The 60948-nt window shown below is 38.1% G+C and overlaps 4 protein-coding genes across 5 annotated transcripts in view; 2 read left to right on the forward strand and 2 right to left on the reverse strand.

The window, feature by feature from the left end:
* The window catches only part of LOC307160144 (E3 ubiquitin/ISG15 ligase TRIM25-like), an 8760-nt gene extending 2818 nt beyond the window's left edge, over positions 1 to 5942 (reverse strand). Inside the window, exons 1-5 of the mRNA XM_079874028.1 lie at positions 5297 to 5942; positions 2522 to 2617; positions 2203 to 2436; positions 1570 to 1729; positions 1100 to 1147 (exon numbers count right to left, since the gene is read on the reverse strand). Coding sequence (XP_079730154.1) covers positions 1100 to 1147; positions 1570 to 1729; positions 2203 to 2436; positions 2522 to 2617; positions 5297 to 5869 — 1111 coding nt within the window. The 5' untranslated portion in view covers positions 5870 to 5942. The remainder of the gene's footprint in view (positions 1 to 1099; positions 1148 to 1569; positions 1730 to 2202; positions 2437 to 2521; positions 2618 to 5296) is intronic.
* An 11365-nt stretch (positions 5943 to 17307) lies between these two features.
* LOC307160137 (tripartite motif-containing protein 16-like) lies at positions 17308 to 22084 on the reverse strand. Its single transcript, XM_079874022.1, has 6 exons — positions 21400 to 22084; positions 20694 to 20789; positions 20375 to 20608; positions 19742 to 19901; positions 19284 to 19331; positions 17308 to 19057 (listed from the first exon to the last, which is right to left on the reverse strand). Exons 1-6 carry the CDS (start codon positions 21976 to 21978, stop codon positions 18534 to 18536), a joined length of 1641 nt encoding a protein of 546 aa, XP_079730148.1. The 5' UTR covers positions 21979 to 22084; the 3' UTR covers positions 17308 to 18533.
* Positions 22085 to 31662: 9578 nt separating this feature from the next.
* On the forward strand, positions 31663 to 40114 carry aimp2 (aminoacyl tRNA synthetase complex interacting multifunctional protein 2). 2 transcript variants are annotated; one of them, XM_079874104.1, is made up of 4 exons: positions 31663 to 31937; positions 32531 to 32737; positions 35803 to 36037; positions 39432 to 40114. In XM_079874104.1, exons 1-4 carry the CDS (start codon positions 31815 to 31817, stop codon positions 39818 to 39820), a joined length of 954 nt encoding a protein of 317 aa, XP_079730230.1. In that variant the 5' UTR covers positions 31663 to 31814; the 3' UTR covers positions 39821 to 40114. The 2 variants fall into 2 exon arrangements, with proteins under 2 accessions (XP_079730230.1, XP_079730231.1); XM_079874105.1 differs by having other exon boundaries at positions 31670 to 31829.
* Positions 40115 to 49307: 9193 nt separating this feature from the next.
* cacng4b (calcium channel, voltage-dependent, gamma subunit 4b) lies at positions 49308 to 60654 on the forward strand. The gene is made up of 4 exons (XM_079874095.1): positions 49308 to 49619; positions 58028 to 58111; positions 58235 to 58375; positions 60057 to 60654. The coding sequence occupies exons 1-4, from the start codon at positions 49394 to 49396 to the stop codon at positions 60575 to 60577; spliced, it is 972 nt and encodes a 323-aa protein (XP_079730221.1). The 5' UTR covers positions 49308 to 49393; the 3' UTR covers positions 60578 to 60654.
* Positions 60655 to 60948: the final 294 nt, after the last annotated feature.

Here is a 60948-nt window from a genome sequence, read left to right on the forward strand (position 1 = left end):
CGTGACGTGAACAGTCTCTGGCTGGGCAGACGTGACGTGAACAGTCTCTGGCTGGGCAGACGTGACGTGAACAGTGTCTGGCTGGGCAGACGTGACGTGAACAGTCTCTGGGTCGGCAGGCGTGACGTGAAGCTCAGTCTCTGGATCGGCAGACGTGACCTTCCTCCTCCTTCGCCTACGATGGCAAGACGGTAGCATCGAGCCCACCGCCTTAGGGGAAGTTCCACTCACCAGCTCAGGTGTGTCGGTCATCTTCTCAGGAGACCCAGACGTGACTGCTGTATCCCACTGACTCCGATGCTCAAGGTATCTGGTAAAACCCCAAAAGTCCAAGACTTCCAGACCCTTCATTTCCCACCCCGGCAATGGGTCATCAAGACAGGTATTAAAAATTTATTTTAATGCTGCCTCATTGTATCCCATTCCCCTCGAGAGCATCCAAAATGACTGAGCTATGCAACCCACCGGCAGGCCCTGCTGACGAAAGCTCATCAAATTTTGGACACGCCCCATCCTCTCTTTCTCCGTGGTAGGAGGGAGGATACGGAACCCCATCATGCTGGATCTCTTAGGTGACGGAGTCCTTCTGTCACGCATCACACACAAAAGAGAGAGATCCAAGTGCAGTTAATTTATTGGGGTAATCCGTACTCACAATCAGTTCAGGCAAATAGTCAAAATCCAATAAGTCAATCCAAGGACATAAAACACGAACAAGAACAGGCAGCAAACAGGAACCGAAGTGTGAGGACATTAAACAAGGACTCCGTGACAAACACTGAAACTGACAGGGTATATATATACACAAGTGCTAAACGAGGTGACGAGAAACAGCTGAACACAATGAACACTCAGTGACAGACAGGATCATGGGAAATGTAGTAACAGAGTGTAGGACACCGTGCGGGAAGAGGACCTCTAGTGGACACCCAGGGAACACAAACCAGACACTGTGACAAGTACAGCTGATCAGATATCCTGTGCAAATCATCATTTACATGATCAATTATAAAACTCTTCTATCATGTTTATTTCTCCTTCTACAGGAAGAACATGAACACATTCAGTGAGTTTTTCTGCTTGTTTCTCAGTGACTCACATTGTAGGAAGTCGTTCCTGGTCTTGGGATTCATGTTGGTGAATGTGACTGTGGAAATAAACAGACATGAACAGTGTGAAGAGAAATGACAAGATAAAATACATCCATTTCTAAGACGTTTCTAATCTGATATTAGATGATGCAGGACTCATTTCTGAGAACAGAAGAATCTCCAGATGCCTCATATATAAAACACACATATCGGATTCAATCCTAAATTTCAATGGATTTCAATTTCAATATAAACATAAGTGTTTATTACTTCTAAACCATCAAGGGATGTTTGTGGCTGTTCTGTAGAGTTGATGCACTTGAATTAAAGATGAACTGTGATTTATAAAGTGGGATGCGTTTAGGAAAATTATTTGTGTGCATGTTTTATAAATCATAGGAACATTTCAGAAACTGTTGTACGTTCACATTTCGGATCATTCTCCACACGTCTGTATAAACGAGGCGCAGGACTTTACCTCTATCAGAGATCTTCTTGAGCTCCTCTTTGCAGAAATCCTCCAGTTTGTCTCTCAGCTGACGGACAGATTCTCTCACGCCATCAAAAGAGGAGAGAGAACTGAAGGAAACGTCGGGTTCGTCTGTAGATTCAGGAGGTGCTGAGAGAGACTGGAAACTCTACAGAAAACAGAAATCAAAACTCATCATCTCCACACTTCAGCCAATAACCTGCACTATATCAGATCTGAGCGGCTCTTGTTGACTTCACTTCTCTTCAGTGACTCGCTTCAATCCAGCACTTTCACACAATCAGCACATTCTTCTCATATTCATCATTTAATGCTACAAACTCTAGTATTTCACACTTACACTCCTTGTGGAAAAGAAAGTACCGTACTTGTAACAGAAATAATACACTTTAAAAATATATAAGTGCAGATTGGCTGTAATGTTTTCAGAAACTTAATTGCATGTTATTTGCAGTTAAATGAATGTGGAATAGTTTAATGTTTTTATGAAATGCAAATAGCTGAGCTTTAGAGTGTTTTTTTGCCCTGCTTAAGTTAGTCTCATTCTGCTGTCATGAAATGTTTCTCTGTGAGTCTCTTGCTCAAGTCCACTATGATCCAGTTCTTCTAGATCTCTGTTACCTGCAGGAACTGGATGTGATGGTGTGTGTGTGAAAGCTGCTCCAGCTCAGCGTCTCTCCTCCTCAGATCATTGATCTCCTGCTCCAGTCGCTCCAGTCGTCCTTCAGCTCGACTCACTGCAGTCTTTTCCTGATCTCTGATCCGCTGTGTCGCCTCAGAGCGGCTTCTCTCAATGGAGCGGATGATCTCAGTGAAGATCTTCTCACTGTCCTCCACTGCTGTGTGTGCAGAGCGCTGTTACACACACATCACAATCACACAGTGAGTTCAGTGAGTCCAAACTGAGACGTCTCACACTTCTCTTCTTCTCCAGACTCACCTTATGAGACTCCACAGCCTCTCTCAGCTGATGAAGATCTTTCTGTCTCTGCTGGATTCTCTGACGGATCTTCATCTGCGTCTCCTTCAGCTGTTTCTGGAGGACAAACCAATGACAGCAAATGACACATAAAACTACTGTCACACAATAAGGGTTAAAGATCTAGCATGGCAAGTTTATACTGTAGGTTCAAACCACAGATCAGTGAAGTTTGATGTTATTGACGTCATCATCTTTGATTTGGGCTCTGCGTACATGAGTTGATCAATGATTTGATTTGTGAATAAAAATTGGTCCTTAAAAAAATAAATACTTTTAAAAGTAGCATTCCTTTAAAAAAGTGCATGTGAATAATATACTTTAAAAGAATATACTTGTGTGAACTGAATGTAATGTTTACAGACACGTAGTTGCATGTTAATTGCCATTAAATGAAAATGTATTATAGTTTAAATTTATATTTAAAGCAATTAGCTGAACTTAACTGGAATTTTTAAGTACTTCATATGTAATTTCATAATTCTATTGTTTTACATTTTTTTACGATTGCTATGACAGATTTTTCAATACTTTTAACAATTTTCCAAAACTCTTAACACAGTTAGCACTACATCCGTCTGTGTAAGCTATACTATTAACACATTTCTTGTTGCTTTAACACAAAATGCAAAAATTAACACAAATTTAAAATGCTTGAACTTCTTTTACACACAAGCTCAAACAAGACCAAAACAATGGATTTTTACTGCCAAATTTACCAATGCTTTAACACTGTATGTCAGAACAGATAACACCATGTTCTAAACCTAACCTTACAGGCTAAAGTCAAGGTAAACAGCTGCTTATATTGTGAACTGAAACACAAATATATCCCCTGTATTTTATTCTATTCTTACTGAGAAACAGCTGATTGAATTATGCAAATAATTAGAAGATGACTCTTTTTTTTATTATTATTATTATTCTTCTGGTGCTTTTTCTGTTCGTATATTTTGTATTTTCACATTATTTCATTGCTAGTGAGACACAGCTGATTGAAGTTATGCAAATATGGGACAATGTGGCATTCCACCATTCCCGTCTATAGTCACAGCCAGGTTTGACACCCATCAGAGGATGATGTCCATTTTCCTTGCCCCTTACTTCCCTTTCCTCAACCCCACTGAGGAGTTTTCTCAGCCTGGAGATGAAAGGTTTTTGACCATAGTCCACAGGACCAAATGTCCCTCCTGTATGCAAAAGATGCTGCATGGCAAGACATCACAGCTGAACACTGCCAGGGGTGGATAAGGCATGTTACTGTAAAAGATTCTTCCCAAGATGCCTTGCCAGGAAAGATATCAGGTGTGATGTGGATGAAAACGTGGACAAATGCAGAAGACCGTGCAGATTAGAAGATGGCCTTTTCTGTTTGTATATTTTGTATTTTCACATACAGTAATACTGTAAATGGCAGCTATATTGCATATTTTTGTTATATTGCAGAAATGTCCTGTTGCAAATAAAGCCGTTACTGCAGCAATTCTGTCTCTGTCTTCTTTTTTTCATAAACCGTACATTCTATAAAGCTACTCTAAGAAGGGTCATTTATTTTGTTGTATTGAATTTCTGCTGCAAAAAAACAACAACAAAATGTATTTACATTACAAACAAAACAAAAATGTAGAGAGACTTCAAAAGAAACTGCAGTGCAAAACATAAATCTATGATCAATACAATATCTATAGATATAATAGATATAGTATAATATATCTATAGAATAATATGTCTATTGTATAAGGGCAGACCTGACACATATAAAATAATGCAGTTTCTGTAATTCCATCTGATGTTAGTGTTTTTTATGACATTGTGCTATGATTGACTAAATGTTCCTGGTGTAAGAGAACATGTGTTAATGTTTTGGTAGACATGGTGTATTGTGTTAGTGTATTATTGTATTTTGAAAATTAGTTTTGCAGTTTAGTTTATAATGTGTGATTTTGAGCATGAAATTAACCGTTTTGCCAATTGTGTGTTTTAGGTGTGTTGGTGCGTTAAGAGTTTAGGAAACTTGTTAAATGTATTGAAAAATCTGTCATAGCGATTGTAAAAAACTGTAAATATAGTTAAAGTGTACTGTCATCTGTACAGAGAAGCATTTATGATAAACTAAAATATACTGTAATAATGAAGTTGTACATTAAAAATATATTAACTTTAAATATATTGAATAACACACTACAGTTGTAATTATAATCAAGTACTTTGGTATGTCAATCAACACATCAAAATAAGTGCACTTCTTTAAAGCATGACAAAAGAGTCACATTGAAATATTAAATATTAAAATGCACTTTAAAGTAAAACTTTTAATTTGACATTCTTTCATATTGTATTTATTAAGTGAAACAGTCATGAACATTTACTCTCTTTAAGTGCACTTAAATGGCCTTTCATTTCATTAATATTATATTTTCTGCATGTACAGTTTTTATTTTAAATATACTTTTAATTTGAAGTACACTACAAGAGCACGTTAATACAATTAATCACACTTCGTTTTTAAACCACTAGTGTTTAAGATTAATTTTATGTTTTTTCTCCTTTTTGGAGCTTGAAACTTGTGAACCTCATTGACTTTCAATGTATAGAGTAAAATAGACATTCTTCAAAATAGCATCTTTACAATCTACAGAAGAAAGTGAGTCAAACCGGTTTGGGACAACATGAGTAAATGAGTGAGTAAATGAAGACACTTTCATTTCTGCGTGATCAATCCCTCTCAGTTCATACCTGTGTCTCTGTCCTCTGTGCTGCAGTTGATACAGTTTTGTGGTTTTTATGTTCACACTCTTTACACCACACACAAATGCATTCTTGATCAGTGACACAGAACATTTCTAGCTCTTTATCATGTTTACGGCAGATCATGTCCTGCAGTCGTCCAGTGGCATCAATCACTTTGTGTGGTTTACGAGAGGGAAATTCCTCATGACGGTCAAAATGAGTTTGACAGTAAGATTCCTGACACACCAGACAGGACTTGACGGCTTTGTATTTTCTTCCAGTACAGACGTCACACTGCACGTCTCCAGATCCAGCGTAACAGTCAGCAGGAAGTTTAGTCTTCTTCAGTTTCTCCACCAGTTCAGCCAGAATGGTGTTTTTAGCTAAAGCAGGTCTTGGACTGAAGGTCTGTCTGCACTGAGGGCAGCTGTAGACTCTCTTCTCATCCTCCTGATCCCAGCAGTCTGTAATACAGATCTTACAGTAACTGTGTCCACAGGGAATAGTCACTGGATCCTTCAGGAGATCCAGACACATTGGACACGTGAACTCATCCTGAGAAAATCTGGCTTCTGCCATTTTACTGCATGAATACAGAGAGACACAAACACACAACAGCTCAACAATACTTCAGTTTCTGTTTCTCTGAACTGAGGAGCTGAAATAGTTTCCTGCTTCTGTGTTTGAGTGACGTGTGTAATATAGGCGTGTCTGTAAAGCAGCTTCCTCGTTCACACACACACACTTTACTGCTGTGTTTACTGTATGTGTCCTTCAAGTGGAGTTGAAAATATCATAATTACGAGTTCAAAGCTCATGAATGACTGAGCGAAGATTTAGTCTACTCACGAATGCATGTGTCTATATACTGTGTCAAAGTAATGTCAATATGTCAAAATGTACAGTTCTAAGATAATACAGATCATGCTAGCTAACATCATGTATTCATTTATGCAGAAACAATGAGCTCATTAACCCTTTCCCCACCAAATTGCAACTGCCAACGTTATTGATAATTTTCAAAAAACTATAATGGCCCCCAGAATATTTTGTTGAATGAATATCTGAACATACAATATGTAAGCAATAAGGTACGAGAGGCTGTGCTGTATCGTGAATAAGTAACGGCTGAAGGGCGTTGTTAGGCACGACGCGAAGCGGAGTTAAGCAGTTACTTATTCACGATACAGCACTTGCCTCGAGTACCTTATTGCTTTTATAAGACGGTTACCACACAATATTAAAGTAAAAAAAAAAAAATTGTATTAGTGCAACTTTCATGAAGTTAAATCAATAAAAGCATTCCTTCCGCTAGAAAAAAAATAGTCCCTGACCGTGAACAACAACGTTCCAATGTGTAATATGCATGAAAGCTCAAATAAAAACAACAAACCGTTCTCAAACTTTGTCTCATTCTTTTTATTTTTTATAACACAATATTTGTGAAATTTCCTCACACAAATAGGCATAGCTTATCTCTCAGCATGAGAAAACGTTTATTTTTTTGTTTATTCCGTTATTTTCTCTCTTCACTAAACTAAATATTTACATAGCCTAAATAAAAACACAAGGGCACATATTTTGATAGATAACAGTTAGGTCTTTAATCTATTTTATTAATGTTATTAATTTAGTTGCTAAAATGCTGCCTAACAAGAGATACTTTTTTTATTGTTGTTTATTTAAATTTATTTGAACATCTCCATTTATTGTGCACGCATTAAATATTTGTCTCATTTCAATCGGCTCCACTGTGGTGATATTTAACGCGGTTCTCTTTAGTTGGGGCTCAGCACTGTCAGCAGTGTTTTCTGTTGCTGCAAGAATGTCTCTCCAGTGCTTTCTTTGTTTTAAGTTTGGCCTCCAGTAGCTCTGTAGTGAACTTTCACACTTATGTCCACTCACAGACATAATTTCTCTCGATTCGAGACCAGCATCGGACAATCTCTGCACCATGGCCCTGCGAAGGCAGTTATTTGTGTAAACCTTGGAGGTGCTGCTGCTTTACAAATTCTCGGCAACATTGTTGTAGGTAGTTCACACCCATAGGCTCTCTTGTGTACCTGCAACAGTCAAACACGAGAAAAAACTTTAACACAACAAGATTTAACACAAATTATAAATAGCTAATATGATTTATGTGCTGCTGCGTGATCTACGTACCAAACACATTTAGAGAGGTTTTGCTTTTTGGGGTGAAGGTAAAAAGCAGGGGGGTTAGATGGCAGAAGAGAAAAGTACTTCTCGAGAGGCAACGGGACAAAGCGGGTTCCCAGTTTGTTGGAACATGAAGCCACGCCTGCTCTCCTTATTTCTGTCATGTGGGTCCTTATGGTTTTTTGTGTCTTCATTGAAGCTCATTGTGACATACTTTAGACCATTTTCGTTTGTTAAAATGCGGAATGAGTCTGTAATGAGTTCTCGGTTCCCCTCTTTTCCTCTACGTCCGAAGTGTAACTGCACGTCAAACCAGACTGTGTTTACGAGTCCTTCAGGTGTGTTGGGATTAAGCGCATCGGACAGTTTTATGGTGCTGAAATCTTTAGTAGAAATCGGTGTGTGATGCTCCGTTTTATCACGACCCTCTCTTCTCATTGTCTTTACGACTCCAACGAAAACATTATTGGATGAGGTGAATTCGCTGTCTCTCATCAGACACCAGGACAAACTCAAAGGTGGATCATTCAGAAATCTGTTCAGACCCGCACGTAACGCTACATAGCTACTGACCCCATATTTTTCGCCTTTGGAGCTTCTGACAGTTCCGTAGAAGTCACGGAGAAGTGCGTTGAGTTCCGTCTTGGTGATTTGTTTAAAATCAATGCTGCAACCCTTTTCACTACACCAGTCACCGAAGCATTTCACTGCCCATTGGGTTTGATGCACGGTATTTTTTTCATTACGAGTCTTCTCGAATGTACGTGTTGATACGTGTGGTTGCTAAGGGTGTTGCTAAGGGCGCAGTGATAAATAGAACTATTGGGTGAAGCGGTCATAGCCGTGTTTTATCGTGAATGAAGCACAGCTATTGACCAATCAGAATCAAGGATTGGAACTAACCATTTTATAAATCAAAATAAATAACAGATCCTCTGTAGCTTTTAGGCATTCTTTTTTATCTACACTTAAATGTGGGTAACCCAGCCGGCACATGACCGACCTTCAACGTTGAAATATGGTTGAAATAAGATCAGTTCTTGTTTCAATGTTGAAACTATGTTGAGACAATGTTTAATGCTTAACGGTTGAAAACCAACCGGTAGATGACCAACCTTCAACGTTGAAATATGGTTGAAATAATGACAGTTGTTGTTTCAATGTTGAAACTACGTTTAATGCTGAATGGTTGAAAAAGGGTAATAAAAACACTTATAAATCAACTTTGATTTTTTTTACAAGATCTATATGTTGAATCACTTAATGTATGTACAGAATAAATAATTTCTGCCTTTTAAATTATTATTAAGATCATTATTATTATTTTATTATCATTTTACATTTTTATCATGAAACCTTCTGGTATAAATATTATCAACAGCAATAAAACATTGCGCTGCCTTACCACACTGAAACAATTCCTATTGGTTATTTAACCTTATTTGCTTTGATCATGATTGGTTAATCTGTCTGTCATTCATGAAACTGGCCAATGAAACTGTGCGCGCCATTTTAAGTTTGAAAATACGACCGTTATCCTGAGTGTCTTTCTGATCGAGGTCATTCCTGTCCATTCAGAGTAATATCGCTAGATTTGATGCGAGACTGGCCAAGGGAAAGAGCACGAAAGAAAGGGCGCGGGATCAAAAAGGTAAGTCTGATTTCACAAATATACGCAAGGTCATGAGTTAAACGCATTATGTCAGTGCTTGGAGAATTGTAATTGCACAGTTTGTTGAATTAATTTATTAACTTGATATTCAGGGAATGCTTTTCCACATTTGTGTCGCGGAGGCCTACTTTTACAGATGTCGATTGAAGCCTAACGTTACGCATGCCGCTTCAGTGTCGTTTTGTGCTTTTGCGGAACTACGTCGATTTTCATCATCTCAGAACACTGCGCGCTCAACAGAAGTGGCTGGCTTACGTTTTATTTTAGACTTGCTTCAAGGCATATCTTCAACGACTGGAGAACCATCGTCGTCTTCATGGGCAAATGCAAGTTTTCTGATAGCTGGGTGAACGACCCAGCATTTAAGGACTGGCTCAGGCCTGTAGCAGGGAATAACAGGCAGGCTTATTGTTCGGTGTGTAAAAAAAACATCAATGTCAACTGGATGGGAGCTAACGCACTTCGGTTGCATATGCAATCCACTAAACATAAAAATGGAATGCGTGCTCAGAGAGAGCAGTTAATTCTACCAATCTCAGCTGTCTGTGCGGCTGCACCTCCACCACCACCACCGCAAATTAGTGCCACTGTAGGCCTACTGGCCAACGCTACGGCTCCAGCAACGTCTGACCTCCGGGTGGCCATGGGCGCCACACCAACACTGCGCGCGGAGGCTCTGTGGTGTCTGAACACTGCAGTTAAACACCACTCATTGAACTCCAATGAAGGAATTTCGGAGCTGTTTAAAGAAATGTTTCCCGACTCTGACATCGCGGAGTCATTCACGTGTGGTAAAGACAAAACCGGGTACATCATCAGATTTGGATTAGCATCGTTTTTCAGAAAACAGCTTGTTGATGGCATCAACAAGACTGGGCCATTCGTGTTGATGTTTGATGAGAGCCTCAATCAGGCGTCAAAGAAAAAACAGCTTGACATCCATGTTCGATACTGGGAGGATGACCGTGTCCAATCCAGATACTTTGGATCTCAGTTTTTGGGACATGGAAGAGCCGAAGATTTGTTGCATCACATAAAGGTAAGTTCTTTTTTATATAGCCCTACTTACGCTGTATCCTGTGATCACTCATTTGAAGAGTTATTTATTCACAAAGATTTTGTATATTATAGGATGATGTTGGCTAATTTACTGTTGGTTACACAAAATAATAAAATTGGCCAAAGTCCTGCAGTTACTTGAATGAAACCTGTAGGCCCACCTGCATTTATTGACCTGTGGGGTATAGCTCCAAGGTACAAGAAAATTATGTTTTTAGTATTTTGTTAAATTCAACAACTTATCACAGTTATATAAATGTAATATTTGGCTCAGGTTTTGTTGTTGGAAAAAACACTAAATAATTTAATTGCTGAATTACCAATTATTAATTGAAATCAAATGTGTATGCAGTAATGCTTCTCCTTAACCAACCTTTGTGAATGTTGAGATCTATTTTACTGTGTCTGAATGATAACTTATAACAGATTTCCTCCTGGTGTCGATTCACAGGAATGTGTCACACAATAGAATATGAGGCAACTGCTATCAGTTGGAATGGATGGGATGTGAATTTCAAGTTGGTGGATCCACTCCAGAAAGAACATGCAGAGCTCTATGGAGGTGCCCAGGTTGTCACTGTTGGAAGCTGTGGACTTCACACCGTCCACAATGCTTTAAAGGCAGGCTTTACTATGTGGCAGTTGGAAAAACTTCTGCGAGCCATGCACTTCCTCTTTCATAATGTTCCTGCCAGGAGAGAAGATTTCACTAGCCTGACGGGGTCCTCCTGCTTTCCCATACCATTTTGTGGCCATAGATGGGTGGAAAACATCCCTGTGGCGGAAAGGGCAGTTGAAGTTTGGCCAGTGCTGAAGACGTATGTGGATGCTGCAGAGAAAAAGAAGGTTCCAGTCCCCTACACAGCTTCATATGACACCATAGTAGCTGCACAAAAGGATCCTTTCATTATTGCAAAACTCCAGTTTTTTCTGGCAATTGCAAGAACTTTCAACCCCTTCTTGACAAAGTTCCAAACTGATGAGCCAGTGTTGTCCTTCTTGGCCAAAGATTTGACTGAGCTGCTGATGGTAATGATCATTAAATATTTTATAAAATTGATTGCATTTGGTGAATCTGTGTAAATTGTTGGATTACTAACTGCTTGTTTTGTCATTTTAAGAGTTTACTGAGGCGGTTCGTTCAATGAGAGCTCACCCAGGACCTCACACCCCTGCAGCTGATCAAAATAGATCTAACAGATGAAAAGAACTTGGTCTCCCCAAAGAGTGTAGACATAGGCCTGGGAGCAGAATCTGCTATCAAGGTAATTTTCTTTATTTTTTCCCCCCCTAGAGATGCACATGTGTTTTGGGTTGCCTGCACAAAGAACCAGGATGTATGTTGTAAAATTAACTTCTGTCATTTAGTAGTACTACTACTGCTACTACTATGTTTAGGCTGCTACTACAACTACTACTACTCAAATTAAGAGTAATAATAAGAAGATGAAAAAGAAATAGGGATAAAGAAGTAAAACCAATTATTTTCCAAAGCATTTGCAGTGAACATTCACTAATGTTCCTCATTTGTTAGGAACTTCAGAGCAAACCAGGATTCAAGGTTGGTGAGCTTTCTGTGCTCACCTTCAGGCGAGAATGTTTGCAGGGCCTGGTTAAGGTTGTTGTGAAGCTACAGGAGAAAAGCCCCCTGAAATTCCAAGAGGTCAGGCAGATTGCATGCTTGGACCCTTCAAGAATGCACAGAGATCCCGTTTGGTGCATCAGACAGATGAAGGGAATAGTGCAAACATTTGGCAGGTGGCATCCCAGCTGGTAAGAAGATATTGTATAGGGACAGTCAAAGTGCATAGGTTATTCAGATTGATTAAAGCCTTGTGTGAGAAGTGTGTGTTAGCAAGATGGTTTTCTGCATTCTCCTCTCAACAGTCAGGAAGTGTCAATGCTTTATCAAATTAATAAGTTCAGAAGAAGCCTTACACATTCCTAGCTCTACTTAGATGTTATAACATGATGTTGTGATGTATGTATTGCCAAATGGCCTGATAGATAACAATATGTAATTTTCTACATCTTCACTCCTTACATTGTTCACAACTGTTTTATTTCATTATTCAAAACCACACTATCCTCAATCTGTTCATTTTGTAATGAACCCTGTGTTTGATCATTCAACTGAAAGGTACTTTTGATAGTATAAAAACGGTAACACTTTAGAATACTGTTCCTTCATTAATGAATAACTACACAGGAACAAATGAGTAACGCACTATTAACATTCTAGTAACTACTATTAACTAACTAGAAACTCTGATTAATGAATTAGTATTAAAGCTCCAATATGTAGGAATTTTGTAATAAAATTTCCGAAAATAACTTGCACAGTGTGATATATTTCCTCCAGTTGTGTACTTACAATATCTCAAAAGTCTCCAAAGATTTTTTATTTCAGAGAAATTCCGATTTTAAATAACTGGCCGTCCCGGACATAGATATCATATATAAACGCTAGATGTCTTATGGCGTAGTCACTTCCGGCATCACCATTCGGCCATCTTACGGCAGTGCTCTGTGCATTAAGGTGAATGATCAGCACGTACACAAATCCTCATATCTCGATGAAATCTCGACGGATTTACAAACGGTTTGGTTTCTTACAAACGTTATTAACATGGCTATAATTCCGAATGCTTGAACATGCATGTTATAATTTTTCATATGTATGCAGTTTATGTATGCAGTGTCGTAACTACATCTCTGACGTTTATAACAAACCAAACCGTTTGAAAATCGGTCGAAAATTGAGCAAGTTATGGTTATTTTAAAGTACATGCACCATTAAACGAGTGAGCGAGCACCCTGTCGCAAGATGGCCGCCGTGTGCGGACGTCGACCTCCATTGGCCAACAGCGCGTACGAGGTATCTAGTGTTTATATATATATCTATGGTCCCGGAAAAGAAATGTCGCGCCTCAGTGACGCAATGTCCGCTCTATCCTTTTTTCCGGTGTGGACCATGTGATAGGATATTCCACCACACCGGATTTATTTTTTTATTTTTTTACAACAACTTTATTGAGTTTTTTTTTCTTATCACAATAAACAATAAAGACGTCTGACAAAGAATAAAAAAAGAATAAAATAAAAAATATGACCCACCACACCGGAATATCGCATGGTCAAATGCGGAAGTGGTGGTTAAAGCGTTATAGCCATAGACTGTATGGTTATAGCTGTTATGGATCACGAACTCTTTGGCGAGTATTGAAGTGCCAACAAAACGAAAGCGTCCATATTCAGATACACGCGGAGTCGCGGACTGTGTGACAAACGGAGGAATAAAACCCGGATAAATATCGGCAGGCGATTTCGAGATGGAGAGAGCTGCGCGTCAATCTTGGACTTGACAGAGACTGCTCTCGCGAGTGAATTGATAGACAGGTAAGACATGCAACTGTCAATAATAGCACTTATAAACAAAGTTATATTGCTCTTTGTACTTTGGTAAGGCTTTTTATCACGTGTGGTGACCGAGATTATGGCAGTACAATTAAATACAATCGGATATGATGTTAAAAAAATATATTTAGTCATTACTTGCAAATGTTCGTTCAAATTTACTTTTAGATATTGGTTTGAACACGTTAAACAACACGGCATTAACCATTAAAAACGTAAAACTGCACAACATTAACCAAACAAATCATTTGACAAATAGCTGTATGTTGTAACGGGATAATATAGCATAACATTTCACGTTCCTTGCAGTTCATTAATTATGATGACATAAAATAATACGATCAGACATACAGGTAATACAAAAACGAATAAATTACCTCATCCGTGATCATGATTCATTAATTCCATGTAGATATATCGCTAGAATCGTGAAAACGCATTAAAAACGACATCTCCCATCGTCACCTCCTTCATAGCGTCATCAAGCTTCGCCTTTGTTATTGTTGGAAACTGCGCCCTCTTGTGGTCAAATACCAAAGTCGCATACTGGAGCTTTAAGTCTCTGATTCTTGAGATAAGGGACAAAAGTACTTTTGAAAAGTGACAAACAAAAAATCGATACTACATTAATTTGAATTGTATATCTTCATAAACACGGGTCTCATCTTTCATACCATGAAAAGGAACAGGTTTTTTATTTAACCACTTTTTATAAAAATTTACATTTACTCACTTAGTAACTTGACATTTGTCAACTCTCTGACACATGAAAATATGTTTTTTTTGGTGTGTGTGTGTGTGTGTGTGTTTGATCAATTCAAGTGTGTAGAAATGGTGTGCCTTAGCAAGGTTAACTGATAAATTGCATTGTATACACTTTTAATATTATTTTACATTGTTTTGGAAATTAGCCATTTTAAATTACCTTCATTTAGTTTACTAATGTTTTCATTTTTAATATATACAATCAGTGGTTTTGTGCACACAAGACACTGATGCATGTAGATAAGTTGGTGTTTTAATGTATGAACTCAATTGAACAAAAGAAACATAAATTGTTTTATAAAAATGAAAAACCTCCATCTTACGGTATTGACACACAACTAACGGTGTTGACACACAATTGACAAACTAATCGAGAATCAAACTGATTAAAGATATTTACCTAGTTTTGACATGGCAAAGGGAGAGAGTATCAAACTTCAAACAAAGAGTACCTGGTGACAGGATCTTTAAGGCACACATGAAAATGTCAAAATGTTCCAGGTATCAAAAGAAAAAAGCAAATGTATCTGGAGGTCCTCTATTGGTCATCTATAATTGAACTAAACTGTAAATCTAACAACTGATTTGCAAGAGGACACATTAGGCTGAGAACTAACTAAGAAAGTTATGTAATAGTGTTAATAGTGTACAAATGTTGAAGTGTAACAGGATCCAGAATTCTCCTCATGTATTTCCTGACTCCTTCCAAAGGCTCACTATAAAAATGAAAAGTGAACAATCAGACTCATAATGTCAGTGTTTCTGTAAATCTAAACTGACTGAAATGTCTGTTGTAATTCCAGCTCTACTTTAACACAGGGGTTCAGACAGGTAATTCATCTTTTGTTCTACAGGGCCTCAGGCAGGTCATTTCTATGATTTGCTTCAATTTCTCTCAACAAGTAAATAAATATATAGAGAGAGTTTTATCTGTCATCACTGCCTTCAGTGTAGAGCCAAGCATTAGATATTTATATAATAGTTTGTCTAACCTGCGGGACTTGGGCATTGGACTTCACTTTACAATACTGATCCAAATAATTACTAGTTCCTTAAGGACGTAGTAACACTAACAAGTCATTACGAGTGGGTTACCGTTACATTTTATTATAAATTCTGCATTATTCATGTTAATTATGAACCTGTATGTAGTAGTAGTTATCTGGGAGGTATGAAAATCAGAGTTTCTTGTTAGTTATTAGTAGTTACTAGACTGTTAATAGTGCATTACTCATTTGTTCCTGTGTAGTTATTCATTAATGAAGGAACAGTATTCGAAAGTGTTTCCATAAAAACGATTTATGTATTTATGTTTCACTACAATAAAACTAAATTAATGTGATTTTCATCAAAACAAAGAGCTTGAGAAAAGAACAGATACACATTGTTGCACACACACACACACACACACACACACACACACACACACACACTCTCTCTCTCTCTCTCTCTCTTTCTCACACACACACATACTCACACACACACACACACTGTTCTTACTGACTACATGAGGATTTAGAGTTTGTTTGTTTTTTTTTTCAATTGCTAACAAGCATTGTTCAAAACAATTTTTAAAACTCTTCACACATTCTGCATTATCAAGATGAATCTTGGCCAAACAGTGAATCTCACCTCCAAAACTCACTCAGAACAACAAAACACTAGAAAGCTCCCAGAATTCTTTTTCTTCTTTAAAAACAAATTGGGAATTAGAGCTTAAAAGGAAGTTTAGTGAAAAAGAATGGTTAATTCTGTGTACTGATTTGACCTTACCACTGAGTGTGAACATTAAAGTTAAAGAAACTAACTATAAATTTCTGTATAAATACTACATAACTCCAGTGAAGCTTAATACATTTAATGATACAAATTCTCCTATGTGTAGAAAATGTGGAACTGAGTTAGGAACATTTATGCATTTATTTTGGTATTGTAAAGCTGTTTTTTTCTTTTTGGGAGAAGATTCATAAAGTAATTCAAGATATGTACAACTGTACTTTTGAGCTATGCCCTATATTATATTTACTGAATTATGATAGGCTATGGGAAATAAGTGTCCCTTTATAAGAAAATGTGTGTTTACAATGTTTTCTTATTTATCTAAAAAATGTATAGGCCTACTTACTGCATGGATTTCCCAGTCAGGACCATGGGTCAATGGCTGGAGCAGATAATAGATTTCTTGCCCATCGAAGAAATTACAAGTAAACAGCATTCAAGACAGCAAGAGTTCCAATCTATATGGGCCTTAGTACTAAATTATATAGAGACTATAAAATGATCAACTCAAATGGAATAATGGAAAACCCACAGACTGTGGTAGATTGTAGATTCTTCTATTTTTTTTTTTTTTTTTTTTTTTGGTCGATATACTTGGTAGTATTTTCCTTGATGTTTTTTGTGATTGTAGGCTATTGTTTGTGTAATATGTGTTAAATTGTGAATAATAATAATAAAAAAAATTAAAAAAGAACAACAAAACACTTCATATATGTCTCAAAATAAACTCGTTAGTGATGGGCGATTAGTGAAGTGGACAGTGTTTGTGCTTTGTTGCGTTGATGCTCAGTAATTTTCAGCGACGGCAGATTAGGCTCAAGTGCTCATGTTATGTGAATGCAATGTATACACATTATATGAAAACTGTCATGTAAAAGCATTGTTACATCTGCTGCAAATGTATTTATATATATATATATATATATATATATATATATATATATATATATATATATATATATATATATATATATATATATATATATATATTCTTAACCATCTGAGGGACATCATATAGCCTAGGCTAAAGTACAAAAAAAAGTGACATTAAATGTGTTAAAATCTCTCGTCAATGTGTGGCTCATGTTTTTATCCATGATTGTGGTGACCTCTTGTGGAAGGAAATGGAAACACAGATTCACAGTCACATTCATACAGATATCAGGTAATATAGGAGAGAAATTTATGGAAATATGAAGCAAACGTTCAAAATGATAAACTGAGCAAATTATTAATCGACAGTAAAATTTAGTTTGTAAACATAAATTGTAATATTACAGTTTTTTACTCTCTTTGTTGATCAAATAAATGCAGAAGAGAATTAAAAATCTTACAGACCCCAAACTTTTGAACAGTAGGCTAGTACTAGTAGGCTAGTAGTAGGCTAGTACTATAATTAGGTATAGTATTAGGTATTATATACTATAATTTTGTAAAAGTCACTGACTAATTACAGACGTATATCTGCATTTATTTGATCAAAAATACAGTAAAAAACTGTAATATTACCATTTAACACAGGTTATCTGTTTTCTATGCCATAGTAAACTGTAATTTATTCATGTGATCAAAGCTGAATTTTCACCATCATTACTCCAGTCATGATAATTCATTTTAATATGCTGATTTGCTGCTCAGGAAACATTTCTTATTATTATCAATGTTGGAAACAGTTTCATATTTTTGTAACCATGATACATTTTATGCAGAATTATTTGATGAACAAAGTTGAGAGAACAATTTATATGAAGTAGATTTTTGTAGATTTTTTTAACAGTGTAAAACCCTTGGGCCTTGACTGTCACTTTTGATCAATTTAATGCATCGATCCTTGTTGAATAAAAATATAAATTACATTAAAAAAATCTTACTGACGTCAACATTTTGAACCGTTACACTTTTGGTTTGTTTATTGCGAAATAACTCCGGATTGTTTCTCTGTCATCTAAGCAAGGCTTCGTTTCCCGAACGCACTGGGCCTGTGAGCTCAGCGAAGCACCAGCATCAACGCTCTCTGTGATTGATTGGTTTCATCTTGTATCCAGATGACTAGGAGAAAAAGTTCTTTTTTATCCGCAAACATTCGCTTATTTTTCCACTTAGAAGCTTATTTTACGCACTGAATTGCGTGCTAAATTAATAAAAAATTACTGGTAAAAAAACACACACATTTGGAACTATATTTTTATGTGAGGATCGATCCTTTTCGATACCACGTCAGTATCAATTGGAAAAAAACTAATGCACACATTTATTCTGATGTGTTATTTCAGTAGCAGAAGTTCAGCTATATTAATGAAAATTATAATAAGAGTCTCTGTAACATCTCACTGTTACTGATTTATCAGCTCAAAGTATTCTGGGTAAAATCTCTCTACAGTCTATTCTGAAACATCAACACAGTTTCACTGATGATCCTAAGTAATAAACCCCAAACCCAGGATAGAGCGTCTGAGTGAATGTGGTCTGGACTGTGTGGATGAGGCTCATTGTGTCAGAGACGCTGTAGAAGGACAGAGTTCCTGCACTGTGATCCACATACACTCCTATTCTTCTGCTGATGGACTTTACAGGGAGATCAGTCTTTATGTTATTGTGCCAGAATGAGTAACTGGAGGAAGAGCAGAACAAACTCCAGGACTGATCATTACATCCAAACAAACACTCATAACCCCGTCCCTTCCTGCTGATGCTCTTATATGACACTGATATATACACACTATTCCCAGTCCACTCAATCTCCCAGTAACAGCGTCCACACACACTCTCTCTACACAACACCTGACACCACTGATCAAATCTGTCTGGATGATCAGGATACGACTGTTGTGTGTTAGTGTAAGTAATCACTCTATTCCTCTCAGACAGACTGAGGAGTTTATACACTGTGTTCAGATCCAGAGTCAGCTGATGGGAATCTGATGGAGAGAAAACACATCAGAATCAGGAATTATGAATCTGTCTGATCTTTTAATGTGTCTGAACAATGTATCATCAGTGTCTCAGTACAGCTGATCAGATATCCTGTGCAAATCATCATTTACATGATCAATTATAAACTCTTCTATCATGTTTATTTCTCCTTCTACAGGAAGAACATGAACACATTCAGTGAGTTTTTCTGCTTGTTTCTCAGTGACTTACATTGTAGGAAGTCGTTCCTGGTCTTGGGATTCATGTTGGTGAATGTGACTGTGGAAATAAACACACATGAACAGTGTGAAGAGAAATGACAAGATAAAATACATCCATTTCTAAGACGTTTCTAATCTGATATTAGATGATGCAGGACTCATTTCTGAGAACAGAAGAATCTCCAGATGCCTCATATATAAAACACACATATCGGATTCAATCCTAAATTTCAATGGATTTCAATTTCAATATAAACATAAGTATTTATTACTTCTAAACCATCAAGGGATGTTTGTGGCTGTTCTGTAGAGTTGATGCTCTTGAATTAAAGATGTACTGTGATTTATAAAGTGGGATTTTATTTGTGCGCATGTTTTATAAATCATAGGAACATTTCAGAAACTGTTGTACGTTCATATTTCGGATCATTCTCCACACGTCTGTATAAACGAGGCGCAGGACTTTACCTCTATCAGAGATCTTCTTGAGCTCCTCTTTGCAGAAATCCTCCAGTTTGTCTCTCAGCTGACGGACAGATTCTCTCACGCCATCAAAAGAGGAGAGAGAACTGAAGGAAACGTCGGGTTCGTCTGTAGATTCAGGAGGTGCTGAGAGAGACTGGAAACTCTACAGAAAACAGAAATCAAAACTCATCATCTCCACACTTCAGCCAATAACCTGCACTATATCAGATCTGAGCGGCTCTTGTTGACTTCACTTCTCTTCAGTGACTCGCTTCAATCCAGCACTTTCACACAATCAGCACATTCTCCTCATATTCATCATTTAATGCTACAAACTCTAGGATTTCACACTTACACTCCTTGTGAAAAAGAAAGTACCGTACTTGTAACAGAAATAATATACTTTAAAAATATATAAGTGCAGATTGGCTGTAATGTTTTCAGAAACTTAATTGCACGTTATTTGCTGTTAAATGAATGTGGAATAGTTTAATGTTTTTATTAAATGCAAATAGCTGAGCTTTAGAGTGTTTTTTTGCCCTGCTTAAGTTCGTCTCATTCTGCTCTCATGAAATGTTTCTCTGTGAGCCTCTTGCTCAAGTCCACTATGATCCAGTTCTTCTAGATCTCTGTTACCTGCAGGAACTGGATGTGATGGTGTGTGTGTGAAAGCTGCTCCAGCTCAGCTTCTCTCCTCCTCAGATCATTGATCTCCTGCTCCAGTCGCTCCAGTCGTCCTTCAGCTCGACTCACTGCAGTCTTTTCCTGATCTCTGATCCGCTGTGTCGCCTCAGAGCGGCTTCTCTCAATGGAGCGGATGATCTCAGTGAAGATCTTCTCACTGTCCTCCACTGCTGTGTGTGCAGAGCGCTGTTACACACACATCACAATCACACAGTGAGTTCAGTGAGTCCAAACTGAGACGTCTCACACTTCTCTTCTTCTCTAGACTCACCTTATGAGACTCCACAGCCTCTCTCAGCTGATGAAGATCTTTCTGTCTCTGCTGGATTCTCTGACGGATCTTCATCTGCGTCTCCTTCAGCTGTTTCTGGAGGACAAACCAATGACAGCGAATGACACATAAAACTACTGTCACACAATAAGGGTTAAAGATCTAGCATGGCAAGTTTATACTGTAGGTTCAAACCACTGATCAGTGAAGTTTGATGTTATTGACGTCATCATCTTTGATTTGGGCTCTGCGTACATGAGTTGATCAATGATTTGATTTGATTTGTGATCAAAATTGGTCCTTTTAAAAAAATAAATACTTTTAAAAACAGCATTCCTTTAAAAAAGTATATGTGAATGAAAGCGTCCCTCGGTGGCTTTAGGAAGACAAAGTGGGCAATGTGCATTTAAGGAGGTATATATAGTAAGAGTCAAAGTCAGTTACAAAATGTTTTGTATAATGGTGATAATAGCTAATTAATTTAATAGATAAATGCTTCATGACTCAGCTAAGTGTTGCTAGCATGTTTAGTATGTTTCTAGCATGTTTAGTACACAATAATTATGTGGTTAGTACTGCATTACTGTGTTAACCATGCCAGTTTCTGTTGCCAGTAGGTGGGGCTATGTCTATATACCTTTCATATCTGCATATATATTCATATATATTTCATATCATTGCGTGATCAATCCCTCTCAGGTCATACCTGTGTCTCTGTCCTCTGTGCTGCAGTTGATACAGTTTTGTGGTTTTTATGTTCATACTCTTTACACCGAACACAAATGCACTGTTGATCAGTGACACAGAACATTTCTAGCTCTTTATCATGTTTACGGCAGATCATGTCCTGCAGTCGTCCAGTGGCATCAATCACTTTGTGTGGTTTACGAGAGTGATATTCCTCATGACGGTCTAAATGAGTTTGACAGTAAGATTCCTGACACACCAGACAGGACTTGAGGGCTTTGTATTTTCTTCCAGTACAGACGTCACACTGCACGTCTCCAGATCCAGCGTAACAGTCAGCAGGAAGTTTAGTCTTCTTCAGTTTCTCCACCAGTTCAGCCAGAATGGTGTTTTTAGCTAAAGCAGGTCTTGGACTGAAGGTCTGTCTGCACTGAGGGCAGCTGTAGACTCTCTTCTCATCCTCCTGATCCCAGCAGTCTGTAATACAGATCTTACAGTAACTGTGTCCACAGGGAATGGCCACTGGTTCCTTCAGGAGATCCAGACACACTGGACACGTGAACTCATTCTGATCCACTGAAATTCTGGCTTCTGCCATTTTACTGCATGAATCCAGAGAGACACAAACACACAACAGCTCAACAACACTTCAGTTTCTGTTTCTCTGAACTGAGGAGTTGAAATAGTTTCCTGGTTCTGTGTTTGAGTGACGTGTGTAAAACAGGAGTGTCTGTAAAGCAGCTTCCTCGTTCACACACACACACACACACACACACACACACACACACACACACACACTTTACTGCTGTGTTTACTGTATGTGTCCTTCAAGTGGAGTCAAACATATCATAATTACGAGTTCTGAGCTCATGAATGACTGAGTGAAGATGTATTCATGAATGCTGTCTATATACTGTGTCAAAGTAATGTCAATATGTCAAAATGTACAGTTCTAAGATAATACAGATCAAGCTAGCTAACATCATGTATTCATTTCTGTCAGCGTTTTTTTTTTTTTTTAAATCATTTTCACAAAACTTTCATGGCCCCCAGAATATTATGTTGAATGAATATCTGAACATACAATATATCAAAATAAATAACAGATCCTCTGTAGATTTAGGCATTTTTTTTTTTTTTATCAACATTTAAATGTGGGTAAGTTTCATAAAAACAACAACATTTTAAACCAAAAAGCTTAGAAAAGTGTGTTTGTTTTCAAAAGATTACCACGTGCATAAGCAATGCTTTTATCGCTTATTTCTGCTTTTTTTTGTTTTGTTTTTTTTGCCTGTGTTTTGATCAGGAGATTCTGTCCTCCTTCAGAAGATGTGTGATAGCGCCCCTACCGTATAACAGTGAAAACACGGAAAACTGGAAAATTCCGTCAATGGAAAGAGTTAAAGCAATTATTACAAGTTGTGATCATAATGATTACAATATACAGAAGATTTGGCAGTTTTGTATGTTGATTCAGAGTTGGCATCATCTGATGTCCTCGCAGGGGTTGGCGTCCTCTCTTCACAAGTGTTGGATCATCTGAAATCTTCATAAGAGGCTGGATCCAAACTGGAGCTGGCGTACTCAGGATCCCGAGGTAAAAACAGAAAAGCTAATGGGAAATAATCAGCGGAGCTGCTGTTCATAATATTTCAAGTAATATATAATCATGTGCTTTTGATCTGATATAACTGGAGTATAAGGTTATGAGGTCCATTATGTGAATGATTGGATAAAGAGATGTGTCTTTAATCTAAATTTAAACTGGTAGAGTGAGTCTGAGCCATGAACATTATCAGGAAGGCTATTCCAGAGTTTAGGAGCCAAATGTGAAAACACTCTCCCTCCTTTAGTGGACTTAGATATCCTAGGTACTACCAGAAGCCCAGAGTTTTGTGATGTTAAAGAATGTGATGGATTGTAGAGTGATAGAAGATCAGTTAAATACACAGGAGCTAAACCACTTAGGGCCTAATAGATCAGTAGCAATACTTTTAATCTATACAGAACTTAATAGGTAACCAGTGTAGAGATGATAAAATTGGGGTTATATGGTCATATTTTCTTGCCCTGGTATGAAATCTAGCAGCTGGACTAACTGTAACTTGTTTATTAAGAATGCAGGACAACCAGCTAGTAATGCATTACAATAATCTAGTCTAGAGGTCATGAATGCATGAACTAACTTTTCTGCATTAGAAACATGTTTCATAGCTTAGTGATGTTTCTGAGGTGGAAGAAGGCTTTTGTAGCATATTAAATATGATTTTCGAAAGACAAGTTATCTAATATACAGTTGTGGTCAGAATTATTGGCACCCCTAGTAGATATGATCAAAGATGGCTGTAAAAATGAATCTGCATTGTTTATCCTTTTGATCTTTCATTATTATTTTTTTTGCAAAAATCTAACCTAAAATAATTAAAAGTAGGGGTAAAATCACATTATGAAATAAATGTTTTTCTCCAAAACAAGTTGGCCACAATAATTTTTAGCACACCAGAGTGACTAGGAACATGAAATTGTCCACAACTGTAACACCCAGAACTTGAACTGTTGAGGATGAAGTAACAGTACATCCTTATAGATGCAAGTTTTATTAATTTTATTTTAAGAGATTCTGTGTACAAAATGTTGGTCCAATAAGTAATTACAGAATTTATTAGAAGAAAATGACTGGTTATCCAATATTTTACATCTTTAACACACATCTGTCAAATTGGATAATTTATAGAGTTTTCACCTGGTCGTGATGAAATATATAACTAAGTATCATCAGCAGAACAGTGGAAACTAATTCCATGTTTTCTTATAATATTACAGAGGGGCAGCATGTGTATTGAAAATAGCAGAGGGCCTAAAACAGACCCTTGCGGCTGCGGCACTCCATATTTTACTGATGTTAACTCGGATATTTCCCCGTTTCAATAAACAAAATGGTAACATTCAGACAGGTACGATCTAAACCACTTAAATGCCTGTCCCTGAATACCAGTGTTACTGTGTTATCCATTTAAGAGAATGTCATGATCTATTTATAGTGTCGAACACAGCACTAAGATCAAGTAAAACTAGTATTGAGATGCAGCCTTGGTCAGAAGCTAAAAGTCAGTCATGATGGGCCTGAATCCTGAATTAGATTTTTCATACAGTAGATACATTTTTAGCAAGAAGGATTTGACAATCATGTTATGGTCCTCTGCCTTCCACAGATGATATACAGTAGGCTATACAATATTATACATACATATACACTCACCTAAAGGATTATTAAGAACACCATACTAATACTGTGTTTGACCCCCTTTCGCCTTCAGAACTGCCTTAATTCTACGTGGCATTGATTCAACAAGGTGCTGAAAGCATTCTTTAGAAATGTTGGCCCATATTGATAGGATAGCATCTTGCAGTTGATGGAGATTTGTGGGATGCACATCCAGGGCACGAAGCTCCCGTTCCACCACATCCCAAAGATGCTCTATTGGGTCGAGATCTGGTGACTGTGGGGGCCATTTTAGTACAGTGAACTCATTGTCATGTTCAAGAAACCAATTTAAAATGATTCGAGCTTTGTGACATGGTGCATTATCCTGCTGGAAGTAGCCATCAGAGGATGGGTACATGGTGGTCATAAAGGGATGGACATGGTCAGAAACAATGCTCAGGTAGGCCGTGGCATTTAAACGATGCCCAATTGGCACTAAGGGGCCTAAAGTGTGCCAAGAAAACATCCCCCACACCATTACACCACCACCACCAGCCTGCACAGTGGTAACAAGAAATGATGGATCCATGTTCTCATTATGTTTACGCCAAATTCTGACTCTACCATCTGAATGTCTCAACAGAAATCGAGACTCATCAGACCAGGCAACATTTTTCCAGTCTTCAACTGTCCAATTTTGGTGAGCTCGTGTAAATTGTAGCCTCTTTTTCCTATTTGTAGTGGAGATGAGTGGTACCCGGTGGGGTCTTCTGCTGTTGTAGCCCATCCGCCTCAAGGTTGTGCGTGTTGTGGCTTCACAAATGCTTTGCTGCATACCTCGGTTGTAACGAGTGGTTATTTCAGTCAAAGTTGCTCTTCTATCAGCTTGAATCAGTCGGCCCATTCTCCTCTGACCTCTAGCATCAACAAGGCATTTTCGCCCACAGGACTGCCGCATACTGGATGTTTTTCCCTTTTCACACCATTCTTTGTAAACCCTAGAAATGGTTGTGCGTGAAAATCCCAGTAACTGAGCAGATTGTGAAATACTCAGACCGGCCCGTCTGGCACCAACAACCATGCCACGCTCAAAATTGCTTAGATCAAAATTGCTTAAATCACCTTTCTTTCCCATTCTGACATTCAGTTTGGAGTTCAGGAGATTGTCTTGACCAGGACCACACCCCTAAATGCATTGAAGCAACTGCCATGTGATTGGTTGATTAGATAATTGCATTAATGAGAAATTGAACAGGTGTTCCTAATAATCCTTTAGGTGAGTGTATTTAGACTACTTAACTTAGTGATTGCTATCAGGATGTGAAGAGACTTCACAGAGAGGGAACAAATCACCTACCCTGCTTTCACATGATCGCTTTATGCGAATCTTTATATTTATTCACTAACGTGAAGAATCTCGGGACAAACAATATATTGTATTATAGATGAAAGGATAAAACATGGCTTCGATAAATGAATATTGATAAATTAAACTCATTGTAAGCCTACTATTGAAATTGATTTCAGGACTCCTGTCCCACCCACTTTTTAAAACGAAGTTACGCCACAATTCACTATGAAACCTCTAAAGGGACGAAATCGCTGCTCAGCGGTGCTCGTGAACTTCATTTCCTTGACGACTCTCTCTCTCTCACACACACACTCACACACACACACACACACACACACACACACACACACACACACACACACACACACACACACACACACGTCTGGTTCACTATCTTTGTGGGGACTCTCCATAGACTTAATGGTTTTTATACAGTACAAACTGTATATTCTGTGCCCTTACACTAACCCTACCCCTAAACCTACCCATCACAGAAAACTTTCTGCATTTTTACATTTTCAAATAAATACAATTTAGTGTGTTTATTTACCCATTCCCCTCATGGGGACCACTGGCTGGTCCCCACAATGGAGGTGATCTCAGGTTTTACTATCCTTGTGGGGACATTTGGTTCCCACAATGTAATATAAATCAAACGCACACACACACAGCTGCATCTCAGCCACCGCAAACACCGTTCATTCTCTTTTCAAATCACATCTTGCACATTTCAAGTGTTGTGGCAAAAACAATCATTAAACAATCATCATCACTGCATAAGAGACACCAATAATCAAATTGTATTTTAAAAGATATTTATTCTCTTCCATGAGGCTTAGTCACAAGATCACCCGTGACGTGAGCAAGACCTGACACCCAGCAGAGGAAATTCCCTTCTTATACTCCTCCTTCAAGGTCTTTCCTCTGTAGTTTTCCACTCACCCAGCATGGCCACATCTAGCTGATTTAGAATAGAATGACCCCTCTTGGCTAAATTATCTTCTATGCCTAAAGAGTTAAAGGTTCTTAATCATTTGTCTTACTGTGTGTGTCTTGCTTACGCACAAACATACATATATCCTGTTCACATTCCACAATATAGACATGTGACACATTACTTTGCAATATATGTTGAAGATCAATGGAAATCAATTTTTTTCCATTACACAAGCAACGCATGTTTTCATGTGGTATCTAAATTTTACTGTTGATTAATAATTTGTTCTGTTTATCATTTTGAACGTTGCTTCATATTTCCACAAATATGTTAGCGAAAATGAAGTCACATACTCACCTGTTCACCTACTGTGACCCTTCGGAAAAGACTTGGTTAATCATCCACCATGAACATTCTGACTGTGCTATTGCTTAAATACCTACATTGTCTTTTCCTGCTGCATGTCAAAAAAAAAAAAAAAAAAAATTTAAAATTTTTTGTTTCTTTAAAGGCGGGCGAATGGGTTGGGAATAAAGAGGGGGAAAAGAGTTGTAAACCTGACAAGGGTGCTTATGGGAAGATCTGTGTCATCCTGGCAAATTAAAAATCAATCAACATGGGTAAGAAATGTAAATTATAAATGGATAACATCAATATCCTATACACATTAGTGAGTCAAGTCAAGTCATCTTCATTTATATAGCGCTTTTAACAATGTAGATTGTTTCAAAGCAGCTTTACAGAGATAAACGTATAATTTAAGGTAACAGAGATTGTTTTGGCTTTATAGCGGTTCTTTAATAAAGTTATTTTCCAGCTAAAGTTAGTTTTGATTGATTCGCTTCCGTTGCAACGATCATTAGTTATTAAATCAGGGGCCGCTAAGACGACACCATTCTCTCTACACAGACTTTAAACGCGAACCTGTGAGAAACGCTGATGGCGCTCACATGCGCATTAAAGGGGACATATCATGCTAAATGCACTTTTTTAGCCCTTAAATGCATTTTGTTGTATATTTGGAGTGTTTAGAAGTACAGAAAAGATGAAATTATTCTCTTCAGGTGCTTCATTAATATCTTTATATTCTGTTTTGGCCTTATTTTTCAACCTGTTCCGATTTTTCTGTTCTCTATGACGTTTTGTGAACTATTACGTCACAGTATTTGCAGTGGAACTGCCAAATAAGGACATTGACTTCCGGCCCAACACTTCGAGCAATCCGCCATTTTTATTTCTCGCTGCAATTTTGTAGTCCAAGCAAAAGGATGCAGAAGTTACGAGAGGGTAAGTTAAACTTGCTCTCTCTCTTCGGAGCCAGGCGAAAGTGTAAACAAGACTTCACCGTCTTCAAACTAGACGCTGTCTTGCTCTCTCTCCCTCGCACGTATTAATCAAAATAAATCGACACGGTGGTAAAAGGTCGGAAGACCAAAGTTTCATGTGTAAATACAGTAACACACCATTGCGATACATCCATATGAAGACGTTGTTCTGCAGGTTCGTCGTCTTCATTTTCATTTCGCTCCGGCTCCAAATCTGGCTCGAACATCTAAGGCTGGCTGGACAAGTCTTCCGTTGTTGACATTTTGTTAATAACGTGTGAATAAAAAGTTTCTGTGCCGCTAGATAATCGTATCTCTGCTATCAGACTACAAAAATGGCCGAACGGGGTGGAGTTGAACCTCTGCATCCTGGAGAGGGGGCGGGGTATGAAGTGTCTCAATTGTATTTAAAGAGACCGCACCAAAACGAGTTGCTCTCAGACGCTCACCAGAAAAGGGGTAGAAAAGGGGCCTGTGGAGCTATAATAATGAGGAATTCAGACCCAAGCATTGCAGTTCTGCTTTATATAGACTACAAATGTATGATTTATATGTAAAAAGGAACAATTTAAAAGCATGATATGTCTCCTTTAAGAATTGGTTCTATAGTTATGTGCATTTAAATATATGTGCGCAGGTTTCTAATTCCCTACAAACCAAGCCTAAACAAAGTACTGGTATTTCCTTATAAATTTTGATACAGAAGTAATCAGAGAATTACTGGGAGGTGGACTTGCGGCAGGAGCAGGAACAGGACTTAAAGGATCACAACAGAATGGAAAATCACAGACACAATCAGCTGTGAAGGTAAGAGTGCAGATTGGTGTGGCATCCTGTGCAATTTATGCCTAGGAGCCCAACTAATGGACACACTAATCACAGTTATGGTGACTTCAAATGAAACACGTTAGAGTTAAACCTCTGTTAATTCTCAATAACTTAATAACTTAATAAACTTCTGTAGACGTCTGACAGAAATAAAGTCAGTCTGGTTAGTAATAAGTGAAGCTGGTAAAGCTGTTTGTGGAGTTGTTTAATCCTCCTCTGCTGAGATCTTCACAGATTTAATGTCTTCTTTTCTCTTCAGTTGATGTGTCTGAAGTCAGTTGTAGTTCTTGTGTTTCTGCTCGTCTTTTTTCTGTTCTCTTCTTTCCTTCAGTGATTCTTCTTGTTAACAGGCTTATTAAGGCTGAGATGACTCTATATTTAATATACACAGACTTTGTGGCTCAGACAAGCTCCAGTTGTGGTTTATTTCTTTGCTCTTGGCTGACATGTGGCATTGCTATGGCCTGCTTGTGGCCCAGATCTAGCAAACTGGAGCGGTCCGGCCAAGTGCCATCCTTCCACGCTGCATGTGGGCCAGATCCGCATTCCACAAGTGCCAGATGTAGGCCGGATCTGGGCCGAAACAATGTTGCTATCTGGGAGGGCTTGGGTGGCAGAACAGATCACAGGTGTGCTGACAGAACACAGTCCCTGAGCGGATGAACGCACACACACACACACACACACACACACACACACACACACACTGCACAATAACATACACAGCGGGCTGCATGCTAAGACTCCGGGAACCATAGTCACACACATGACTGAACACATCCCAGCCTGTCTGTTTATGACTGTGAAACTCAAGCTGTGATAACAACAGAATAGAGACTGGGGTTCTCACACCTTTTGACCAATAAATGTCCACAACTTTTACAGTTGCTTGTTTTTACTGGATAAAGATTTTCAAACATCACTGAAAACTTACAAACAAAACAAAAATATAGGATATGATACTGTCTTTCTTTTCAATTAAATGGCTTATATATCCTAATATAAGGTATGCTCCTTGTTTTCACTTATTTGTAATTGATAAATAAAAACACATTATCTGTAAGGTGTCTAAACTACGAAGAGTTGAAGTGTGCTATACATTAATGTCAATATGCTGCTCTGAATTCTCCCTCCAGGCTCATATATGTTGTCCTGCCGCCCTCTGCTGGACACTAACCAGACAGTTGATGGACTCCAGTGACTTCTGCAGTATGAGGGAAAAATACACTGAAGTCAATGGAGTCCATCAACAGTTTGGTTACCGACATTCTTCAAAATATCTTCTTTAGTGTTCAGCAGAATAAAGAAACTCATACAGGCTTGGAACGACATGAGGGTTAGAGCTAATGATGAGAGAATTTTCATTTTTGGGATGCCAAATATAAAAAATACAATATAATGTAATGTAATGTAATATAAAATTATATATTATCATATAAAGTTATATAATATAATGTAATGTGATAAAATATAAAATAATATAATATAATATACGGTAATATAATATAATATAATGCAATGTAATATAAAGTTACATAATATAAAATAATGTAATATAATATACAGTACTGTGCAAAAGTCTTAGGCAGGTTAATATCCCTCCCCACACACACACACACACACACACACACACACACACACACACAAAAAAAGTTTTTAAGTCAGTTATTTATATCTTTTGCTGTAGTGTGTCAGTAGGAAATATCAGTTTACATTTCCAAACATTCTTTTTGCCATTAACTGTAATAATCCAGTGTGATTTGTGTATGCTCAAGGAGTCTGACAGCAGCCGGTATGATCTGATCTCACCATCATCGAGTCCATCTGTGATTACATGAAGAAACAGAAGAAACTGAGACAGACTAAATCCAGAAAACTGCGGGAACGTCTCCAAGATGCTTGAAGAAACCTTCCTGCAAAGCTACAGTAGGCTACTGTGAAAAGCACTGGCACTTGTGTTAAAATGCTGTAAAGTGAGAATGCTTTCAAAAATAAAATCACAAATTGAATTTATTTATGATTTAACTTCTATTAACTAATTCAAATCAATATATGGTGTAACAACCCTTTGCGTTTAAAACGGCTTTTGTTCTTGTACACTTGCGCATAGTTTTTCAGGTAGCTTTGCAGGAAGGTTTCTTCAAGCATCTCGGAGACGTTCCCGCAGTTCTTCTGGATTTAGTCTGTCTCAGTTTCTTCTGTTTCTTCATGTAATCACAGATGGACTCGATGATGGTGAGATCAGATCATACCGGCTGCTGTCAGACTCATTGTGCATACACAAATCTCACTGGATTATTACAGTTAATGGCAAAAAGAATGTTTGGAAATGTAAACTGATATTTCCTACTGACACACTACAGCAAAAGATATAAATAACTGACTTAAAAACATTTGTTTTTAAGGGGGGGGGGGGGGGGGGGGGGTATTAACATGCCCAAGACTTTTGCACAGTACTGTAGTTTTGTAAGTCTACACAATTTCAAAATCAGCCAGTTCTGAATTAACTTAAGCAAATCTTTGCCAAAGACTTCTGATATCTAACACTTCCTGAAATCCTAAAAACAAAATGTTCAAAAACAAAGCAGATTTCAGCCTCTGTCGTCACTGCGCGCGACCCTGGCGTCGTGCTTTTCACTCTCACCGGAAATGACGTGCGACGACCTCTTTCTCTCTCTACTCGGCTACTGTTAGCTGGCTGCTAGACGGACAAACCCCGTCAAAAAACAAACATATCTGGATCCCGTGCTTTTATTTTGGCACTGGAGTGCGTTGGTCACCCGTCGTCATGCCCATGTACCAGGTAAAGCCCGTCAGTCCCGGTGACATAAAGATTGATTTGCCAACGTGCATGTACAAGTTACCGAATGTCCACGCGCAGGGAATGAACTGCAACGAGCACGCGCTTCAGGTAATCACATTAACGATCAATTCACCATTCAGACGCCACACACCAGCACTAAATCATGAAAATGCGTATGATACACAGTATCTCTGTTGCACCAGACAGACTGGTATTGCCACTCTCACTCAATATCAGTCTGTCTGATGTAATACACACATGCAGATTTGGGTATGATTGACAGCTGCAGTGTTTTGTGCTCTGGAATGAGAGGTTGGCCCTCCAAATGATATCTTCCTGAAATTACACTTGCAGTTTAATACACTACTGCTAACCAGCGACTAACAACATCACAACACTACACTGAGACACTTAGGAAGGAGATGGATCATACTGGAGTAAGACAAAATGATGATGAAATGGTAAATTGATCTAGCTATATACATTACCAGTGAAAAGTTTTGGATCGGTAAGATTTATAATGTTTTAAAAAGAAGTCTCACCAAGGCTGCATTTATATTTGGTAGCATGTATATATTAGGAGGATCCACTTGCACTTAGTTTAATGCAGTCAAATGTAGTTTTGTAGTGTGTAATAGTATGTTTGAGTGGGAATCCACGCAGTTGCATGTAAACCGTCTCTTGTCATGTTTGTGTGTCAGAACGGGGAGGTGGATCCGGCTGTGAAGGCGCTGGAGGAACGTCAGGATGAAGTCCTGAGAAGACTGTATGAGCTCAAGGCGACGGTGGACGGGCTCACGAAGACCGTGGCCACTCCTGATGCTGACCTGGACGCCACCACGCTCTCTCACGCCCCTGTCGAGTCTGTGTTCAGAGGAACCGCTGATCTAGACTCCCTGCTGGGCAAGGTCAGCCTTACATGCGCCATTAGGCATTTTACATCATTTACCTTAAAACGATAGTTCACCCAAACATGAAAACTAGCCCATGATTCAGAATCAGTCCCACATTTTAATACAGTTGCAGCAAACAAACACAACTGGATTAACCGGATTGACATGTTTAGACTGGCATGTTTAGGCATGCTTGAGGAAAACATCTGAATTTGAACCATCCTAATGTAGCTTAAAGGGGTAGTTCACCCAAAAATGAAAATTAGCCCATGATTTACTCACCCTCAAGTCATCCTAGTCGTATATGACATTCTTCTTTCAGACGAATAGAATCGGAGTAATATTAAAAAACGTCCTGGCTCTTCCAAGCTTTATAATGGCAGTGAATGGGTGTATGTCTTTGGAAGTCCATCAAAGTGCATCTATCCATCATAAAAGTGCATCTATTTATGATAAAAGTGCATCTATTGATGATGAAAGTGCATCTTTCCATGATGAAAGTGCATCTATTCATGATAAAAGTGCATCTATTCATTATAAAAGTGCATCTATCCATGATAAAAGTGCATCTATTCATGATAAAAGTGCATCTATCCATCATAAAAGTGCATCTATTCATGATAAAAGTGCATCTATCTATGATAAAAGTGCATCTATCCATCATAAAAGTGCATCTATCCATGATAAAAGTGCATCTATTCATGATAAAAGTGCATCTAGCATCATAAAAGTGCATCTATTCATGATAAAAGTGCATCTATCTATGATAAAAGTGCATCTATCCATCATAAAAGTGCATCTATCCATGATAAAAGTGCATCTATTCATGATAAAAGTGCATCTATTCATGATAAAAGTGCATCTATCCATGATAAAAGTGCATCTATCCATGATAAAAGTGCATCTATCCATGATAAAAGTGCATCTATTCATTATAAAAGTGCATCTATCCATGATAAAAGTGCATCTATCCATCATAAAAGTGCATCTATTCATGATAAAAGTGCATCTATCCATGATAAAAGTGCATCTATTCATGATAAAAGTGCATCTATCCATCATAAAAGTGCATCTATCCATCATAAAAGTGCATCTATTCATGATAAAAGTGCATCTATCCATCATAAAAGTGCATCTATCCATGATAAAAGTGCATCTATTCATGATAAAAGTGCTTCTATTCATGATAAAAGTGCATCTATCCATGATAAAAGTGCATCTATCCATGATAAAAGTGCATCTAGCATCATAAAAGTGCATCTATTCATGATAAAAGTGCATCTATCTATGATAAAAGTGCATCTATCCATCATAAAACTGCATCTATCCATGATAAAAGTGCATCTATTCATGATAAAAGTGCATCTATCCATGATAAAAGTGCATCTATCCATGATAAAAGTGCATCTATCCATGATAAAAGTGCATCTATTCATTATAAAAGTGCATCTATCCATGATAAAAGTGCATCTATCCATCATAAAAGTGCATCTATTCATGATAAAAGTGCATCTATCCATAATAAAAGTGCATCTATTCATGATAAAAGTGCATCTATCCATCATAAAAGTGCATCTATCCATCATAAAAGTGCATCTATTCATGATAAAAGTGCATCTATCCATCATAAAAGTGCATCTATTCATGATAAAAGTGCATCTATTCATGATAAAAGTGCTCCACGTGTCTCTGGGGGGTTAATAAAGGCCTTCTGAAGTGAAGCGATGTGTTCGCGTAAGAAAAATATCCATATTTTAAACTTTATTGACTAAAATAACTGAATTTTTGCCATAAAGATAGCTCTGATTGCTGACATGGCATTAAATAAAAAAGATGATGATGATGATGATGACTAAAATAACTAGCTTCCGGCAGACGGCCGTACGCATCGACTTGCGCCAAAAGAGTAACCCTTGACGATGTATGACGTAGGATGTAGGAGTAGCGTAAGCTTTGACGCCTCTCGCGGTTCAAACACACAGGGCTGGGCAACAAACTCAAGCTCCTCCCACATTTCTCTTTAGACATTCTCGTTTTAGACTTCTAATTCGTGACCGGTGTTTTGTTTTGCTCTATCCTCTGCGCTTACACGCTTGTCAATGTGTCATGCGTCGGGTCAAGTGTTACTCTTTCACCATAAATCGATGCGTAGGCCGTCTGCCGGAAGCTAGTTATTTTAGTCAATAAAGTTTTAAACCGTATTGAGATGTGGAACTGATTCTGAGATATGAAGATATTTTGAAGAATGTCGGTAAGCAGAGAGTTGATGGACCCCATTGACTTCCATAGTAGGAAAAAAAAATACTTTGGAAGTCAGTGGGGTTCATGAACTGTCTGGTTATCGACAGTCTTCAAAATATCTTCCTTTGTGTTCAGCAGAAGAAAGAAATTCGTACAGGTTTGAAATAACTTGAGGGTGAGTAAATGACAGGATTTTCATTTTTAAGTGAACTATTCCTTTAATTGCAGTTATGACAACCTCTATAATTCAAGTTATGAGGACAAAAAAAAAAATCCCTTTATGAGTTTGGTTTTTATATTTATTTGTCACTATCGCACAGCCCTAACTGAGAGCTATTTTATCTCAGTTGATTTTTATTTGAATGTGGATGCTTGTAAAATGGAAGATTGTTTCTGCCATGAATAAAAAAAAAATATATAAAAGGAATTCAGATCGCAATTGTGAACCAAAATCTCACAATTATATCACAAAAAAAAAAAAAAAAAAAAAAAAAAAAAATATATATATATATATTGTATTTTTTTACTTTATTTACCGGTTTCCACAAAACTATGAATCTGCACAACTGTTTTCAACACTGATAGTAATCAGAAATGTTTCTTGATAATCAAATCATCATATCTGAAGGATTTCTGAAGGATCATGTGACACTGAAGACTGGAGTGATGCTCAAAATAAAAATGTCAGAATTGTAAGATTTCCGTTACAAGCTTCTGCTGTGAACCAGAGCATGAGATTCATAACAAATGAGTGATACATTTAGTGTCTGTTTGAAATAGATTCACATTTTGTAAGTCTTCAAACGTGCTGAGTTGACCCGTTCCTCATTGTCCTCCAGGACCTGGGCGCGCTGAGGGACATCGTGATCAACGCCCACCCTGCCCGTCCTCCTCTGTCGCTGCTGGTGCTTCACGGTCTGCTGTGCCAGCGGTACCAGGTGTTGTCCAGTGTGCATCTGCACTCCTCTGTGCCCGGCGTGCCCCCGCCGCTCATGTCCTGCCTGGGCCCGCGACACACAGACAGCTACGCACGCCAGCGCTTTCAGCTGGGCTTCACGCTCATATGGAAAGATGGTGAGAGCGTACACAAGAGAGCAGAGCATGTCTTACTCCGTGTCCTAACCAGACGCGACGCGATAAGATTCCAGCGACAAATAATTTGTCTGTCCACACTAGACACGAAACGACTGTGAGATGCGTCAAAATCAAATCAAAACCCACAGCCAATCAGAACAGCGTGTGGGCGGAGTCTCGCGGCGAGTGCACAGCACCAGAGAGTAATCCTGACGGCACTCGCAAGAAAATGGAGAAGTAGCTACATAATCAAACTCACAAATATTACACCATTTAAACATTATTAATAATACATGGGCTACTGAGTTACTAAAGCAATCTTTGTCAAAGAATACTCTTGTTTGTTCACAGTTTGAACGTTCTTGTTTCCATATGTTTAATTTCAAGATCTGAGGTGAATTATATCCATTGTTGCTTTTACGGCTATAAAGCTGGAGCACTAAATGATATTCAAAGTCACATTACAGGCTTTTAACATTAAATAAAGCACATAAACAATACCTGAAATTATCATTGATAACTTTGTGTTTGTTGTTCCAGCGCGACGTCGCAGAAAAATAGAAACCGTTTCTAAAATAGAATTGTCGCGTGTCGCCGTCGCGGCTGGTTAGGACAAAAACTCTGATTAACATGGAAAAGATACCTTTTTTATCGCACGCCGCGTCGCGTGTAGTTAGGACACGGTGTTAAAGGGTTAATTCACCCAAAAATGAAAATGCTGTCAGTAATTCCTCACCCTCAGTTCCAACCCCGTCAGACTTTCATTCATCTTCGGAACACAAATGAAGATATTTTTGATTAAATCTAAGAGCTGTCTCACTCCTCCATAGGCTTCTCTGTAATTGAAAGTGACTCCAGTGGCTCAACCTTAAGTTTATCAAGCGACGAGAAAACTTTGTGCGCAAAAATAACGATTTTATTTCATGTTCTTCTGTGTGGGCCTGAGTGTATTCACATATTGTAACACCGCAGCGCAACGACAGAACATAGGCTCACTATTGGCCGACGCTGGTCATGTGTGTGTGTGATGCTGGCCAATAGTGAGCCTACGTTCTGTCGTTGCGCTGCGGTGTTACACTATGTGAATACACTCAGACCCACACAGAAGAACATGAATAGTTGAATAAAGTCGTTATTTTTGTTTGTTTTTTGCGCACTAAAAGTTTTCTCGTCGCTTGATAAACTTAAGGTTGAGCCACTGTAGTCACTTGGACTATTTTAAACATGGTCTTTACTAACTTTCTGGGCTGGCGAGTTTCAATTACAGAGAAGCCCATGGAGGAGTGAGACAGCTCTCAGATTTAATCAAAAATATCTTCATTTGTGTTCCGAAGATGAACGAAAGTCTGACGGGGTTGGAACAACATGAGGGTGAGGAATTACTGACAGAATTTTAATTTTTGGGTGAACTAACTCTTTAGTTCAAAACCAAAAAACAAAACCAATAAGCTTGAAAAGAAAGCAATTGGTTGAAAGTGGAAGTGTCACTGAAATATTAAAGGCAAAAAGCCTGAAGACTCGGTGGCACAGAGGTTTGAAAGTGTTTGTGGTGTGCAGTGCAGTGTGTGGTCTGATTAACTCTTCAACATTAAATTTCATGCAACATCTCGAAGGCACCGTCCTACATATTACAGTGTAGTGAGATCTTGGGTTTCCATCATACATTTCTTCTGTAGGGTTCTGGAGGTGAAAATCTCATTCATTTTCTCTGTAGACACGATTTTTGGCAATGCTTTCATGGAAACCGAAAGTCGGTTTGATTTCGATATTATTATAATAATAATAATAATAATAATAATAATAAAGGTACACTACCGTTCAAAAGTTTGGGAGCGTTAATGTTTTTGAAAGAAGTCCCTTATGTTCACCAAGGCTGCATTTCTTTGATCAAAAATACAGTACAATACTGTGAAATATTACTCTTTACAATAAGGTCTCATTTGATAGTTAATTTAACATAAACTAGCAATGAGAAATATATTTTTACAGCATTTATTGAATATCAGTTAATAAAACAAATTGCACGTTAACTTAACAGATGCAAGTTTGGATCTTAAAAAAATTTAATAAATGTAAAGATTAGTGCTGGGCAACGAATAATCGCGATTAATCACATCCAAAATAAACGTTTGTGTTTACATAATATTTGTGTGTACACACATATGCATGTATATATTTAAGAAATATTTGTATGTGTATATATATTTAAACATAATTTATATTATATATAAATGAGACATTTTTCTTAAATATATACATGCATGTGTGTATTTATATATACAAAATAATTATACACAGTACACACACATATATTACAGTGCAATGCATAAATTAATACACCCATGCTAAAGTTGACTAAAAAGAGGAATAAAAAATCATATTTTGGAAATTGAACTTAGAGATTGACATGGGGTACTTTCCATAAGATCATCTCTCAATGCAAATCAAACCAGCTATTAGGCTAACTGAAATAAAACCATGCCAATCTCTAGGTATGGTGAAGGCTATGTGACGATGTGGGGCTATTTTAATTCCAAAGGCCAAGGGAACTTTATCAGGATGCATAGTATCCTAAAAATTAATAAAACAAAAAATACTTAAAAATAAAAATCTGCCTGCCTCTATGGGAATTTAACATAGGGGTGTACACACTTATGCACCATGTATTTTAAGGAAGAACATTTATTTATTTACGATACATTATTCATTCACAAAGAAAATTGGTGTCCTTAAAGGTTGGATTTTTCCTAATTTTTTAAATTAAGGCATTAAGTTCAGTTTCCAAAAGATGATTTTTTATTCCTCTTTTTAGTCAACTTTAGCATGGGTGTCTAAACTTATGCATTGCACTGTATGTAAACACAAACACACTAGTTAAGATTAATAAATGCTGTAGAAGTATTGTTCATTGTTAGTTTGTTATACATGCATGTGTGTATTTATATATATTCAAAATAATTATACACAGTACACACACATATGTAAACACAAACACACACTAGTTAAGATTAATAAATGCTGTAGAAGTATTGTTCATTGTTAGTTTGTTAACTGATGTAGTTAACTAATATTAACTAATGAAACCTTATTGTAAAGTGTTAACATTTATCCGATGAGGAAAATGGGGAAATTTCTTCCGATACTGCCCTCTGTAACCGGTAGGCGTGGCTTGGGAGTGGCCTCGTAGGGCAGCGAAGCAAGTGCATTCTGGGAGTTGTTGTCTTTCATTCACATGAGCCAAAAATACATTTTCTGGCTTTTCTCAGTCTAGAAGGCTCCAACTTCTAAAATAATTTCACATTTCTACTACATAAATGACCCAATTTAAATACACATTCATCTTTCCAGCAGTGAAATCTCCCTGTAATCGTTGCGTGGTCTTGTCTGGTTTCAGTGTCGAAGCTGCAGATGAAGTTCAGCACACAGAACATGTGCCCGATCGAGGGGGAGGCCAACGTGGCGCGCTTCCTCTACCGTCTTTTGGGCGCCGACCCCCAGGACCCGGTCTCCGCCACGCAGATGGACAGCTGGATCGACACGGCGGTTTTCCAGCTGGCCGAGGGGGGCAACAAGGAGCGGGCGGCCGTGCTGAGGTCACTGAACGGGGCTCTGGGACGTTCTCCGTGGCTCCTGGGCGAGGGGTTCTCCCTGGCCGACGTGGTGTGCGCCTGTTGCGTCCTGCAGACCGGCGAGAGCGGCTCGGCTCCTGCAAACGTGCAGCGCTGGCTCAAGTCCTGCCAGAACCTGGGCCACTTCCACTGCGTGTACCCGTTACTGCAGTGAGCGAGAGCTGTGAGGTCAGAACGAGGAACGCCACTGTCAATCGTGTAATGAAAAAGGGAAATGCAATGTGACATCATCAATAACCAAGTTCTGCCAACGAACACTGTTACAGTCCGGTGTTTCCTGAGCTCAGGTCTGTAGGATGACGTGGTGTGGTGATGATGTCATGTTGATGGTTATTTAACTGGAGTGGATCTGGAACTGATCCCAGGCCAGGTCAAACTCTCAGAGAGAGGGCTTTACTGTAAAACACAACTCCCTCCCGCCTTGTGCCTAATAAAACGCTTTAAAGATGCTGTGTGTTTCTGTTGGGTATTGAATGGGGTGTTAAAGAGATGGCAGCTCAAAGACCTGCAGGTATGTGATGTCGTCTTCGTCAATCCTATTAAACCTTTTCACTACGGGTCAGACGTTTACGGATTGATTTTTTTTTTTTTTTTATAATGCAGCCATATGTAAAGTAGAACGATTGCTGTCATGTTTCTGAGTATTAGACCAAAGGATGGCAGTTTCATTTATTTTTCTATTTATGGTTTTTCTTTATAAAGCAAAATACACTCTTTGGGCTCAGCAAGATTAAAAAAAAAAAAGATTGATACTCTTATTCAGCAAGGACATTAAATTGACCATAAGTGACAGTAAATGCATTTAAAATTTGAAATTGAAATTTCGGTTTCAAATAAATGCTGTATTTTTTTAATACAAAAATGAAAATTCAGCTTTGATCACAGGAATAAATTACATTTTACAGTCTATTCAAATGTTCAGTCTTTGAGATGTTGTAACGTCTATTGATTAAGCAAAACAAGTGTAGTAAAAAAACTCTCTCTCTCTCTCTCTCTCTCTCTCTCTCTCTCTCTCTCTCTCTATATATATATATATATTATTAGTATATATGAAGAGTTCAGATGCAAAAGCCTCTAAGTGCCATCTGAAATTTTCTTCTAGAATGATCATTTTTATCAAGCTTGTATATTTAAGTTCTGTAATTTCACTTTAATGACAATTAATAGGTCATTTCCATTGCCATTTAAGTGAAATAACTGAACATAAACATACAAGCTTGATAAAAATGATCATTCTAGAAGAAAATTTCAGATGGCACTTAGAGGCTTTTGCATCTGAACTCTTCATATATATATATATATATATATATATATGGCCCAGAGAGCCTGCGATACTTAATGTAACCTGTGGATGGCAGCGAAATACTCAACAACTCAATCCACTGAAGTCAATTTCCCTTCAGGCAAAATAATTGTAATTTCACAGCTCTCAGATCTTTCCTCTTCGCACACTTTACATATCAAATCACACTTTATCAAGGTGAAAGGTTTAAACATATGATGTAAGCTATGATTGGACTCCTGAATCGACATCTCTACACACTGTCTGGAACCCAGACTATACAGCCACATGTTTTCCTCTAAAATCGGAGTGAAACGGGTTGTTAAGAATATTTATGAAATCCCTAAACACAGTATAATACACACTGCATGTTTTAGGATGATATGAATGTTGATCCAGGAACTTGCCCAGTAGTTATACAGTATGACACTGACCTTTACAGCAGATAATAAAAAATAAAAACGTTAAAAATTATTTTCTCCTTATAGACCTGTTACATTTTAGTTGTAAAATCCAGTTCTCCCCTTGAAGTCGTCATGAAATGGAAATTGCGATAGTCTTTTCTTCCCTTTTGTGACGTGTATCCGAGTGAAACGGCTTCTCGAACAAGAACAAATGTAGGGCGTGGCTTGATTTTGTTCACGTGGATTTGATTGGATGGTTGGATGAAGGTGGTTTGCTATTGGTGGATCTCTTGTGAGTGACAGGTTGCCCCGCCCTCACGCCAGTAAACAGAAGAGAAGAGAAGAGAAGAGAAGAGAAGAGAAGAGAAGAGAAGAGAAGAGAAGAGAAGAGAAGAGAAGAGAAGAGAGAAGAGAAGAGCTACAAGAGGGAGGGGAAGTTCATGGTGATTTTAATATAGGAATATTTGTTTATTTGTCATCAAGCTAAAGAGGTTAAATATTCCAGGATGGTATTATATCAGCCTAGAGTCAAGAGCTGAATATCAATTTTCTCTTGTTAATGAGAAAATTAGGCTACCTACAGTACCTTTAGGGAAGCACTCTGTTTTCTTTCTTTCTTTCTATTCTATTTTTCCACGTATTCTTCTTTATGTTCGAGTTATTACTTCTCGAGGTCTTGACAGCTGTGCCCAACACGCTTTCATTCACAGGATAGCTGTTGTGGAATATAATGGCAGGCATTTCATGTCTGCAGGCAGGAGTAAAACTAACCCGACGTCTCGATTAGCACTCAACTCGTCCGTGATGTTACTCTAGGCTTCAACTAACACTGTTTAAGCCATGCATTTCATGAGGTTTGAGAAATATCTGATTTTTGGACTTGGGGGAACGGATAGGTCTGCTTCTGGCTTTTCATTTGTCAATACAGTGTTCCAGCTGTTATTCCATGAAAGCTAAACGACTGTTCACCATATTTCCAAATAACTATTTTTGGCTTTCGGAAAATTTCCCTTCCCAAAACATCTGGAGCTTTTTTTTTTCATCATAATAGGTTGTGAATGATGTTTAAGAGAATGTTTCCTTAATGTTCTCTAAACTGGGGAACCAATCTGCAACCATTTTGCAACTTTACATGAAAAATCTGTCCACATGCCATTTCTTTTCTGATCCAATAATCAAATAAATAATCATTCAAATAACCTTCATAATAGCCTATGTATGATTACCTGACTACAAGATTTGTTGTAGCATGTAGGCTATTTATCTAAAATTGTAACACAATATAACATAACATTGATTTTACATTTCTTTTACTGATCAGCACCATAACAAAACATTAATAAAATTAGATTGAACTTTGTTCTTGTGCAGAGTAGCCTACAGTATAAAGCCAAAGAAATATATTTGTGTTGCATAGCAACGGTCTGTATTGTCAGGGACTTTAATATCCATTAAAAAAAAAAAATTGCTTAAATAACTTAATTTTGATGAAAATGTTTTGTCCTTAAAATATGTTCATATTTAGCCTAATACAATAGATACAAAAGTAGCCTATTTGAGCTCGTTTTGGACACTCGTTGCATTAGATAACATTTTGTTATGTAACAGTGACATTCAATAAATGTCCCTTCGATATTGTACTGGACATTGTATATTTTATGTATTTACACTCCTGTTCAAAAGTTTGAGATTAAGGGTGCGTTTACACGACATTGATGCACTAAAAACGCATTTTTCGCGTGCAGACGATAACGTTGTCAAATGATCCCTTTTGGATCCGCGAAAACGATTAAAAACGCTGTATTATTCATGCCAGGCCAGTAGGTGACGATGTCACTTTGTAAAGAAACACCACGCGCCTATAGACTGAACACGTAATACACATGAAGTCACCAAAATTCGCGGTTTTGTCGTTTAAACAAAGAGGATCACAGCAGAGAATGTCTAATAAGGGGAGAAGTTTCACTCTCAGTAAACTTCCGGCTTCTGAACTGGTTGCAGTTCCACTCTGATTCCATATGAGGGCGCTCACAGGACGAGTGCAGAATGAATGTAGGTCTATGGCAGTATACCAATCAAAATCCACTTTTCTCAGGAAATAATTTTTTTGTCTAGTAATTTGAATATTGTATTCGAAAGGAGATGCAAAGCAATTACACACTGCTGGGTGTTAGATTTTTTTAGAGTAACTTATTTGCTTTAAAAAGTCTTTTAAAGTGTCAGTGACGTCGTACACATCGTACGACCAGAGATGCTGCTTTACGGCAATCCTTCAGTCACTTTGGTGCTTTCGTGCTCGGCACTTTCTTTTCTCTCGAGGCATCACACACAACATCGACAACACAGCTGACACACGTGCTAGACGAGTTTTTGTTTTGTTTGTTTCTGGTCCCGCTTCGAAAGCCACGATGCCATCAAGCGGTATCTCTGGTCGTAATCAGTCCTTCACTGACCAATCAGCGTTCATTAGCAGAATGCTAGCGTGTTATGGCCAACAACAACTCAACCTGTAAGAAATCGAAAGGACATAAGTACTCGTTCATTCAACTTTCGACCTATAACCCATGTTGAACTTGCAAAACCTACAATCAAATCTGAGATTTCTCAACGGCAATCGGGTGAAAGAGACAAATGTAGCCGTCTAGCTCAGTGGTTCCCAAACCTGTCCTGAAGACACCCCAACACTGCACGTTTTCTTTGTCTCCCTAATCAAACACACCTGATTCAACTCATCAGCTCATTATCACATGGGTTAATGAGCTGATGAGTTGAATCAGGTGTGTTTGATTAGGGAGACAAAGAAAATGTGCAATGTTGGGGTGCCTTCAGGACAGGTTTGGGAACCCTCCATAGACTCCCATTCATTTTGCACTCACCTGCGATCGCCCCCCAGTGGAACTCTGGTGGAACTACAACCAAAATTCGGTACAATAGGACTTAATAGGGAGTGGCCAGGCTCCCCGTAGACGGGCTCTGATTACAGTATCCCAGACAGCAACATTGTATCGGGACACTATGTTGCTGTCTGGGATAGGTTTCAAAAACTTGCGTTTTCAGGCCCCCAAAACACCATTGTAGTGTAAATAAACGGCCAAAAGGGTAATATTTCACAATATTACTGCTTTTAATGTATTTTTTATCAAATAAAAGCAAACTTGGTGAGCATGAGAGACATCTTTCAAAGACTTTAAAGATAATCTTGCGACCTCAAACATTTGAACAGTTGTGTACATCAGTATTTGTGACAGCAAACATTATGTAAAAGGATGCCTTTCAGTTCTAACCTTCATTCACAGTCAAGGTGAAATTTGCACAGAAGCTTCTTTCAGAAAACAGCGCTGTGTAAAGGTCCGAGTGCTCGACCAGCTGGTCAGACCGTCTTCTCTCAGAGCATCATGCTCAACCTGCAGCTTTAATTGGTGTTATCATCACATTTCCAGGCTTGTTTCTCACCCACCGCTCTTCGGTTACCACAGTCGCATGCTGGCAACATAATCTCAAGTGCTTTCATTTACACGGCATACATCAATATATAGCTGTGAAGACATGTGGGGTTTGTCTGTGGCTATGCTGTTCAGGCAGTGACATTTCATGAGTTTGTGTTGTCACTCATCTATTCATTTAAATGATTATTACTATTGCTTATACTTGGGTTAGGGTTATTTTTTTCAAAATCCCACCCCTAAGTATTAAACTACAATGTGTAACTCATCCCACACCGTTTGTTATACACACATGAATGATAGCTCAAATGTTGAGTTCTACTCATTTTGAATACAAGTGAGCTATTGCTTTTTTAAGTGATCACACAACCAAAATATTTGGTTACACTTTATTTCAATAGTCCACTTTAGACATTCTACTAACTAGAAGTAAGTTTGTCAATTAGCAGTCACTGGAGTATTGGTAGACTGTTAGGTTATGGTTAGGTGTTAGAATGTCTAAAGTGGACTATCAAAATAAAGTGTTAGCACATATTCCCATAAACCTACACATATCTAGAAAAAAAGAAGAGCATAGAGACTTTGGGTTGGGATTTTTTGTTGGTTTGTTGTTGATTTGGGCCAGTGAGCAATCGCTTAGGGACCACCAGAAAACCTTTGCAACTGCATATCAACTTGCTAAAAACCATGCACCACCCCGGGCCCTTAGCAACTCCCTGGCTACCACCCAGATCACCTTCACAAAAGAACCCTCTTGTTGTCAGTTTTGTATGGGCTGACACAATATTATATTATATTATATTATATTATATTATATTATATTATATTATATTATATTATATTATATTATTCATCCATTTTCCAAACCACTTGTCCTATGCAAGGTTGCAAAGAAGCTGGAGCCTATTATTCTATTATATTCCATTCCACATCTATTTTCCAAACCACTTGTCCTGTTGCAGATATGCTGGAGCCTATTATTCTATTCTATTTTATTCTATTCTATTCTATTCTATTCTATTCTATTCTATTCTATTCTATTCTATTCTATTCTATTCTCCATCCATTTTCCAAACCACTTGTCCTATGTAAGGTTGCAGAGATGCTGGAGTCTATTATTCTATTCTATTCTATTCTATTCTATTCTATTCTCCATCCATTTTCCAAACCACTTGTCCTATGTAAGGTTGCAGAGATGCTGGAGCCTATTATTCTATTCTGTTCTATTCTATTCTATTCTATTCTATTCTATTCTATTCTCCATCCATTTTCCAAACCACTTGTTGTAAGGTTGCAGATATGCTGGAGCCTATATTATTCTGTTCTATCCTATCCTATTCTATTCTTTTTTATCCTATTCTATTCTATTCTATTCTATTCTATTCTATTCTATTCCACATCTATTTTCAAAACCACGTGTCCTATGTAAGGCTGCAGAGATGCTGGAACCTCTTCTATTGTATTGGATTCTGGTGTATTCTATTCTATTCTAGTCTATTCTAATCTATTACATTCTATTACATTATATATTCCAGATATTGATTATACAGTGAAATTGTTCTAATCAATTAAAGTGATTCTACATCGAAGTGTAGAAAAACTCCATGGTAATCGGAAACATCATGTAAACCTATTTTTGAATGTATTTTTCTCTCTCTTGAACTGAGTGTTGGGAAGCCGCTCGCTGTGAATAGATCACTTCCATTTGCTTCCTATTGATGAAGGCCTGTGATCATCTCGACCGACTCAATCAGTGTGTCTGCATTCAGCGTGCTCTGAGTGCTCACAGACACATTCTCCATCGATCCACTGGGCTGATCACACACTCATCTGGGGGTCCTGCTCATTTTCTCCACCTCAACTATACTTATTAGACTATAAATAACAAAGATAGACTACAGCAAAGCCGCACCTCTGTGTCTATATTCTGATGGGTTCCCTGAGAAACATTCATATTGCTAATGGATTTAATGGCTTCCATGTTCAATAGTGCAATTTTTGTGTAAAACGTGTTAAGCTAACAAACAACCAGCTGTTGACGTAATGTCTGTTTCCCAGGAGAGACTGATTAATTGTTTTGCTCTGAGGGTCTGGCTGGACTAGATTGAAGGAGAACAGATTTATCAGGTACTTGACGCAAACTCAGTAAACAATCGATTTTTAATGTCTCCCAATAAGAATCTATTTGATTTTTCAGAGCTCAGAAGATTCAGAGGACTGTTTCATCAGAGCATGTTGCTTTAACTGCTGGACAAATGTTATTATTGGTTTGCTTCTCTGATGTTAAGCCACTAATCAAATAAGTACCCTGGTTCTACCATGTTTTTTTTGTTGTTGTAACATGTACTATGTAATTCTTGGAAATACTTTAGAGAACCATGTAAATAGCGTGACTCATAAATATAGAACAAATTCAGAACCACGGTTTCTATCAAAGTACCATGGTATTACAATCTGAAGCCTTCACTGCGATGCTGGTTACAGTTTTAGTGGTGTAATCCATAATCAGTAGCACATTTCAGAAATAATCAACCCAACAATGTGTAAAAGCACTAGATATTTGTGGCCCAATAGATATCTCTGTCTGTTTTTTTTTTTTTTTTAAACCCACTATAGTTACTGTACTAAACTATAGTTACTACTGAAACCATGCATTTATATTACAAACCGCTTGTCTTATGATGAAATAATTTCTGGTATCAAAACTCCTTTGCCACACTCATCAACATTAGGTAATACAATATATTTATATTATTATTAGCTGATATTATTACTATAGTTGCATTTATAGTAAATGCATTAAATACTTTCTAGAATGATTATTTGGCAAAGATTAGTTAATATTTACATAATTGGATCTCTCTCCTATTATACTATATTAATTATATTCAATTCTATTCTATTCTATTCTATTCTCCATCAATTTTCCAAACCACCTGTACTATGTATGTTTGCAGGGATGCTGGAGCCTATTACACAATATTAATTCTATTCTATTCTATTCTATTCTATTCTATTCTATTCTATTCTATTCTATTCTATTCAGAGTGCTCCAGCCTGATTCCAGCCACATTCTCCATCGATCCACTGGGCTGATCACACACTCATCTGGGGGTCCTGCTCATTTTCTATTCTATTCTATTCTATTCTATTCTATTCTATTCTATTCTATTCTATTCTATTCTCCAATTTCTCAATTTTCCAAGCCACCTGTCCTGTAGGTTTGCAGGGATGTTGGAGCCTATTATACCATATTAATTCAATTTGACTGCCTGTCCTATGTAGGTTTGCAGGGATGCTGGAGCCTATTATACCATATTAATTCTATTCTATTCTATTCTATTCTATTCTATTCTATTCTATTCTATTCTATTCTATTCTATTCCATCATCTATCAATTTTCCAAACCGCCTATAGGTTTGCAAGGATGCTGGAGCCTATTATACAATATTAATTCTATTCTGTTCTGTTCTATTCTATTCTATTCTATTCTATTCTATTATCCATCAATTTCCCAAACCGCCTGTCCTAGGTTTGCAAGGATGCTGGAGCCTATTATACCATATAAATTCTATTCTGTTCTTTTCTATTCTATTCTATTTCCTAAATTGCCTGTCATGTGTAGGTTTGCAGGGATGCTGGATCATATTATTCTATTCTATTCTATTCTATTCTATTCTATTCTATTCTATTCTATTCTCCATCCATTTTCCAAACCACTTGTCCTATGAAAGGTTGCAGAGATGCTGGAGCCTATTATTCTATTATTATATAAATATTCTATTTTGTTCCAGAAATGATTTAATATAGAATATACTGTAGCCTAATATATTTAGCCTACTTAATCTGGGAGATGAGTGAGTGTTATTTATTTATTTCCAAATTTGTTACTATATATTAAAATATTAAGAACACAAGTTTTCATAAAAAAACTATGAGACTACATTTCATATAAACTATTTTGAACAGGTGGATTTTAGCTGGATCTCTGTACTAACCAATCAGAGTCCAGGAACAGAACTTTCCGTTTTATAAATTACATTTCGAAGTTCAGCTCTTTGTCAAATATTTGTCAAGAAATACGATGAAATTACGATAGGCTATATTAGTAGTATTTGTTCAATCTATTTATTTCAAATCACAAAAGCATCAAACCTGTACTTTAATGTATCTGACTCTATCTCTTTACTCTGTTTTATACTAATTTAAGGCGGCGTTTCAGCATTAAAACATCATGATGATCGCGAAGAGAAGCGAGAGCATCATCTTATTCTTCAGACCATGTGTGTTTCTCATTGGTTAGTGTGACTGAAGGTGTGGTTTGAAGATCGCAATCCCAAATCAAAGCCATCTGAGTTTGCAAAAGAGGGATTTGATTATAGGAAATGGACAAGGTGATGACCAAAACTCCCAATAAAGCCTAGAAAGCAAACACCATATGTGAGCTGAGAGCTGCTCACTATATCAACAGCAACATGTGGATGAGACGCGCTCAAGTTTCCTGATCACACCGACTGACTGAACAAAGCGGCGCGAGCGCGAGTCAAAACATGAGGCTGTGTGGATTATTACTCTTGCTATTAGTATTATGAGTGGCCATGGCGTGGTGTGACCGTGGGAATCAGATGCTGCTGGCCACCGTCGGGGCTTTTGTGGCGTTTAGTTTGATGAGCATCGCTATCGGGACCGACTACTGGCTTTATTCTCGGGCTTATATCTGTAACGCCACCAACAACATCAGCACGGACGACACGCAGACGCAACCCAAGAAGGTCCGCGGAGATCTCACACACTCCGGGCTCTGGAGGATCTGCTGTATAGAGGGTACTTCACATGTGCTTCACATCCTTTCTTACACTTGAGTTTTAAAAAGAGAGAAAACTAAGTTCATTGTTCTGCCTTTGTCTTCAGACAACCAAGGCTTGCTTTAGGAGGCTTTTGTTCTTTTTCTACATTCAAGTCAACTCAAAACAAAACAACATATTGTTTTCTTACAGTCAGATGCTTAGTTATCGTTGCCAAGTTCACCCAAAAATAAAAATTCTGTCATTAATTACTCGCCCTCAAACCGGTAAGACTTTTGTTCATCTTTGGAACTCAAATTAGGAGCTTTTTAATTAAATCTGAGATATTTCTGTCGCTCCATTGACAGTCTACGCAACTACCACTTTCAAGCCCCAGAAAGATAGTAAAGACGTCATTAAAGCAATCCATGTGACTCCAGTGGTTTAACCTCAACTTTATGAAGGGACGTGAGTTCTTCGTTTGTGCAAAGAAAACATAATTTACCACAAAATATTAATCTCCCAACGCGCGTTCACGAGAGCAGCACGGCGCATGCGTGTTGTGTTGACGCAAGAGCGGACATTGTTGCGTGAACGCGGATCTGTGGTTAATATTTTGCAAGTAAAGTGGTAAATTTAGTGTTTTTTTGCACAAATAAAGCACTCGAGTCGCTTGGTTAAACCACTGGCGTCACATGGATTACTTTAATGACGTCTTTACTAGCTTTCTGGGGCTTGAAAGTGGTAGTTGCGTAGACTGTCAATGGAGCGACAGAAAGCTCTCAGACTTCATTAAAAAGATCTTCATTTGAGTTCCAAAGATGAACAAAAGTCTTACGGGTTTGGAACGACATGAGGGTGAGTAAGATGACAGAATTAAACATTTTTGGGTGAACTAACCCTTTAAGTGTGTGTGTGCGAAAGGGCTCGAACCTACCCAGAGACACTCAAGTTAACCAACATCCTTTTTTTCCCTTCATAAACAGGCCTTTAGAAAAGAAACGTTGTGAGACCAAATGGAAAATTCTAATGAAAAGTTTCTCAACTGTGCTCAGATTTGTCAAGATGCCAAAATCTGAGCTCAAATATTTCTCATCAAATAAATCCAAGACCAAATTTTTATAGATAACAGTATGACGATTGTCGCATTTATGTCTATTTAAAAGCCGCCCATTTTAGGAGGAGCATCTGAGACAAAGATGATAGATATCTAAATGAAAGAGCTTAGCCTTCCATCCGCAGGATCCGTCAACCGCTCATCCAAACTCTTTCATTGGGGTTGGATCTCTCTCAAGTTAACATAAGTTGACGTTCACTTGGAAGGGAGTGGGAATGCTCCCCCCATTTCTCTCTGTTGACACCAGTGGGTTTCTTGAATGGACAGAAAGGCGTAATCAGTCCACAGATTCTCTTTCTTTCATTTGATGCTGTTGCTTGGAAACAATATGTCTGAAATCACTATGGTAACGTGGCCAATTGTTTAAAAATAGATGAATCTGTTGCTTCTAATGATTGTCCATAGAAAAGAAAAAGACAGACAGACACCAAAGACAGACAGATGTTTAATAACACATATATAATTTCGTGTTTTCCCCACAATATGTGCAGTTTTGGCCAAGCTTTGACTCAGACAGTCGGATGATGACGTCATACATGCGTTCATAGGCTAAACAAGGACATCATAGGTGATGAGCAGTGCTATCTTAATACTTTGTCTTTTTATAAATCTCTCATGACAATGTCATCTGGCTTCATATTAAGAGCAGAACTCATATTGACAAGAAAATCAGTTAGTCTTTCAGGAAATTAGTTGACACCGGAAATGAATCACTAACTACTTCGTGTAATGTCATTTTTTAGTGTGGAAATATTTGAGTATTTTGAGTATTGAGTATATTTCTCCCAACGAAAGAAGAAACTTCCTCAGATCTATGTAGAAAATGCTGCTGATTTTCAAAGTCAGAAGGGCATAGGTCATGTTTTTTAATTTATTTAGCCTACTTATTTTATTAAAACTGATCAAAATGTGTTTGGCCTATATAGCTAGCATAATTTAACTGTTACCCCATTATTTCCCTGAAATGTTTATAATGCAATGTAATTCAAATGTAAATAAAATAATTAATAAAAAATAAAGTAAAATAAATTACTTTTAAATTAACCAAAATTGAAATAAAATAAATAAACACCTGAACTATGTCATAAAAAACATTATCTTGAGGTTTATTAAAATTTAATAAAAATAAAATAAACACCTGAACTGTGCCATAAAAAAATCAAATCTAATCAAATATTATCTTGAGGTTTACTAAAGTTTAATCAAATAAAATAAACACCTGAACCATGCCATAAATAAAAATAAAAATTAAATAAAATAAAACATTATCTTGAAGTTTATTAAAGTTGAATAAAATAAAACAAAAACTCTTGAGGCTTATTGAAGTTTAATCAAATAAAATAAGCACTTAAACTGTGCCATAAAAAATAAAATTAAATAAAAAATCCATACCTTGAGTACAGTTAATTGACTATGGTTATAATTCTTTTGTTTGTGAGATGAGGGGGTATTGGAAGGGAAGAGCAGTCACTTTTGCCATTCCCAGCAATGCGCAATAGATCTGTAATTAAATGCAGCGTCTGAAAGGCCACGGAGTCTCTAATTATCCGTCGGGTTTGACTTCCGCCACGATCCACTCTGGAGAACACAGTCATAACCAGCTTTGAGCACGTGCCAGGTTCTCTCCGGTTACCTTTCCTGAATAAACCTCAGATAAAAGGTGATATGTCACACAAATACAGCACAGCTGCAAAATGCAGCTACAGAAGCAGCTTTGTATTTAGTCATTCCTTTTGTAATACTTTCATGTATTGGTGAGTATTCAATTCAATTCACATTTATTTGTACAGAGCTTTTCACAATACACATCATTTCAAAGCAGCTTCATAGAAAATGCATGAGTCCACATTACAATTTAGAGTGATCTGTCATGTATTTCAGAAATGTACACAAAATCACAGTTAGCGAAAAAAATTAAACTATGTAATTTAATGCAGAAATGAGCTTATTGAAGTAATGAATACTATAACTATGACATTTAGAAAAATGTATGAGCGATAATAATACTGATACTTGCCTTAACAAACACTACCTATAAGGATGACACGGTTCTCCATATTGACAGATTTGAGATGACAAATAAGCCGAGCCAAAGAAAAGCACACTACCCTATAGCAATCAAAGCAGCGATTGGTTCTCGACAAGGCGGACGATTGGCTGTCCTGCGCCGATTCACAATTATGAGAAAATGCTGGAGGCGGTTGAAGACGTGGAATGTGGCAGCTGTTTCCTCGTCCAGTGGGGATGTGGGTTCGCGTGGCAGGAGGCTGAGGGCTTTTGGCATGGGGGAGAGTATAGTGTCTGCTGTATTAGACCACAATGAAGATGTCAAAGGCATCCTTGGAGACATTATGGAAATCAGATTGCTGGATCAGACCTGAGGTTGCCATGGAGAAGACATGCTCAGCGATGAGCATTGTTACCTCCAGGCAGGCCATAGGGACCAAGCTCTCCTTCTCCGATTGTGTCTCCGTGTCAGTCAGGCGAGGTTCCTTATTTTGTCTTTATGAGGCTGGATACGCTTCAGTCACTGGGCCAATAACCAGCACCTATAAATCAGAAGCTCCAGCGGCTCTAAAAATAAGCTCCTCTGGTTGACTGTACACACTGAGAGAAGTTATAATGTTCAAGATAAAGTCTAAGAGCCTGTTAGAAAGTTTGTCAACCAACACATTGGAAATGTCAGATTATTTTCCTATTATACTTTTAAGTTTTTCAACTTTACTTGAAGTGTAATGATGCTGTTTGAGCATAATAAAATATCTGCAATGTTACAAAGCTCAAAGTCCACTCCAAAGGGAAAATATCTTATTTAACAGAATCCACTTTTCAAGAACTACAACGGACTGTTCGTTTGGGCTACAACGTGATCTTTTGAAGTCAAAATGTTCCTCATTTAAATAATCCCCGCCCACAGAATGCGCAAAAAAAGTTGGCGAGGCCTGGTCAAGCTGCGATAGAGAAGATGAAGTTAAGTGTTGTCGCTGTTTTTTACAACCCGGTAAAAGTTTGTCCTAAGGCTGAAGAACTTAAGCCGCGCTTCCACCAAAATTACCCGGAACAATTTGTCCCAGGAACTTTTTTTCCCCCAGACCTGTTGCTAGCCGCGTTTCCACCGCGGTCTAAAGTACCGTGAAGATTAGGCAAATAGTCCGGTGACGTAGGACTGCGCGCGACTTTACAGTTCCCACTGGATTTCATCCTCTGAATTTAAGGTTAATAAAGCCTGAACCTCATCGTCGGTCCATCGGTTGTATTTCTTAAACTCCATTGTTGATTCAAATAGCAGACGACTCTTACTGCACGCGCCGCAACAGATTGTGGAGTCAACCAATAAAAATGCGGCATTAACTCAACCAATCAGCATGTTCAACACCCAAGTCCCACCCCTGAAAGTTCCTGAATTTTGAAAAAGTACTACCTCGCGAGCAGGGACTTTCGGATGGGGAAATATTCATTTAGACCCTGGTTCCTGCGGTGTAAACACACCGAGTACCACCCCTTAGTTCCTGGGGAAAGTTCTTGTGGTGGAAACGCGGCTTTAGAGAGGTTAAAATGTGTTTTTAACAATGTTTCTGAACATTATAACCTCAACATTTGTCTGTGCGCTGCACATTTTATGTAGGACAGCTTCCAGTATAGAGTACAATGCAGGCTATACACACAAAAGCTTCTCCTGAAAGACGTAGCCGTTCCCATTTATGGATCACAATTTGTAAGTATGTCTTATTATTTGTAGTTGTGTTTTCTATTAACAGTTCCAATTATAAGTTTTATTTAGTTGCTATGATAGCTATGATGTAAAGGAAGGGCAAAGCTTTGCCTCCGCTAGCCTGATAACTAACATTACTGTATTGATGTAGTGTTTACATTAGCTTTTGTAAGCTCTTGCTTTTGTTACACTGTTCACCACTTAGGAAAATTACCCATGATTTTATGATAGATTACTGTTTGTATTACCATATTACCAAATATGATTAAATGGTGGATAACATCATATCTATAAGAAAAATACAAAAAAACAGACCACTCTGAAACGCCCTGTGAAATCAGTGCTTGCAAAGTCCGTTCTTGAAATCCGTTCTGCACGATCCTGTTGTTCGTTAACATTGTCAGGGTCTGAATCAGGCTCGAATTGGTTTGAAATTGACGCCAGCCTTAATATTTGCATCCGAGTATGAAGCTCGTGGTTATGAAGGGGCGGGACATTTCCTGAACACACGCTAGGTGCTGCCAATCACAACATACTGGGCCATCTAACCAGTCACAGCACATTTCGTATGTCGGAAAGAGAGGCTTCATTGAAAACAACCCATTCAACCAAACTGGGGATAGAGGAGCTGTAATAATGTAAAATATGTGAAAAATTATGCGTTTTTTGAACAATCAATCATGAAAACATTTTCTAGTACACCCCAAAAATAAAATCAAGACTTCGTAAAAGGGCATAATAGGACCCCTTTAACAGCAAGGATTTTGAAGAATGAAAAATGGATCATGTACAAAGAAGAAATATCTCTAGGTCACTAAACAAATAAGCGAATTTGTGTCATGAAGCATTTAAACTGTACAAAAGGTCAGAATTTCTTGCTTTCTTTGAAGCATCAGATGCTCTTTGGATCATTCTCAAATCATGCTGGAGATCATGATCATCAGGTTTTGCTCATGCAAATTCCAAATACTTTTATTGTAAGATCTTTTATTTTTTATATACAGTATATATATATATTTGTTTAAGATATTAATGATGAGAGATATTTAAAGCCTTGCAATCAAATAAATTGTGGAAAATACATTGAAAGATATTCTATATGACTATATTCAGTACAGACCGACAGACTAAAAAGTATAGATTTATATCTCATCATATCATATCAGTTATCTGTCATAGTTCTAATTATTTGCCATTGATATTGGCAAACATTTCTATATCTGTGCATCCTCCTTAGATTCAGCTATTGGACAGTATCCTATTGTTGATGGATATTATTACACACAGTAAAGTTTATTCTGATATTTTATTCTGATATAGTACCATTGTCACAGTGTAACTTTCATACATAGGATATTAAGACACCTATTCTGATGGTTTAACAAGTCTTTGTTTTTATTTCGTAAGAAACCATGTTTTTAGAGTCAGCAAGAAATTGCCTTTGCGACGTCCTATTTTACTTGCATAATGTGACATATATCAGAATGAATCATGATATTTCATGCAATGTTGAGTGTGACTACACATTGGGAATTGATTAGATGATGAAAAGTGGTCTCTAAATGAGAGGCATTTGCTAAAGAAATGAAAAATAAAGTTGTTGCAAAGCTGGAACAACTTATAATTTTGATGGAAAATTCTTTTGGAATAATATGCATTGAAGATTTTTTCAGTTGGTATTTTATAACAGGTTGGGTATTATTTTAAGCAAATGTTTATAGGCAGCATATGTGGCATACTGTTTAGGGATTTCAAATATATTATTTTATATAAAGGCTTTTTTTAACAGAGGTCTCTTTTTTTTACAATGACATGACTAGAAACACATGCCCCATTTTCTCAGACCTATTTAATTCTAATTAATTTGCTCCTTTTTTAAACTCTAGACCCAATTAATGCCATGCTGGGTCACACAAAAGCTGTGTCACTGAGAGTAGACTCCACATGGAGACAGACAGAGAGAGGGAGGTATGATATGTTACAATTTATGATGGATGCTAAGACCTAATGAACACATATCTCGATTAAAGTGCCCATATTTTGCTTTTTCGAATATTACCTTTCATGCAGTTTGTAATATAGCTGTTTGTGACGACAAATAAAGTTATTATCTCCTAAAAGAAAGAAGCGATTCTGGACTGTCTGAAATAAGTCGTCAGTAATTCCAGTCTCACTTCCTGTTATAAATTAGATTGAAATACATTTGCATAATGCCAGCCAATTGTCTTCACTTGCTGCCTGTGAACGTCTACTTTTACCCTTAAATACTGTAGTTGTAGCTGAAACTTAAAGAGTTTGGTTCGTGTTGTCGACATGTCGAGAAGACACTGTTTTCTGCACTATAAAAGCAAAACCACTTTGATGCACTTCCAAACGATGAGGACTCGCCCTTGAATTGATACGGTAAAACCGACACCATCATTACGGTTCATATAACTGTGATAAATATAACTATGACCCGGAGCTGAAATTCAGATAAGGTAAGAGGCGTTTAGTTTCCGACATGCACTGTGACCTGTAGACCAATCACAACAGACTGGGTCATCTGACCAATCAGAGCTGAGTAGACCAATCACAACAGACTGGGCCATCTGACCAATCAGAACAGAGTAGACCAATCACAACAGACTGGGTCATCTGACCAATCATAACAGAGTAGACCAATCACAAAAGACTGAGCCATCTGACCAATTAGAGCACAATAGACCAATCACAACAGAGTGGGTCATCTGACCAATCAGAAAAGAGTAGACCAATTACAACAGACTGAACCATCTGGCCAAACAGAGCAGAGTAGGCTCTCGGAAATGAGGGGTTTAGAGAGAATGAGTCCTTGATCAAGCCATTCCAGACTCTGTGAGAAAAGAGCTGATGTTGCAATGTATATTATGAAAAAGTAATATTTAGAGTGGCCTTTTATTGTGGCCAGCCTAAGGCACACCTGTGCAATAATCATGCTGTCTAATCAGCATCTTGATATGCCACACCTGTGAGGTGGATGGATTTATCTCGGCAAAGGAGAAGTGCTCACTAACACAGAAGACAGATTTGTGAATAATATTTGAGAGAAATAGGCCTTTTGTGTACATAGAAAAAGTCTTAGATCTTTGAGTTCAGCTCATGAAAAATGGGGCAAAAACAAAAGTGTTGCGTTTATAATTTTGTTCAGTATATAAACAGTTCTAAGCCTACTTATGACTTGCCATATGTCTAGCACACTTTTACATAGAAAAACAGTTAAGTCTTCTGAAATCATTCTGAATTACTGAAATCATTCCTTCAGTAAACACTGTCATCTCCATCAGGACTTTATGATTGGCTCAAAGCTCAAATAAGTGGCTTGTACATGCTCATACACTTTGTTGTGTAACTTTCCGGAAAGGGCTGTATGTGTGAAACGACTTTAAAGTCTGTCACTGAACAATAAGGGTTACATATTTCAAGTCCATCATCTACTGCTTCAAAACAGAACAAATTGCTACCATATGGAGGATGTCTTTTTTATTTTAATTTTTTTATAGTTTGTTCTGCTGACCAGTATTCTAACTTTTGCTTGGTGACTTGCATTTATTTGCATGTCCTCACAACTCTAATCTTGACCGGTTTCATATTTTTGTAGGTCTCAACAAAGGAAGTTGCTACCGAATCAATCATTTCCCAGATGATAATGATTACGACACAGACAGCTCTGAGTATCTCTTGCGTGAGTGACATTCTCTTCAGGAATATTAGTGTTGCTGTCTATATCTCAATGTTGAAATTCTTATCATGCACTTTTTGAAATGTTTCTCAAGTAAAAGCTGTGTTTATGTGTGTGCATGAACAGGTATTGTGCGCGCCTCCAGTGTGTTCCCCATCCTCAGTACCATTCTGCTGTTGCTGGGAGGGCTGTGTGTTGGGGTGGGACGCATCTACATCAAGTGGAACAACATATTACTCTGCGCAGGGATACTGTTTGTGGCAGCAGGTAAACATTGCTAATGACCACCTGCTAACATGCACACAGGGGCCTTTCAATTGACTTCTTTAGACATTTTTAGCACCATTACTAAATACAATTTGTTCACTGAATATAATTGTAATATAATATAAGCCAATATCCATGCTCTGATATTCCAACTTATCCCTGCTGTTACTGGCAGGTTCACTGGAAATGAGGTGGGCAACAACTCCTCCACTTTTTTTACCTGTTACTTAACTGAATTTAGTGGGCTGATGTAGCTTATACTAAAAGTGCCTTCCTTGTATAGTTTCATAACCCGATACATGTAAAGATGATGAAAAGACTCTTTATCTAAACAGTAAAAGATTGTGTTAAATACTTAAGTAAAAGCAATGCTAGGCTAGATAGGGTTTACTTGCAGCATAGTGTGTCTTGGCGGGTCTTGCATTAGCAACCGATACTAATTACCACAATACATCAGCATGTCTGCCATATTGGAAAGGTCAAGATCCACCTTTAAAACCAAGGAGGTTTATAATGGCTGGAGAAATCTATCTGTTAGCATTCCCATTCATCTCAGAATTTTTTAGCCAGAGGTTGAAGTAACAACATCTACCAGCAGGGGCTAATTGGGCCATGCTAAGGTAAGGGAGGATAGCTAAGAAGTGCTGTGGAGGTAAACCTCACTCCCCTGGCCTCAAGAGGCGCACTAGAGGCTGCAGTCTTGACCACCTTTGTTAGCACACTCACCACCCACTACTATGGCTGATGCTGGTTTAAATCCCTCTACATTGGTGCCGTGAACTGGATGGGAGGGATTTTTAGGGGGGTGAGTGTAATGGGGCCAGATAGAAAAAGCTGTCCAGGTAAACCTCACTCCCCTGGACTCAAGAGGCGCACTGCAGACTGCGGTCTTTACCGTCTTTGTTAGCGTGCCCACCACTGTGGCTGATACTGGTTCAAATCCCACTCAGAGTGATGCAAGTAGGACTCGTTACACTGGTGCTGTGACCTGGATGGGAGTGATGTTTAGTGGGGTGAGTGTAATGGGGCCAGATAGTAAGAGCTGTACAGGTAAACCTCACTTCGCTGGCCCAAAGAGGTGCACTAGCAACTGATTCTAGAGGCTGCAGAGTTTAGTATCCTTGTTGGTTGATGCTCTGAGCGGTTCAAGTAGGACCAGGGGTACACCATGGGTAGCCAACCCTTCCTCTGCAGAGCTTCCTTCCTGCGCCAACGCTAATCATACACACCTGAACAAGCTTATCATGGTGTTCAGGATTACTTGACAGTAAGGTGTACTGGAGCTGGGCTGGCTTCCCCCGAGTTACCCAGCCAAACCTTGACCCTTTGTCATAAACACATGCAGTTGATTAGATATTTACAGCCTGTAGCAACTGTCATGCCTACTTTAGTATTCTCCCCTGTGAAAAGTTTTCCCATTTTGTCTAGAGCCTGTGTCATCAGTTCGTACAACCGTAAGCTGCTCAATGTTGTGGCATTTTTGTCAGTGATATTACAATAGGTTGAGTAGTGATTACTTCTGATGACTTCAACCAGCAGTGTTAACCTTTCAAATATGGTGGTGCAGTTGATGTATCCCAATCAGCCAAATGTAACATCTTAAGTTAAATAAAGTCATAAATCTGTTATATTGTTTTTCAAGGCATTATACTTATGCTTGGCTCTGTTTTGTGTCTGGCAGGTTTGAGCAACATCATCGGTATAATTGTCTACATCTCCAGCAACACCGGTGACCCCAGTGACAATCGTGACGAAGACAAAAAGAGCCAGTATTACTACGGTTGGTCATTCTATTTTGGAGCGCTCTCCTTCATTGTGACTGAGGCGGTGGCTGTTCTGGCTGTCAGTATCTACATTGAGAAGAGCAAAGAAGTACGGTTCAAAGCACACCGTGAGTTCATCAAGGCTGCCTTGTCCTCTTCGCCATATTCCCGCATACCCAGCTTTCGCTACCGCCGACGGCACTCGCGCTCTAGTTCTCGCTCCACGGAAGCATCCCGTGAGGCGTCACCCGTGGGCATGAAGATGGTGAGCTCGGTTCCTGTAGGAGAGATCAACATGTACACACTGACAAGAGATCCCCTTAAGTCAGGAACGGACAGCTCCTACAGCCCTGACCACGATTCTGGGTTCCTCCAAGTGCACAACTGCTTTCCCAAAGACCTTAATGACGGTATCAACAGGAGGACAACACCTGTATGAGGACACACACTGGAACGGAAGAGATCAAGTTAAGGCCATACTGAATGGATAGCCAGTGGGGCTCAGTGGTCTGTGGCAGGTGCCAGAGGAAGCGATACTCATTGATGAAGCAAGCCGACCAATGACGTCTGTCATCGGTGAAGGAGAAGCACTGTGTAAAAGAAGAAAGGATTTGATCTCGACATTCAACAATCATTGCAAACGCGCTAATTTGTTTTTCTTGTTGTGTTGTTCCTCACATATAAACAAGAACTCTCAGAGACCCATCTCTCATCAAAGGGCAAGACACGCAAATGTAAAATGGATGATCTTTTGACGATATGGTGCAGTGCTTCAGATATTGCCTTTGTGTAAGCCAGTCCGTTCCCTTG

Source organism: Squalius cephalus (genome assembly GCF_949319135.1).
Source record: "Squalius cephalus genome assembly, chromosome: 1".
NCBI classification, from domain to species: domain Eukaryota; kingdom Metazoa; phylum Chordata; class Actinopteri; order Cypriniformes; family Leuciscidae; genus Squalius; species Squalius cephalus.

Bases quoted from the DNA above. Each gene is read 5' to 3' on its own strand.
- LOC307160137 (XM_079874022.1), bottom strand. From the start codon at position 21,978: ATGGCAGAAGCCAGAATTTCAGTGGATCAGAATGAGTTCACGTGTCCA. The intron at 20,790-21,399 runs GTATGACCTGAG...TTTGTCCTCCAG, and splicing joins CACAGAGGACAGAGACACAG to AAACAGCTGAAGGAGACGCA. The intron at 19,058-19,283 runs GTAAGTCACTGA...TCTCTCCATCAG, and splicing joins CAGGAACGACTTCCTACAAT to ATTCCCATCAGCTGACTCTG.
- aimp2 (XM_079874104.1), top strand. From the start codon at position 31,815: ATGCCCATGTACCAGGTAAAGCCCGTCAGTCCCGGTGACATAAAGATT. The intron at 31,938-32,530 runs GTAATCACATTA...TTTGTGTGTCAG, and splicing joins GCAACGAGCACGCGCTTCAG to AACGGGGAGGTGGATCCGGC. The intron at 32,738-35,802 runs GTCAGCCTTACA...ATTGTCCTCCAG, and splicing joins TAGACTCCCTGCTGGGCAAG to GACCTGGGCGCGCTGAGGGA.
- cacng4b (XM_079874095.1), top strand. From the start codon at position 49,394: ATGGCGTGGTGTGACCGTGGGAATCAGATGCTGCTGGCCACCGTCGGG. The intron at 58,112-58,234 runs GTGAGTGACATT...GTGCATGAACAG, and splicing joins CAGCTCTGAGTATCTCTTGC to GTATTGTGCGCGCCTCCAGT. The intron at 58,376-60,056 runs GTAAACATTGCT...TGTGTCTGGCAG, and splicing joins GATACTGTTTGTGGCAGCAG to GTTTGAGCAACATCATCGGT.